Consider the following 72,089-nt stretch of genomic DNA (forward strand, 5'->3'; position numbering starts at 1 on the left):
AAGCCATCGCTCGAACCTGTGCTTGCTGATGTGCCTCTCTCCTTTATCCACCTGTTACCTCCAGCCTTTGGGGCAGTGCTCTTCCCCTTGACCCCACCTCCCCATACTATTTGTTTGCCTGCCGGCCCACATTTTGTCATACCTTGACGAAGGGTTATGTATCTTTATCTTTGCTATACAAAGTACACTTTTTGACCTGCTGAGTTTCTCCAGCATTGTGTTTTTACTTCCTCCATGGTACCTGCAGACTTTTGTGTTTTACCCACCTTTTTCCCTGGCTCAGGTGTCAGATGAGCAAGCTACTCTGAACATCTCATCATTAATTCAATCACATTGGAGCCAAAACATTCTGAAAAAAGACATCTGTTCTCCCTACGATGTTTACACCATTATTCTCTCACCACTCAGCCATGAGGGTGATTGCCATAAGCTATTTAACAAATGTGGGGCCTCACTTAATATTTCATCAAGAAGAAGAAGGAGCCACTTGTAAGAAGCTGGATAAGCAGCATGACCCAACGCTGACACCATGCAAACACTCTCTGTCCCCCGTTGTGAAGTTTGCCATCCCACTAGCAGTACAGGAGATGTGTAATTGAAGCAGCAGCTCTTTGAACCTCAGCCACAATAGCCCAGGTACATGATCTTATGTTCTAGCGCCTGAAGACTGGCAGCTTCAGATACCTGCTGCCTTAAAATCTGGCAAAACCATGTCATGTGTGCGGTCATCTGTGCTGCAGGGCCATGCATGGCCCAAACACTCAACATCCCTTCCTGATGAGAGCCCAAGATGAGAACAAGCTCTTCAAGGACACAGGTGGTTGGATCCTAATCTCAAGGAGGGCATGCTGGGGGATTTCCGAGGCACAGTGTTGCCATTGTTTTCAAGAAAGGAGTCCTTTCAGATCGTGGCAAATGCAGAAGCTTCTCCCAGCTGCTTATCACAAGCAAAGTTATTGCAAAGGTCTTCATCGACTCCCTTTTCTTGTGGGGGTGATTGGGGGGGGGGGGGTGAAATACATTCTCCCTGAATGGGAATACAATTCTCTCCTTGAGTGCCATGGTTAGCATAGCTGATAGTGCAACACTGTTACAACGCCAGCGATCAGGACCGGGGTTTGAATATCACGCCGTCTGGAAGGAGTTTGTATGTTCTTCCCATGTCGGCGTGAGATTTCTCCCGTGGCTCTGGTTTCCTCCCACCATTCAAAACGTACCAGGGGTTGTAGACTAATTGGGTGGCACAGGCTCATGAGCCGATAGGGCCTGTAACTGTGCTGTATGTCTAAATTTAAAAAAATAAATTAAAATACCAAGTGGTCAAAATCTTCATAACAAGTCAAAGTGGAGGGAGCAGCATCCGCTGTTGAATGTGGTCATCTTTGATATTATAAGTGGTTCAACTCTTGTGGTGCGCTGTTAGACAGAATCAGACACACACAAGGTAAAAACTGAACAACAGGCTTTAATCCACAAAAACCTCCACAGAGCCAGGCTGGCTGTGGCTGCAGCAACTCAGTGTGAGGCCTCGGGAGACTGGCATAGGCTTATATCCCGGAAGGTGATTGACACCCGACCGGGTGTGGCTTGATCCATTCAGGCCAACTGATTGGCAGCAGGCCAGGTGTTGTCCTGTCCCCTTACACTCCTGTAGATACAGAGGTTGTCCCTTGCAGTAGGCTGGTGGTGTACCAACACAACTCTATTCATTGATTGCAAAAGATTCTGCCCAAGTCTGTCTTCCTCTTTGGAACAGAGAAAGTTGGAGGATTCTTAATTCATTGTGCAAGATTGTGAAGGACCTAGTTTTACTAAATGGGGAAAAAAACTGTTTCCCTGAGCAGATAAACCAAAAAAGAGCAGGAAATTACTTACAGTAATTGGTAAAATTCAGAAGATAATGTTCCAAATCTTTTTCACTTGTGTATTTTTGGGCCCAGAACTCACTGTCCAACATGACGGGAGAGGCATACAATCCCATGAGATTTTTTCTAAAGTCTTTGGATGCCCACTGATTGTTAAGGAGCTGTGATTGGGACAAATGGCCTCTTGTGCTACTAATGTTTCGATCCTCTGATTCCTCAGTGATGACTTATAGTCTTGATGGTCACCATTGGATCCACCACAAGGTTCCACCAAGGCTGTGACATTGCAACAGATCTTAACCCACTTTGCTACAATACTTCACCTTACCTCCAACCAGTTACCTTTTGGAATAGAGTTAATCTGAAGGGTATGTGGGAAAATATAACCCCCTCGTCACCTCCACTAATGTAGTCATTGAGTTATGGTTTGCTTGAATATGTGTGCACCTAGAATCCAAGTTCCAAACCAATATGACCTAAACTGTACCACACCTGGTCTAAATAAATTCCATGATGAGGTCTTGGTCAACATGAGTCACTTCTGTATTTCAGAAGCCATCCTTCAATGAGAGCAGATGGTGATGACAAGCCCACCAGTGCACCATTTATTAGACAGCAAAAAGAAAATTTGAAGGCCAGGACCTCAATCCCAGTACTTAGCTCAAGGCATACCAATCAGCACCATAGATGGATGACATGAACATCCATTAGGCACCTCCAAGCACTGGCATGATACCATTGAGACTTTCTCTTCAAACCCTCTCAATCTTCTGACAGGATGGGTTCACCAATGTCCTTTTTTAAACTAACATCTGATTGCACTCACCCAAATTAGTTCCAGGAATAGGGCAGGAACTACAAGGAAATCCTAAAAAACCTCCTGGATGAAACAAAACATCCTGTTGATTGAGTCTTGAAACTGACAATCATCCAGGAAGGCAATGAGCTTGGAGTCTAAGAACAGACAGTAGAAGCAACATGTGATAATTCAAATAATTCTCCTCCTCACCCTACCAAGCTCAACCTGTACCACTCATGGCAGAATTTGCAGATGCCACCGTGAACTCGTTGGATGCATTAGAACCCACAGAAGAGCATTAGAAGTAGGCTATACTTCACCATGAAGTCTATCCTCAGGTCAAGATACAATGCTAACTTAACCTGCTAATTTAGTAAATGAAAGAAAAATAAAAAGAGTGAAATATTCATAACTCAAGAACTATAAGGACATTTGTTAATTTTCAAAATTCTCCTTTGAGCCTATAAATGGTTTGTACCGAAATGAGCAGAGTTCTGAGAGCAGATTATATCCATTCACAAAATTTGAACCACCGACCATCCTCTGACCGTGAATCATTCCTTTCTGCCCTCGTAGCCTGGATTTTGTCCCCAATGGTCAGTCACAACCTGTTCCCCAAGCTTTTAATCTCCCCCTCTCCACACCCACCCCACACTAGATACTTCAACCTGTCCTCTTAGCTCTTCATTTTGGCCGTATTCGTGACTGAATCGTCCAGAGATTGGTCCTTGAATGAAACATTAATTTTCTGCTCCATTAACTTTTCTTTCTAGGCACCAAGGAACTTCTTATCTAAATGAGACACAAAGCTTGCTAATATTGTGTTCATTATCATTCCCCTGCAAGATATTGAAGTCTCTGTTGTCTTAAGTTACACAGCTCAGACTTGACTCATTCACTGGGTCAAGCAACATTTTTGCTTCACTAACAGCATTTCATCTTGGGAGAGGTAGTCTTCCACTGAAGTGGAGTCAATATTAAGGTAATTACATTGTTGCAGCAGGACCTTTATTCACCCTGCACAAATTATAAAGATGACTCTACTTTTTGGAAGGATTATTTAGATAAAAGAGCTTTCCTCCAGTATTTGGTAATAAATAACTGAATTATTTATCCCATTGATGTTTTAGTGGTAGTTAATCCCTTTGTGCTTTTTAATGCTGAAAAACTATGTAGTGATTTATTTTAAAAATTAATGATATCACTATGTGGCAGTTGTAATTTTAGTTTGAAATTTTAAAAGAAATGTTGCCATTAGAGAAATTACTTGATAACTCTCCCTGCTGTTACTACGACAGCAGAGCAAGATTTATCAGCAATTACTCCTCACCGAAGATAGAACCATAGGACACTAGAGCACAGAAACAGGCCACCTCGGCCCTTCTAGTCTGTGCTGAACAATTTTTTTCCCCAGTCCCACTGACCTGTACCCAGTCCATAGCTCTCCATACCATTCCCTTCCACGTAACTGCCCAAATTCTTCTTAAATATAGAATTTGAGCCCACATTCACCACTTCTGCTAGAAACTCGTTCCATACTCCAACCACTCTGTGCAAAGAAGTTCGCTGTCATGTTTCCCCTAAACCTTTCCCCTTTCGCTCTTAATCCATTTCCTCTGCTTTGTATCTCACCTACTCTCAGAGGAAAAAAGCTTATCTACATTTACTCTGTCTATCCCCCTCATAATTTAAATATCTCTTCAAATCTCCCCTCATTCTTCTATGCTCCAGGGAATAAAGTCCTAGCCTGTTTAACCTTTCCCTATAAGTCAGTTCCTGAAGTCCAGGCAACATCCTAGTAAATCTTTCTAGCTCATTGGTATCTTTCCTGTAGTTAGGTGACCAAAACTGCTCACAATACTCCAAATTTGGCCAGACCAATGTCTTATACAACTTTATCATAACATCCAAACTTCTATACTCAAATCTTTGATTTATGAAGGCCAATATGCCAACAGCTCTCTTTACTACCCTATCCACCTATGACTCCACTTTCAGGAAATTATGTATTCATATTCCTAGGTTCCTCTATTCTACTGCTCTCCTCAGTGCCCTACCATTTACTGTGTATGTCTTTTCTTGGTTTGTCCTTGCAAAATGCAACACCTCACACTTATCTGGAATAAATGTCATCTGTCATTTTTCAGCCAATTTTTCCAGCTGGTCCAGATTACTCTGCAAGCTGAGAAAGCCTTCCTCGCTGTCCACAACATCTTCTATCTTGGTGTCATCTGCAAACTTGCTGTTCCAATTCCCACATTATCATCCAGATCATTGATATAGATGACAAACAGCAATGGTCCCAGCACTGATCCCTTAGGCACACCTCTAGACACAGGCCTCGAGTCTAAGAAGCAATCATCCACCCCTGCTCTCTGGCTTCTCCCGCCCAGCCATTGGCAAATCCAGTTCACTACTTCACCATGAATACATAGCATCTGAACCTTCCTGGCTCATGTGGGACCTTGTCAAAGTCCTCAAAGATGTCCAAAATAATGAGCCTAACTTCCACATCCTGTGGACCCTAATTCCAAAAGACATTCTTGATACTAATTCCAAAATAAAGTCATGGGACAAGACTCAATGATCCTGGAAACAGTAGGACTGTTCCAAATTATTTTATAATTATATTTGCAGCCTTGGTTTTAAAAATAATATTTCTGAATGATTGAAAATGATAAATAATTTCTATTTACTATGCTGCTGTGTTAATTTCCCCTTATCTAATTTGGGTGAATTATTGAATGGGTTCCAAAATCTTACCTGTCTTCATTGAGATGGTATTTTTGTGAACATTCCTTTCACTTTTCTTATGGAAAAACTGCAGGTCCTTATAATAATTGGATTTGATGCTGAAACCACTTACGTGCAGCATTCATTCTACATCTGTTCTTTTGGTAATAGTAAAGCTCCTGGGTATGCTTTGCTTTTCTGTACAGTTGGGTAAATGTATTATGAAATTCTACAAAAGATGCGAGAGATGTTCCATACATAATAACCAGCTTTTCTCTTATTTTTTTTTCTATCTTCCTTAAGGCTTTTAATTTTTTAATACTTATTTTTAAATTATATGGTCAAGTTTCAAATTCACTTTTGAACAATGATAAAAGAATGTCGCTGGGAGCATTGGTTTATTAATGAAAATCTGATGATGAATAATGTTGATTAATTGCCAATAGCAAAGCAGTTTGACAGTGACCTTTAACTTATGCTGTGATTAAGAAGGACTTTGGTGATGACCTTTGGGTAGAGAACCCAAAATGACAGACTTTTAAGTTTAGACCTGAGGAAAATTGGAGTAGATAGCATAGAAGATACTTAGAGGTTAGTCGTTTCAGAACTTGCAGTCACATTTCACGACTGAGAGAGAATGAACTTAGTTCCTCTCTCACATGTTGCTGAAGTGAATCTTCTCAAGCTTTGACTGACTTTCCTTGGTCCTTTGATGCAAATTATCTTCACCAGTGTCAACCCACAAACTACAAGCATGATGCAGGTGCAAGGGGCGGACTCCAGCGAAAATAGCTTGCTATCTTTTGAAGACAGCAAAACAGCATTGTGGATGATAGATTGAGTTCTTCATTTGCCTGATTCAAAGAATAACCTTGCTGGGTTTCTTAATGCAATACCACACTTAAACTGTCATTGGTGATGCCACTCTCTGAGCATTCTTGCTCTTGCCGTTGTTGTCATTTACACTCCCATCTTATAACTTTGGAGACCATCTTAAAGGGTTATGCCACATTAGTTCAGCTGCAGAATGCATTTGTGCTGCATGGGATAAAAGAAAGAGATTATGGGAAGGGTTTGCATGAGGGACTAATGAACATAGAAGCATTTGGATTATGAGCAGGAGTATATCATTCAGCCCCTCCACTCTGCCCTGCCTTTAATAAGTTCATATCTGTCCATATTGGACTTGAACTTCACATCTCTGTTGCTCAAGATAATCTTTCTCGCCCATGTTTATCTGTAATGTATCTCTCTCTGCCTTAACAATATTAAATGACTCTACTTCCATAAGCGAGTTTTGAAGATACACAGTCTTAATTCTCATATGGGATTTAAACTCATGACAGGTTATTTTTAAGCAATGATCACCTTTTATAGATATTATTTATTTTTAATTGTTTTTATTGACCACACAGTAGAAGCCAATTCTGGGCATTGAGACCAGTGCAGCCTAATTACACACAATTAACCTCCAACTCCATACATTTTGGAATATGGGAGGAAACTGGAGCACCCAGGAAAAACCTTTCTCAGGTCATGGGGATAACGTGCCAACTTCTTGCAGATAGCACGGGATTTGACCCTGAGTTGCTGGTGGTATAATAGCATTGTGCTAACAGCTACATTACACTAATTGTGCCGCCCCATGCCAACATCCTCTCCATTTCCACCCTGTCAAGACCTCTTTGGATTGCGTCCATGTTATCAACCATCTTCTTTCACTCTTCTAAACTCCACCAGATCCAAGCTGATTCTGCCCAAACTTTCCTCAAATGATTGCTTCCACTATCCTTTGAGGAAGAGAGCTCCAAAGACTCAGCACCATCTGAGAATTTAAAACCTGGACCAGCTGGTTAAGAACTGTACCCTCTGCAGGCATGCTCTCTGTGCTTTTGACTATGAACAACCTCCATGATTGCAGCCAAAATTTGTGGTCGTAGGTGCTCAGTGATCCTCTATAATGGTGCAAGGGTAGCTGATGAATGGCTTCTCTTTGTGGAAACCTACGTGCAGTCATAAGGCTGCAGCTGCTTTGCCAGCTCCTATATGTCTGCTGAAAGAGTAGGTAAAATCTCTCCCCAAGTTTTATCTCCCTAAAGCAACACTGAGATGTGGCAGAAATTAGCATGTCAAAACTGGAATGATGCTGAGGCTTGAAAGCTTTGACCTTTCCCCTCCCCTTCCTCCTTATTTGTTGCCTCTCTCATCAACCCACACTTAGCTTTTCCCCCACACATTCTCAACCTTGTCTTTGGTTTCATCCCCTTCTACTTCGCCTGCACACCGGATTCTTCCCTCTCCCAATCTTTGCTCCCCTGCGGCAGCCTTTATTTTCTAATCACCCAATCCAGCCGTGCATGACTCATCTTATTGTGCTTGACCCCTTTGTTTTTCTTGCCTCAATCTCCCTTTGTGTGGCATCAGCAAATCTACAGCCGCACTGGCACCCACACCTTCTCCCTCACCACCATTTGGAGCCCCAGGAAGTCCTTCCGAATGGCGCCATAGAAGTCATCTACTGCATCTGGTGCTCCTGTTGTGGCCTTCTCAGCATAGGAGGGACTAAATGTGGAGTGGGAGATCACTTCATTAGGCACCTTTGCTCTCTCTGCATCATTAACGGGGACCTTCCAGTGACCAACCGTTTCAATTTTGAACCCCACTTTCACACGGACATGTCTGTCCATGGCCCTCATGTCAGGGCCACCAAAAAGTTGAAGGAGCAACACCTAATGTTCCATCTTGGCACTCTTCAACCTGATGGCATTAACATTGATTTCACTGGTTTCTACTAGCTCACTCCCCAATCATCCTCTCTTCCCCAACTCTGTCTTCTTTCCTCCAGCTCTCCACCCCTCCCCTATCCATCACCCCTCCCCTGTTAATTATTGTGCCCCCTCCCTTATCCACCTATTATTTCCTGCCTGTGGGCCTGTGCCCCTCCCCTGCCCCTCCTTCCCACAATTTTGTTCGGGTGACAGCCTACATTTTTCTCATACCTGATGAAGGGCTCACGCCTTAGGTATTGGTTATGTATCTTTATCTTTGCTACACAAAGTAATCAAGCGGGATCTCCAGTCATTTCATGTCAACCATACTGACTGGGAGGGCCTCACAAAAAATCGCACTGCATGGCGTTTCACAATTCCCAGTGGCACATCACAATGTGCCAACAACTACAAAAAGATCTGTGAGAGCAGAAGAGCTACAAGGCACCGTGTTCATCTTCGCTCGTGAAGGGTTGGGCCATGATGAAAATGATGAATTCCACAGTTTGTCCTGCTAATATTCTCTGCATTGGCAGACTTTCGTGTTTTACTCCAGCCAATCTACTGGCTCCGTCCATCATGTTTCACCTTTTCCTGGACCACCTGGGGTTCCTTTCACCCTGTCAGCTTTACAGAACCCCAGGCTTGATGAAGGATTCCAGCCTGAAACATTGACCATTCATTTCTCCTACTGATACTACTTGACCTGCTGATCTCCTGCAGAAGAATGCACTTAGCTTTAGACTTCAGCATCCACAGTCTCTTGTGAGTCTCTAGGTTTTACCTGCTATTCAAAATGAAAAGAACTTGAAATTAAAAAAGATGTTTATTCTGACCTAATGCCCATTGATTTTCTCCTTTGCCTCTTGGATTCCTTATTCCTGGTTTTCAAATCTCCTTGTTTATGATGTGAAATATTAATGAGGTGTACAGTGTTTCATAGGATCACAGGAGGCCATTTGGTTCTTTATGCATGGGTGGATCCTAGAAAAAAAAACAATTATTTCTATTCTCGTGGACTTTCACCATGAGCCCAAAATATACCCCTACTTTAGAGGAATTATCCATTCCTATATCTACTTCATCCACCTTTTTATGCAGTGTATCAGCACAGTTCAAGAAGAGAGCAAACAATTAACTGCCCAATGAATGGAAAGATGTATTCTGTTGCAGTCAAACTTTGGACGTGGGTTGGTCTTATTCCCTTTGAACGTGATTTTGATGGAATTCAAGAATTCCAGTGCAGATAATGTCTATTGTACTGTGATTAATAATTGGTTGCTGTGCCAAAGAGTTTTGACTATATGCTATTGCAATGACATTAAACCCAGTGTGTAAAAGTAGATGATACAATTTTCTTGTTTATTTTCATTGTGTGATGACATTGTTTAATGGGTTTAATGTATCATATATGTTGAACATTGAGTGGGTTGGGAGGGGGGGGGGGTGAAGGAGGGAGGGAAGGGAGGGGGGAAAAGGGGAGAAAATGACTCTGTGTATATTCAAGAGGGAAATATTTGTGTGTATTTTGGTCAATATGGTTCAAAGTGTGAAAAAAAAAATGGATGAATAATAGTACTTTTCTTAAGCTGCAACTCCACCAGTAACACTTTAGAAGTTGTTTTGCTGGATGTGAAGAACATGATGCAAGGCTTTAAAGTCTGCAGGGTATTGGCACAAAACACGAGGCTGTGCTTGAGGCATCCATAATGGAGGTCACCATTTTTCTGAACTTGTGCATTGCTTGTAAAGCACCAAGGTTCATTCAGGACTTAGTGCTAGGATTTAGAAAGAAGCTGGAGGAAGCAATAGAGATATTCATTTGCAAGAACCAAAAATATTAAGTTTGCCTGGAAGTATTTATCCATTTTGGTAGGACTCTTGTTTTTTTTTGTAGTTTTGATTCCAAGATGACTGAATGGCATTGAAAAATAAACAACCGACCAATCTCTGTGGAATTTCAACAACCCTCTAATAGATTTTAGTTTTAGAGTTTCTCGGACCCATAACTGAAAGCCACTATTCAATTTCTTCCTACAACTTACCACCACCTCAGATCCTCTCAACACCTCACAACCACCCATCTATTGGGAAAATTGATTTCAAGCATTGAAGAGCAATCAAGGCCAGGTGACCCAAACTTCTCTATAAAAGTGAGGGACTGTGTAGTGAAGTGGTCACTGAGGGAGCGGTCATTATCAGAGTGGACAGAGTCAGACTGGTCAGGCTTTGGCTCAAGCAGGTTTGACGAGAAGAGGCTGAGGTGGTGGCAAGTTGGAGGTAGAAAGGGACACCCTATTCAAGGAATGAAAAGGATTCAGCAGGTAGGCACAGGAAAGGGCAAGGTTTTATATTATTTTTCTCTCGTCATGGACAGTGGGAATGGCAGCCAAGGCAGGGAAATGTTCCTCTTGCAGAATGTTGGTAGTCAGGGAAGCCAGCAGTATCCTTGAATACTTCATCTGCGAGAGGTACATCCAGCTGCAACTCCTGACAAGCTGAGATAAGGAAAAGTAGCTGGAGTTGGATGAACTCTGGATCATTCAAGAGGCAGAGGGGGGTGATAGACAAATGTTACAGGGATGTTATCACAACTAGGAGGCAGGAGGAGGGTAGATGGGTGACAGGGAGGAGAAGGAAAGGGAACAGAGAGGAAGCACAGGGCACTTCTGTGGCTGTCCCCTCAATAACAAGTATTACATTTTGGATACTGTTGGGGGGAAAGACCTACCAGGGACAAGCCGTGGAGATCAGGTCTCTGGCATAGAATCTGGTCCTGTGGCTAAGAAGGGAAGGGAGGAGAAGAGGCAAGCTGTAGTGATAGGGGATTCCATAGTTAAGGGGACAGAGAAGAGGTTCTGTGGAAGAGATTGAGTATCCTGGATGGTATGTTGCCTCCCTGCTGCCAGGGTCTGAGATATCTTAGATCAAGTTCATGGCATCCTCCAGAGAGAAAGTGAGCAGCCAGCTGTCATGGTTCATAAAGGGATCAATGACATGGGTAGGAAGGGTGAGGAGGTCCTGCAAGGAGAGTTTAGAAAGTTAGGCACCAGGTTGAAGGACAGGACCTCCAGGGTTATGATCTCAGGATTGCTACCTATGCCATGTGCTAGTATGGTCAGAAATAGGAGGATAATGTAGTTTAATATGTGGCTAAAGACCTTCAAGGAGCTTCAGATTTTTGGATCATTAGTCTCTCTTCCAGAGAAGGTAGGACCTGCTCCAATGAGATGGTTTGCAAATGAACTAGAAGGGGACTAATATCCTTACAGGAAAGTTTGCTAGAGCTGCTCTGGTGGGTTTAATCTAGATTGCAGGGGGAGGGGAACCAGAGTGCCAGAGCAGATAGAGGAGTGGAGGAGAGAAAAGATGATGTTAAAATTGCAATAATCATTAGGTTGAACATGGTTGAAATGTTCTCTGGTGCATCTATCTCAAGGCAAGGAGTATTGTAGGAAAGGCAGATGACCTTAGAGCGAGGATTAGCCCGTGGAATTATGACATTGTGGCCATTAGTGAAACTTGGTTGCAGGAGGGTCTGGGCTTCCATTGCTTTAGATGCGATAGAATGGGGGGATGAAATGGCATTACTCATGAGGACAGACCAGAGGGCTCATCTACTGAGGCTATAAGGGTGGAGCTGAGGAAACAAAAATGTACGACCACACTCATGGGGTTGTATTATAGTTTGCCCAATAGTCAGCGAGAATTGGAGGGGCAAATCTGTAGAGAGATAACAGACAGCTGCAGGAAACATAAGATTATGATAGTAAGAGATTGTAATATTCCACATATTGACTGGGACTCTCATACTGGAAAAAGGCTGGATGGCTTGGAGTTTGTTCATTGTGTTCAGGAAAGTTTTCCAAATCAATATATATATAAAGGTACCAACGAGAGAGAGGGCAATTTTGGATCTACTAAAAGGGAATGAGACATTTATCCCTATGTCTCGTTTCCTCTTGCTCTGTCTCCTTTCTCGGCATTCAAGATCCAAACCTCCCTATTAATTTTCGCTTTTCCTCTCTCTTGACTTCCATATCCAACTAACATCTTTTGTCTGTTGGTCTGTACGCCTCCCCCTGCACATGGTTGCCTTTTCCCCAGCCTTTTAATTCAGACACCTGCCTGCATTTTATTCACACCTTGAAGAAGGGATCAGATCTCCTATGGATGAAATGAGTCCTGCTGAGTTCCTCCAGCAGTTCTGTATTTTGACTTTTTTTCATTACTCTCTTCAAAGGGCAATTCAGGATCGACGTTGAATGTTAGATTCCCCACAGAAAAAGGATTCAGAAGGAATACAGTTGGTTTCTGCACTCAAATCTGACAAATGTTTTAACTTCAATTCACAGTGTTACAATATTCAGTCAGTTTCAGATACAGAACACTGAGGAATTCAGCTTGAACAAAGCACTGTCACTCATGTAGCAAGCATAATTCCTTCAGATTAGCAAAACACGGATTATTCACTCTATTCCTAATTTTTCAAAAAACCTATTTATTAATTTGTTTCTGATCTGTTTCATGTCCCAGGATTATTGATTGAAATTTCTCCCAGAGTTCGGTACAGTGGTGGCAGTTGTTTTATTTAAGCAGTTAAAGTGGGGTGCTTGGTTCCTGCTACATTTGTAATTGAGTTTATGGTCCTTTTGTACCACAGTTCTTACTATATTTCTATTTAGTGAAGCAAATAACAAAGTTGGAGCTTTGAACAAAGCTCCATCCATCTACACACACACTCATATTACAATACAAATGTCATCATTCAGACTTTCCAAAGGCAAAAAAAATTAACGCTGATTGAGGAGAAAGTTGTTTGACTGTGTCACCTCTTTTATTTTGCTGAAGGAAAAGTAAGATTGAATGGACTGAAAATGTCCTTAGCCATGGGTATGGTGCCAGAGGATTGGTGGGTAGCTCATGTTGTTCAATAAAGGCTCCAATGGTAACCATGTGAATTATAGGCCAGTGAGCCTGATGTCAGTAGTAGGTAAATTATTGGAAGACATTCTAAAAGATTGGATGTACAGTGGCGGCCGAGCCGGCTTTTTGGTCGGTGAGGACAACCAAAGGCTAGGAGCCCGCGCAGCAGCACTGGCCCCAACAAGTGAATTGGCAGGTGAATGGCAAGGGCAGCTTAAAGGCTAGCGACCCAAAATGGCACTGGCTTTGCTGCGCAGCCAACAGACAGGGACAGCGCATGGGGAAAAAGGGCATTGTTATGCAGGATAGTACCTGCGTGTGGGAAACGCGCTTTTGTTATTAATGTTGTGATGTCAGCCAAGGGGGGGGGGGGGCATGGTGGGAACAGTGCAAGTAGAAAATTAGAGCCTGAGCCCTATTAAAATTCAGTGCTTAACCTGACTACACGATGTGTGTGTGTTTTCTTTGGAGTAGTGCAGATAAGTGTGAGGTGTTGCATTTTGGAAGAACAAGCCAAGGATGTACCAGGTGAATGGTAGGGCACTGAGGAGAGTGGTAGAACAGAGTGATCTTGGAATACAGTTACATAATTCCCTAAAAGTGGCGTCACAGTACAATTTTTTGGATAGCTAGGGACTGATTAGGGATAGTCAACATGGCTTTGTGCAAGGTAGGTCATGTTTAACCAATTTATAGGATTTCTCAAGGATGTTATCAGGAAGTTGACAAAGGAAAGACTGTGGACATTGTCTACATGGACTTTAGTAAGGCCTTTGTCAAGGTCCCACATGGATGTTAGTCAGCAAGGATCAGGCACACGATATTCATGGTGAAGTAGTGAACTGGATTTACCAATAGCTGGACGGGAGAAGCCAGAGAGCAGTGGTGGATGATTGCTTCTCAGACTAGAGGCCTATGATTATTGGTGTCCCTCAGGGATCAGTGCTGGGATCATTGTTGTTTGTTGACTGTATCAATGATCTGGATGATAATGTGGTAAATTGGATCAGCAAGTTTGCTGATGACACTAAGATTGGAGGTGTTGTGGACAGCCAAGAGGTGTTCAAAGTTTGCAGAGGGATCTGGACCAGCTGGGAAAATGGGTTGAAAAATGGCAGATGGAATTTAATACAAACAATGTGAGGTGTTTCATTTTGGAAGAACAAGCCAAGGATGTACCAGGTGAATGATAGGGCACTGGGGAGTGTGGTAGAACAGAGTGACCATGGAATAAAGTTACATAATTCCCTGAAAGTGGCATCACAAGTGGATAGGGTTATAAAGAGAGTTTTTGGCATATTGGCCTTCATAAATAAAAGCTGGGATGTTATGGTAAAGTTGTACAAGACACTGGTGAGGCTAAATTTGGAGTTATGTGTGCAATTTTGGTCACCCAGCTAAAGGAAAGATATCAATAAGATAGAAAGAGTTCAAAGAAGATTTAATAGGATGCTGTCTGGACATCAGGAATTGAGTTATAGGGAAAGGGTAAACAAGTTAGGACTTTATTCCCTGGGGCGTAGAAAAATTAGGGGAGATTTGATAGAGATATTTAAAGTTATGAGTGGGATAGACAGAATTAATGTAAATAAGTTTTTTTCCACTGAGGGTAGGTGAAATACAAACCAGAGGAGATGGGTTAAAGATGAAATGGGAAAAGTTTAATGGGAACATAAGGGGAAACATCTTCAGGTGGGAGTATGGAATGAGCAGACAGCTGAAGTGGTGAATGTGGGCTCAATTTGGATAATTTGGAAAGGTACATTGATGGAATAGGTATGGAAGGCTATGGACTGGATGCAGATCAGTGGGACTGGGCAAAAACAAATGTTTTGGCAGAGACTAGGAGAGCCAAAGTGGGCTGTTTCTGTGCTGTAATGTTCTATGGTTTTACAAATAACTTGCTGGAATACAATGGTAATATATTGACAAACAGACTCCTCCATTCCAGCTCTAGTCCTTCATATAAAAATTCCCATTACAAATTATTTTGTACTATTTTAAGCCAAAATACCTTTCCAGCAGTTTGCTTGTAATAGCTGCATTCCGAGATCTTTGAATGCAGGACTGCTAATACTGGTTTGCATTAATCAAGTTTAGAAAACATTTGAACTTGAAATTCATAAAGAAAGGAAAACTATAGAATTAAGTAGTCAATAACACATACCAAAGAACATGCAAGATCATCATGTTTGCTCTCTAGGGCAACAAAATATTTGCAGAGTAAAATTTTGGCCAGAGTGCGATGCCCACAAAAGTAGGCGGCATTACAATTAAAATACAAGTAAGCAAACCTGTGTATTTGGGTATTCTGTCTGCACTTCATCTATTCAGACAAAAGGCTTCTATCTCTGAAACAAAGGCTAATAATACATTTGTCAATTAGTAATTCAGCTCCTTCCATCATAAATTATGCACATTGTGTTAAATACTAAATCACCTAGGAATAGTTTGAATAAAAGACTAATGAACACTGTCCTTCAAGTGCAATTACAGAAAAGTTTTGCATTGCTTCACCACAATCTGTTAGATGTAATATCTTTTATTCACTATTAAAAAAGGCATTCTCACTTCATTGTTCCAATATTTCATTCCAAGTTAAAACATGAACGATATTGCCTGTAAAAACCAAAGAACATAATCACAATAATTTTCTTTTCAAATTTCTCTATGTACTTCACATACAGAGAATGTTTCTGTTATTAGATGACTTATTATGAAAATAATTACAAGGCAACTTGCACACCATAATACAAAGAAAGCAGCAAACACCTAAAAGTAATGTCAATAACCAATGAAATTGTGAATGCATCAAAACAGGCTTGAACATTTCTTCAATGATTACCTAACTCCATGACATCTAGAATCTTTTAAATTAAAAAAAAATTAGACATACAGCACCGTAACAGGCCAATTTAGCTCTACATGTCCGTGCTGCCCAATTTACACCCCATTAACCTACACACTGGAGAAAACACACACAGACTCAGGTAGAATGTCCAAACTCCTTACAGACAGTGTGGGATTCGAACCTAGGTCCAGGCCCAATCGCTGGCACTGTAAAGGCATCACGCTAACTGCTACGCCAATCATGCCATGACTTATGTTTGTGGGAAGGCTTGCTTGTGCTGCTATGGGTGGGGGAGAGGGATGGTTTAAATTAGATTTTCAGGGGGATGGGAACTAGAGTGCCAGAGCAGATAGAGGAATGTGAAAAATTGCATGCACTGGGTTGTATGTGGTGGAAAATGTTCTCAGGTGCATCTATTTTAAAAAAAATATTTTATTTTAAAATTTGAACCACACATGCATACAATAAATTCAGATGTAATAATATATTTAATATTAAATACATGATATTAAATACCCTCCACCCCCTACAGACCCCAGAAAAGATAAAAGATAAAAGAAAGTGTTAAGATAGAAAAAAAGAGAGAAAGAAAGGAATAAAAATAAGAGTGGATTGATGAAAGTGTTAAAACCCATCTGGTATAAAATTCAGATCTATTTTATCATTAATGGGGTTCCATGCAGGTCTTAAAGTCTAAGAAGAACATTTAGAAAGAAAAAAATTAAAAGTCTAATCCTATTTTTTGTGGACATGGGTGCCAAATTTGTAAAAATAAAATATCATACTTATTTCCTCAAATTATATGTAATTTTCTCAAGGGAAACACAACTGTGCATTTCTGCACTCCATTATTCCAAACTTAGGTGTAAATCAGATTTCCAAGCAACTGCAATACATTTTCTGGCCACTGCAAATGCAATTTTAGCAAATTCTATCTTGTATTTAGTTAATTTCAATTTAGGTCTTATCCCTATAATGTTACTTGATAAAATTAATTCTGGATTTTGTGTAAATTGGACTCCTGTAACTTGTTCTAAAAATGTTCCCAATTCCTGCCAGAAGTGTCTTACTTTATCACAAGACCATGTTGAATGTAAAAAAGTTCCCACCTCTTCTCCACATCTAAAACACTGATCTAATAAATCTGATTTCAATTTATTTAATTTTTGTGGTGTGAGGTATAACTGATTTTAAAAAAATTATATTGTACTGTGACAAAATATATAGATATGTTTTTGGAAGATAACTTGGGAAAGGTTTTTTAGTGTAGGCCACATAGAAACACTTTAAAAAAGATCTTATTTAAAATACTGGAGCACATGCTAGACATGTCAGGGCCTCAGAGCCTTTGCAAAAGCTTTGGAGAGTGCCCAAGAGACTTCACTAATGGATTGTTGTTTACAAAAAGGCAACAGATGAAAGAGCTTGTTGGAGCCACATTCTGTCTGCAGTGGAACTTGCTGTTCTAAGAGTGTCATGTGGTTTTTCAAGCAGAGAGAGTCAAGCAGGCTTTCTCTCAGAGAGAGAGAGAGAGAGAGAGAGAGAGAGAGAGAGAGAGAGATGGTGATCACTTCTACAGTATTACAGTCAGCAACAGCAGCTGGAACAGGAATAACTGGCAAGCTTGTGGAAACCCCCATTTGAAGACAGTTTGTGAGTTCTTAGTTCAGCCTGGTCAAAGCCCTTGTGGTTCATGCAAGAGGACTGGCTGTCTAATATTTCACTTGAAATAAGAGAAACAAGAAGGAACTCTGAGATGACCTGATAGAAAGAGGTTATCATCTGGGGAACCCTGAGGGGACAAGTTTCTTTGGCAAGACACTGAAGTGGCTGGGTGTCCAGTGTACAACAAATCTCTCTCTGAAAATTGACAAGAACCTTCCTGAGCGGTAAACATTTACCTTTCAAGCACCAAAGCCTGGTGAACTTTATGAATATTAAATTTTGTGCACAGTTTAATGAGAAGTGAGTTTGGACTGTGAATCAAATAACTTTTCTGCACTTACACACACATTACATACATGTGCACTTAAAATTAGAAGGAGGTTAAGTCAGGTTAGTTAAATCCATAGTGATCAGTTAAAGCGCGATTCTGTTTTCATGTTTAAACATAATTAAAAGCAACTTTTGTTTAAGTAACCATGTGTCTTGGTGAATATCTATTGCTGCTGGGTTTTGGGGACCTTTGGGCTTGTAACAGTACCATTCTATATCTTACATTTATTGTAGTAGTCATATAATCTCAACATAAATCAGACGAATTCTTCTCATCTATTATTACATTTAAATCTGACTCCCATCTATGTCTATATTTATGAATCCCCAGTTTAGGGGTCCCCATTTGGAGTAAATGATAAAGTGCCAAAATAGATTTCTCTGTATTGCCCTTTCTTATTAGAGTGCTACACTATCGCTACACTTTGGTATATACATTGTTGGACCCAGCTTATACCTTAAATATGCTCTTATTTGAAAATAGCAAAATATCATACTATTAAGAATACAATATTTATTCCAAAGTTGCTCAAATGACATCAATTGCCTGTGCTCATAAGAGTCTTCAATGTATCTGATCCCTTTATGAGACCAAATTTTATAAATTTGATTATCTAATGCAGTGGTTCTCAACTTTTCTTTCTACTCTGTATTCCCAATGCCATAGGTGCTTTGTGTTTAGTAAGGGATTGCTTAAGGTGGTATGTGGTTTGAAAGAAAATGGTTGAAAACCACTGTTTTAATCATGCCCAATTAACTCGTTATGTGCATGGTTTCATAACTCCAAATGAAATGGGCCAATGACAATTTTTCTCAAGCAAAATATTTCAGTAACAGTTGGGTCTAAAGCAGTGATTCTCAATTTTCCCTTCCCTCTCACATACTACCTTAAACAATCCCTTACTAATCGCAGAGCACCAATGGCATACTGATTACTTAAAGTGGTATGTGAGTGGAATGAAAAAGGTTGAGAACCACTGCTATAGAGGTCAATCCACAGGACCATAAAAGTGTGACCCTAACCCTAACCCTCTCATGGGCTGAACAATGGCAGACGGAATTTAATTCAGACGAGTATGAGGTGTTGTATTTTGGAAGGACAAACTAAGAAAGGACATACATGTACGGCACTGCCGTGTGTGATAGAACTGAGGGATCTGAGAATACAGATGCATAATTCATTGAAAGTGGTGTCACAGATGGATAGGTTTGTAAAGAGAACTTTTGGCATATTGGTCTTCATAACTCAAAGTATTGAGTAAAGGAGTTGGAATGTTATGTAATGTTGTATAAGACATTGGTGAGGCCAAATTTGGAGTAATGTTTGCAGTTTTGGTCACCTAACTACAAGAAAGATATCAATGAGATGGAAAGAGTGCAGAAAAGATTTGCCAGGCTGTTGTGTGAACTTCAGGAACTGAGTTACTGGGAAAGATAAATGGGTTAGGATTTTATTCCCTGTGTCATAGAAGAATGAGGGGTGAATTGATAGAGTTATTTACAATTATGATGGGGATAGACAGATTAAATGTAGGTAGGCTTTGTTTTCTACTGCGGCTATGTGAGATACAAACCAGAGTAGATGGATTAAGAGTGGAAGGGGAGATGTTTAAGGGGAACATGAGAGGGAACTTCTTCACACAAAGAGTGGTGTGAGTGTGGAACGGGTTGGTCGCAGAAGTGGTGAATGTGGGCTTAATTTTAACATATAAGAAGAATTTGGACAGGTACGTGGATGGGAGAGGTATGAAGAGCTATGCACTGGGTGCATAGATGTCTGTTTCTGTTCTGTAATGTTCAATGGTTCTATGGCCACTGCCCCAATATCGGTGCAGTTAGAATTCCTTCTTTCTCAGAGTTTGAAGGTTGTGGCCTTAAGTCCCATCTAGTGACCTGGCCACGTAGACTTAGCAAGCATGCTAGCATATCCCACTGGTGCCACAGATAGTTTCCTTTGTGTGAAATCTTAAACCAGGCCCTAAGAGTTCTCTCAGGGAACTGCAAAAGATTCCATGGAATGCCTTTGAAGTTGAAAGGATGATCTTGGGACAACATTTGCATTCATGTCAAATATTGCAGGCAGGATACTTGCTGCAGATCCATTCAACTCCCACACCCAGTAGATAATTATTTCCTACATGTAGCAAGTGGACGTGGAATTAGAAGTAGACAAATGTCACATGAATCCCAACAACTGCTGCACAGTTATAATTTCAAACAAACGTACATTTTTATTAAATTAATTATCACTGTTCTGCCCAATATTCACCTCTCTGTAAATATTACTAGAAAAAAGACTGTTTCATGCTTATTACAATCTTGTGTGTTGGATGAATAATTTATTTATTGGTTGAAAGCAAGAGATATGGCTGACTTTTTGAAAGGTGCCATATAAATGCACATTGCACTCAATCTCCAAATGTTTACTGTGTTGACAGTGAATCCAGGCTACAATATATAACACACAGACTTACAAGATTCAAAATCTGTTCGGTTTCACCTGCTGCTCAGAATCCAAAAAACCTGAACTTGAAATAACATCCAGTCACGATGGATGAAAGATGCCCAGGGAACAAGTGTAATTATAACACATGATTTCACTGTTTCACATGGAGCTGAGAAACAATGAAAGCCCAGGGAAGGAAATGGAAGCCGTCATTTCTCCAGGTTTGACCATGGTGGGAGATATCTTTTCAGCACTGATTTATTCTCTCTGTGAGGTACATTGAAGAGGATAAAATTCTCAATTTCAAACTCAATGATGATGCTAACCATCAGCCTCAAACTGTACAGAAAACATTCAGTTGAAATCTGCCCCAAGTTCCTCAGGTTCAACATACAAATTTTGAACAAATATGGCCAGTAATGTGCTTGCAATACTCAGACCCATTCACTTCTCTACTATGTTATCTGTAAATTATAGAATCACATTTTTTTTCTTTTGTAGATGATCAGGATATTTTAATGGGGATTCTCTCCACCCACAAGGCGATTGATACGGTGTACATCAAAACTCAGGATTATAAGTTCGTTTAATATTTATCATTGGATTGCACAAGCACAACCCGACAAAAAAGCATTTTCCTCGGTGCAAAACATGCAAACGCACAACCAGACATAATACACATACAGACAAGCAATACTGATGCAGGACAAATTTACATCAATACTGTTTCATAAATAGTAGATACTCAGATAGTTAGTGTGAGTAGTTCATTCAGCCTTCTCACTCCCCCTGGGAACAACTGTTTCTCAGCTTGATGGTGCCGACTCTGATACTCCAAAATCTCTTTTCCAACAGGAGCAGTTGTAAGATGCTGTGCGTGAGTGGTTGGAAGACCCCAGTGATCCTCTCTGCCACTCAGTCAGTGCCACGAGATTGTATTTATTGAGACCTGTTACTGTCACCCTCTTTGGTACTCAGATGATGATGGTTGTCTTGAAACCCTCAGGGACAACAGACTGCTGCAGTGAGGTGTTGAAGATGTCCATAAGGACCTCCTTCAGTTGGTCTGCACAGTTCTTCAGTACCCAATCAGGTACATTGTCTGGTCCTGCTGCCTTGGCCATGGCTATGAAGGGGGCCCATTCATCAGGGGGACACAGAGCTTTCTTCGGCATCATTCTTTATTCTCATTGAACCGTGCATAGAAAATATTCAGTCTGCCCTTACGGGAGGTGTCATTCTCTTTAACTCACAAGGTTGTCTTATTTGTTATGGTCTTGATCCCATGCCACAGGAGCTTTGTGTCCCTGGTGTCACACAGCTGTCTATGGATCTTCAGTGCTTTGTCTTCTGGAGTTCATTGGAGGGTTCAGCCCTGGCTGATCTTGTCTCCTGTCCTGAAGGCTTTACTGGTATCTAGGATCATCGGAACTGGACACCCGCCATGGTTCATAATCTTCCGGATTTCAGAATCATTTGAAAATGGCAGACCCTTTAAGCAAATGCAATTTTTTAAAATTGCACAAAACAGGTTAAAAGAATTTAGATAAATAAAGACCATAAAATACCATAAAATCACTAGTATGTTTTTTTTATTTTAAAGTAAAACTTCAAAATAAAACTGGCTTAGATCCCCATCCCCACAGTCCCTATCGTCCCCGTCTCTGTCACTGTCCCCGCCCTCTTACCTTCGGTAGAAAGGTGTCTTTTGGCCCTGAGCATCCGGTGGGAGAGAAGCAGGCTGCAGCTGATGGCTGGCTCAATGCAGGAGCAATGGCTGTCTTCCTTACCCATAATCCTCCTTGTAGCTTGATCCGCTCTGGTGCTGGCTGAGTGGTTTCATCTGTGTTGGGGATTAATGGTAATGAAGTCGGCCATTGCTCTCGCTTGGAGCTGTCACTAGCCGTCACATGAATGAACTCTGTGCTCAGCTGCACAGCAGCCCTGCTGTCATGACGGGAGTTAGATGTGGGGTGGGCGACAGGTAGACAGCTGGGGTGGTGGGATGACAAACCAATAACCAGGGGTGGGCGATGGATGGATGGTCGGGGGCTTACAGCAAGGCAATTGGGTGTTTTTAAGACTGAAAAAAGTGTTGGTGTTTGGAGATTGCCAGTGTTCAGCTTCCCGGATAAAAGTTTAGGCAAGTGTATCAAAAGCTCTGAGAAGTGCCTGGACCTCTGCATCCAACCATGGTTAGACCTGGCATTTTATCTCAGTGACATCCTCAATGCACTTGAACACAGTCACTGTGTTCATGAACTCCTAGATGTTTACATGACCGTTGTCGCTGGCTACCTCCTTGAAACCACTCCAGTCTGTGGCCTCAAAGAATTCTATGCCAAACTCTCAGTGTTCCTTGATGTAAATATGATCACAGAATCCAATATTAAAACGCTCCTGTATTTACTCTGGGAAGTCTGCTCTCAGATGTTGTGCTGGGTCTGTGAACCTTAGTGGCGATTCTAGGATTAAAAAGTAGTAGTAAAGTTCAATTTTTAAAATTATTTTTACTTTGTTTAATGATTTTAATTATTTAACTGATTTTAGTTGATTTTAAAAATATTTAGTTATGTTCAAAACTGTTTATTTTGTAATAACTTTAATTAATTCCAACTATCAGAGATATTTGGAGTTTTGACAGCTGGCAAAACCGGACGTAGAGCTGTCAAAGGCTTTCAGGTGCAAAGGTTTTCCATCATGTGGTTTAAGGCCCTGCTGCTACTGAAGGCCCTTTTGCTGGATCCTGGGATGGCTCCAGTCAGCAATATATGTTCTGCATTCCTGGATTAGGTGTGACAGATCAAAGCTAAGGAAATTCAGGGCAAAGTTTTCAGAGTGGTTTGCGCAAAGCAATGACAGTACAAGCGAGTTGGGTTCAAATCTAGCGCTGTCTTTAAGGAGTTTGGACCTTCTCCCTGTGACCTACTTGGGTTTCCTCTGGGTGCTCTCGTTTCCAATTTTTTAAAGTTTAATTTTTGAATGGTAGAAGCTGATTTTGGCCACTGTATAGCCCAATTACACCCAATTAACCTACAACCCCGTATGTTTTTGGAGAGTGGGAGGAAACCGGAGCACCTGGGGATAATCCATGCAGGTCATAGGGAGGTCATTGCAAACTCTTTACAGACAGTGCTGAATTTGACCCCTGGTTGCTGTTATGTTATGTTAAACCATTACAGCCACTCAGTCATCAAAAACATGGGGCTTTTAGGTGAATTTGGCCAGCATTGGCTTGTGGGTTGGGATTGCCTTTTGCCATATTGTAATTCTAAATTAGAATTTAAAAAATAAATGAACAGTGAAGAACTGTTATTGAGAGATGTAGCAAGGAAACAAGCCATTCAGCCCACCACTAATTCTACCCAATCCCGTTTTATTCTTGCTACATTCCCGTCAACTCCCCCAAAGATTCTAACATTTACATCAGTGCTAATTTATGGTGGCCAATTCATCCAATTGCCTGTGTATCTTTGGGAATAGGAGGAAGCTGGAACAGACAGCAGAAATACATGCAGTCACAGGGAGTGTAGGATTGAAGCCAGCATCACTGGTGCTGTGAAGCAGCAGCTCTCACTGCTGTGCCACTCTGTCACCATAATTCATTGGCTGCAGCCCAGATCAGCCATGAGTTCTTTACTAATTTTTCAGTGTTCATTCTGTTTTCGCTTTGGAGCTTATTGGTGTGATGTGAACATGCGTCTATAATCTGCCCATGTCCTGGGGTACAGTCAGTTTTGAAATTGCTGAACAAATTCAAATAAGTGAGTAGTTGAGCAGGCCTGAATGTCTGCCTGTGAACCTTCAAAGACAAATTGATCTCATCAGTATGTGCAGTGTTACAGTTTGTTAATGCTATGCCCTTCCATAAAGTGTAATGGTAGTTGGTGCCACTTATCGTATGAAGTACTTTCGACTTTTCTGTATTTCCAAATACCTCTGCAGTTTTAAATTCATCCTCAAAATAAGCCAGGTTTGCGTGTTCTGTTCTGTAATTCACAGTGCAAGTTACAATCCTTATTTATAAAGTAAGATTTGTGTGAATTCTAAGCTAACCAGCGTATTTAGTGAGAAGTAGCCCTCAATTGAGGTTTCTCAGGAGGCAGTTATGCTTGGCAGAGCTTGGTCTCTGCCACAAGAGCAACAGGAGAACAAAAATCCTAGCTGATCTGGTCATGGGCTTAATTCCACCTACCTGCCTTTCCCCCATAACACATAATTCCCCCAGTGTGTAAAAATCTGTTTCACTCTGCCTTAACTTTATTTAATGAGGCAGTCTGTACTGCTTCCTTGTGTAATAAAAGCAATTCCTCCACATCTCCGTCCTTAACCTACTTCCTCAAATCTTGAGGCTATGTCCCAGAGTTCTAGTCTCACCTACCAATGGACACAACTACCATGCCTCTATCATGTCAAGCCTTTCATAATTTTGTATGTTTCTTGCAGACCCCTCTCATTTTCTGGATTCCAGCGAATATTGCCCTCAACCTCTCCTCACATGCTAAACCCCCTCCTCCCTGGAATGACCACTTCCAAAGCCAGTGCATCTTTTCTCAAGAAAGGAGACCAGAACAGTGGGCAACTTTGCAGCTTCAAGGTCCTGTGTTCTCTCCTGACCTCTGATACTTTCTGTGTGAAGTTTGTTTACCCTGTGTTGTCAAAGGATCCTTTTGGGTACTCCATTTTCCTCCCACATCCTAAAAAGATGGATAGGTGGGTTAATTAGCCTCTGTAAATTGTCCCAGTGTAGGTGGGGGTCAGGATTGATTGGAATTTGAAAAGAGCTTTAGGGAAAGTTAATGTGGGAATGGGTTTGCTCAGTGGCCCAAACTTAATGGACTGAATAGACTCCTTCTCTCTCTCTCTTTGGCTTGGCTTCGCGGATGAAGATTTATGGAGGGGGTAAATGTCCACGTCAGCTGCAGGCTCGTTTGTGGCTGACAAGTCCGATGCGGGACAGGCAGACACGGTTGCAGCGGTTGCAGGGGAAAATTGGTTGGTTGGGGTTGGGTGTTGGGTTTTTCCTCCTTTGCCTTTTGTCAGTGAGGTGGGCTCTGTGGTCTTCTTCAAAGGAGGTTGCTGCCCGCCAAACTGTGAGGCGCCAAGATGCATGGTTTGAGGCGATATCAGCCCACTGGCAGTGGTCAATGTGGCAGGCACCAAGAGATATCTTTAGGCAGTCCTTGTACCTTTTCTTTGGTGCACCTCTGTCACGGTGGCCAGTGGAGAGCTCACCATATAACTCCTTCTAGGAAGTAGGGAAATACGGATTGATGTGGATTGATATTGTGTTTTTTAAAATCAGTTTAATCTCACAAAGCATGTTGCAATGCAAGGTGTGGACCTGGAAAGCATCATCAAATCATGCAGCCAAGTGCCAATTAATCATCACCCATTCAGAAGTAGAATGAACTCCATTAATGAACTAAAGTGGGATCTATGGTTTGTGGCTTTGATTTGATATGGAGATGATTTAAGTCCCATTCAAAAGATGAGCAGAACATTCATATTAAAAATTCAGCATAATGGAGAGAGAGTTCTGCATTGTTAGAGGTGAGGATACCATCTGACAGATATAATACTAATCAAAAGTTTGCAAACCACACAACCATTTTGAATCACAGGATTGCATTCTGGCCAACATTCATCCTGCAACCAACTTCAATTACATGAAATACCTGTGCACCTTTGCTGATTGTAGCCTTTACTGTGAGTGGGTAGGTTGCTTGATCACCTGCATTACTGGAACAAAGATATTCCAGCATTGGGAAGTACTTAGGGTTGAAGTGAAACATGAAAATCTGTGAACACTGTGATTGTAGTCAAAACTTTCTTTCCCTAGCTATTAATTCAGATGCCAGCTTTTTTATTCCTACCTTGAGCAAGGGCTCAAACCTGAAACGAAGGTAATATATCTTTACCTCCAATGGACGCTGTGAGTTCCTCCAACATTTTTGTGTTTCGAGGGGTTAGCCCACCTCACAGATACAAACCTATCTTAGGATGTGCGTGAAACTCTTGCCAATCTATTTAGAGTTATAGAATCAAACAGCATGGGGACTGGTTCCTTATCCAATTGCATCCACGCTAACCAAACACCCATTAATTCATATTCACCACATTCTGATCAGTTCTTCCCAAATTTTGCCACACACCTGTACAGTCGGGGCAATTTACAATGCCAATTAACCAACTGACCCATCTATCTGAAGAAAACCAGAGCACACAGTCAAAAGGAGCGTGTGCAAACTCTGCCCAGACAGCACCAGAGGTTAGAGTCGAACCCATGTTGCTGGAGGTGTGAGGCACCAGTTTTGCTATCTCTGTAACTGTGCTGTCCCATGCTCCACACTTACTGCTATTTGTTTTCCCTCAGTTTTACACAACTTGAGTGAGTTTTAAATGCAGCTAATTTATTTTAATCTCTCTCCATTGAGCTGGAAGATTCAATCCCATTCCAGACACTTAATAAAACCAAGCAGAGGTTCAACTATTGTGCTGGACTGAGTAAGTGTTGCTTCTCAGATCAGATGATGAACTGAGATCTTGCTTTCTCAGGCAGGCGTTTTTGACCCCATTGCGTTATTTGCAGAAGAGCAAGAAACAATGTCCTTACCTATCACTCAACCTTATTGTAGCAGATTGTCCCTGTTTTAACTATATGGTCCTTGATGAAAGATGCATTTTGCAAGCAGGATTCCTATATTACAACTGTGAAGAGATTTCAAAAGAGTTTAATGGCTTAAAGAGTTTTGTATGTCATCAAAGAGATGGGGAAAGGCACAATGTAACTTCAAGAAAATAAATTATAAATGCCCAGGTCAGGTGGCACTTGCAGAGAGGAACAAACTCAATGTTTCAGGTCGATGAAGTGTAAAGTCCAGACCAGCTGAGAATTCCAGCAATTTCAGTGAGCCAGCTCCTGCTCAATGAGTAATTGCCTGTTTTTGTCTGTAACCTATTATGTAAAAATGCTTGATGGATTAAATTTTGGATGTTAAAGGTAATGAGGAATATGGACAGTGCAGGAAAATGGCATTGAGGTAAAAGGATGGTCTAGGTCAGATTGAATAGCCACCTCCTGTTTGTTCTGTTCCAAGGTGGAAAGAGTCAGGCTCAACCAAATTGACCCCAGAGAAGGACAGACCTTTACATGCTGCAGCAGTGCAGAGTTCATAAAGAAGCAGAGATAAGACTGGGCTTGAAGAGGCCTAAATGAGGAGAGAGTGCTATAGAATGAAATGGGGAATTGAGCAAGCTTCAGATATGAGTGAGTGGTGACTCAGGGCCCCATGTTTGAGGGAGGATTGATAGGTTGGTGGGTAGTATGAATGGAATGGTGGGTTGGTATGTGAATGTTGTATCAGTGAATGGTACCTGGGCTTTGAGTGATCAGGGCTTGGGAGTTGGGAGGTTGGTGGATGGTGTAGGGTGGAAGGAAGATTGTTGGCCGTGGAAAGACTTTGGAGATTGGGAAGGCCGGAGATGTTGAGATGGGAGATGGGGGACTGTTATGTGATTGGGTGAGCATGGGTTTTATGTGGGAGTGAAGTTGTTCAAGGGGAGAGATTTTGGGTTATTGATGAGATTGGGAGCCCAGTGAGAGTTAGGAGCTGGTCAGGAATGAATGGTGGTATTGTGGTGGGGATTGTTGAAGAGTGTAGAATGGAAGGCACAGTTGTTAGTTAAATATACATTGAAGGCACCTGCAAGAGAGAGGCTCCCAGGAGCAACACCATTAAAGGCAATGTTTGGAGGAACAGGACAATGTGCAAATAAAGTCATCATTATTGGTGCACCTGGGGGGAAAAAGTTGCTGTTCTGCACAACATTTATTTGCACCAGGGAGTACCTGGAAGTGCCAGCAACTCGGATTTGAGTCCGGCACTGTTTTATAAAGAGTTTTTACATTCTTACCATGAGTTTTCTCTGGATGCTCTAGCTTCCTGCCCCCTTCCAAAATGTGTGGGGTAGATAGTTAAATTTGGATTGAATTGGGCACCAATGGCTAGAAGACCTTCTACTGTGAGCCAGAAGGCCTTCTACTGTGCTCTATCACTGAAATTTAAATTTAACAAAATTAAACTTTGAAGTCATTGCAATGACATTCCACTCCGGGGAATGACAGTTTTCATATTTGTAGTATTGACTCAAGGTGTGAAATCCAATGAAGGGACTGTCTCAGTCCAGGCGCCTGGCTGCATTCGCACAATGGCTCCAACAACTGGTGAGTCCCTGTCCCAAAGTTCACTCATTGTCAGTTTCTGAATGTTTTTGATGCTTATAAAAACTGACAGACACTTGAGGCCTATTCAAATAATTGATCAAAAGAACTAACACATTATATTTTAGCAAAACACAAAAAGCTGCAGATGTTGGAATCTTGACAAATAAATGCTGGAGGAACTCAACAAATCAGACTGTGCACGTGGGTGGACATGGCCCGTCAATGTTTTGGGTTGGGACCCTTTATCAAAACAGAACAAGATATATGTAATATCACCTCCTTTTCTTTAGTCTTGATAAAGAGTCCCAGCCTGAAATGTTGACTGTCCATTTCTACCCATGGATGCTGTCTGACCAGCTGAGTTCCTTCAGAAATTCTTTTACTTCATTAGATTTTTACATATGAAAAAGTATGTTCTTGTACCACAGATACATTTTTAAAAATGGAATTTAAACTAAATAATAAAAAGTAAATATTTTTATTGACAGCTGGTGTTTCTGCTTGTAGGGCTGTTGGACTGATACCAGGTTTATCCTGCGCATGTTCAGTGGAAAAGATCCCTGCCTGAGACCTGGGAAAGGTTTGCTCTGCTCAATCTGTCAGGACAGCTGTGGCCAGTGGTGACACAGTGCCAGATCCTGTTGTTTGCTGTGCAATGCCGATGTTTGAAACAAGGTCTTCCATGAACAGACGTTGGGTGCTCCCAGCATTGGGTGAGGTAGAGATCTGGACAAAGTTACAAATTGCATGTATGTTTGCTTGTCGAGATCTATACAAGATGAACAAAAAAACAAAACAATAAAGGAATCATACAGTGTGTAGGGCGCATGTGCTTTTGTATGTGTGGTGGAGTGAGTTGATTTCCTGTGTATGTATGTGTGTAAGGATGGAGAGGTTCCTGTGTGCAGGAGTGTGTCTGCACAAGTGTGCATGTATATGTGATTGTGGGTTTATGGGATTATATTCGCTTGAACTAGATGAATGTGCATGGATGAATGTGAGTATGGCCTGTGTGTGTGTGTGTGTGTGTGTGTGTGTGTGTGTGTGTGTGTGTGTGTGTGTGTGTGTGTGTGTGTGTGTGTGTATCTGTGTTTTCTGTCTATTTGTGTGCATTTATCCTTTCCAGTACAGCTCTGGTCCAAAATCACTGTTCTCTGCACATTCAACAAATCCCTTTGGGGAGAATCAGGAAACATTAACAGACTGTAATTGGTGAGAAAACTGACCTTGAAATGGAGTTTTATTTTGAAAGCTGTGTGTGTGGGGAGTGGGTTAGAATGTAATAATGTAATGGTTATCGTTATAAAAACATTATTGCAATAGGAGCAAACAGCAATCAGAGTTAAATGCCCAATAAAAAAAATTGATGTTGGTGTAATATTTTCTTCATTTAGATTGGAGACAAGTTTTAAATGCATCAAGTAATGAAACTGTGGGTGAAAGTTAAGGTCGATCGAAGTAATTTTTAAAAAATGTTCTGATATGACTTACATTGTGTGGACAAGAGATTCCTGAATGAAAATATCTTTCACCAAATATTTTTCCTGGGTCCTTGTGCAATCCACATTGATATTAAAAAAAACCTTTCTTCTTCCCATTTCTGGAAAGGTCAGTGATCGTGATGTTTTAAATGTTTTGCTCCTAATCTTATGCAGTAGCCTATAAATAGATTAAATCAGTTTTTATTATTTAAAGGATTACTGAAGACAAATGTTAACACTGTCCATAAAAAATGGTTTAATTTTGCCATTGAGGCAGACATAATAGTAATTTCATAATGTTTTCAATTGGTAAGTTATATTAAAAAGAACAGTTCATAAATGCACAAAATGAAAATTATTATTGAAAATTCAAGCAAGCATGGTGACATTTTCAATAAATCCTAAATTTCTTTCATGGCATTAAAATTACATGATATAGAATATTTACTCCAAAATTAGAAATCTCCATCTCCTTGAATTTAGAGCCACTCCACTTCTGTGTAATTTATTGGATATACTTTGCTTTGGTACATTTTATGTGTTGAGTGCCATTTAAAACTGAATCTTTTACTGTGGTTGTACAATTTGCCATGTTTTTAAGTTAAACAGTCAGCTACTCTGTATTTTCCTTTACATATAGATGAATGAGATTAAGGGTATTATGTGTCTTGGATCATGGGCCAGACCCACTTCAACTCATTACAGTGATATCTATTTCATGTATAATGTAAGTAAATTAGGACAGAAAAAAAGGTGAAATTGGTAATTAGGACAGAAAAAAAGGTGAAATTGGTAAATATGTTAATCCATTTTATAAAAAGCAAGGAGAAACATCTGCAGGAATGAAAATGATCTTGCAAAGCAGTTACACTTGACAAAAATACACTGCAATTTAATTTGTTAGATGTTAGTGCTATATCAATGTTATAAATAGAATTTTCACAGTCAGCAGTTTGATATGAAAACATACCTTCGATTGTGAGGCTGCTTTTTCAACGCTTGTCAATTTTTTCATGTCAGGTCAATCTCATCACCAAAACCAAACTTTTGACTTTGAAGTCCTTACTTCTGCAAACTTCTCTGCACACATTTTAAATTTAGACATACAGCACAATAACAGGCCCTTCTGGGCCATGCATTCATATCCCCCAAATACACCAATTAATCTACAATCCCATATTGTACATTTTTGTAGGACGGGAGAAAACCAGAGCACCCGGAGGAAACCCTCGCAGACATGGGGAGAACGGGTAAATTCTTTACAGATAGAGCTGGATTAGAACTTGGTCACCGGGACGGTAATAGCATTGAGCTGCCTGCTACATGTTCTTATTTATTTAGCATGCAGGCAGTAGAAATAGTGTGCTTCGCCTTGTGAAATGCTTCAGGCAGTAAAATGCTCTGATGTTCTGCTGAACTATTTTACAGAACATAGGGTGATCACAGTTCAAGACTTGCTTTAAATGAAACATGTAATCATGTTCCAGTGAAGCTTAGATGTAGCAATCAACATATTATGGGTGAAATTCTTTCAACTAGGTGCATTATCTAAGGCCTAAATTTTGTGCAGTCAGTTCTCAATATTTTATTTCATGGCAGTATCTCCCATCTTGACTGCCTCCCCTTCCCTTAGGCTCCAGAACTCTGGCATCAATTATACCACTGACCAGCCCTGCTTGCAATGTGGGTAAGGTTTAGAAGCAAAGCCCCATCAGTGTTTTGTTTTACTGGTCCTGCACTGCAAACCACTGGCAGATCGTCCCTATGTCTTTCTTGACCTTACATTCAGATCACAAGAGATTCAACTATTTGTTTTCGTGTCTGCTGGTCTGTTTCAGATATTTTTTCTCTCTTTGCTGTTTTTATTTTCAACTAAGGAAACCTGCATGAAATATGAATATTTATGCAATTAATGCTGCTGTTTATAACCAAGGCTGTTTATTTAACTGTATAAGCACATTTTTGTGTTTGAGCTGTATTTCTATTTGTTACTTCACCCATGTCCTGAACATGCACATTATTGCCATGGCGGTATATTTTTTTGGGAGGGCTGTAATAGCGTGAACTAAGCTGTGTTTGGTTGGCAACAATACCTTGCACTGTACCATCTTAGTGGAAAGATGTAATTTTGTCTTGTGCATTTTTAACACTAACTCATGATATAAAGGTTGCAACATTTTTTAGAAGTAATCTAGTCACCATATAAAAATGAAGTAATTATTGTACCCTGGCAGTTAATTTCAGGGAGGCAGGTTACAAAACCTGAACTTAACATTGCTAAGGAAGTCATTTTTTATATGATAAATATCAGTCACAAAACTGCACTTAAACTGTCCTTGGTTGGTTGTGGAGATTATTGAGCTGCTATAGTGTTACATGGCTAATTCCAGAGTTTTCACCCTGTGAAATGATCACAAGCCACACCCACGAAAACTGCCATTGTGAGCACCGGCTCATAGGATTCCTGTCTCAGCCAACATGTTTCCGCAAGCTGCACATTATATATCAAAGAGTCGCATGTGGCTCGTGAACCATGGTTTGGCCACCCCGATGTAGGCCATCCATCCATGCATGACTGAGATGGTGCTGCCCTGTCTGAGGAATGGTCAGCTAGGAAGGCCAACTGGGGCCAGGGATTTGGTTTTTACTCAATTTCAGTCGGATAGTCGAAGAACACATTATCTTCCTTTTTTTAACAAGTTGCAAACTAGGGTGGCATGGTTAGCCTGGAGGTTAGCGCAACACCTTTACAGCACCAGTGATTGGGACCAGGGAGAGGTTTGTATTTTCTCTCCATGTCGGCATGGGTTTTCCCTGGGAGCTCCAGTTTCCTCCCACCATTTGAATCATACTGGGGGTGTAGGTTAATTGGGTGTAAATTGGGTGGCATGGACTCATGGGCTGAAAGGGCCTGTTATCGTGCTGTATGTCTAAATTTAAAAAAAAAATGCACATTAAGGTCCTATTACAGCAATGTTAACCTGAGATTGAGCACCTGACCAGCTTTTGATGCACTCCCATTTCCTGGAAGCATCACAGATACAAATCATGATTTTTATTTGTACTTCAGACTTGAAATTGAATCATAGAACTTGGAAAAGTAGAGCATCTGTGGCCCTCTTGTCTGTGCTGAACTCAATGCCCAAGTTAAACTGCACATAATCCATATTCCACTATTCTCTTCATCTTCAGTCTTTCAGTTTAAGCCTCTCAAACATTTCCACCAGTACTCCTTGCAGCCCATTCTGGGCACCTCCCATTCTCTGTGCAAAAAAAATATTGCTCCACTTAACTCCCCACTCTCTCTTTATATCCCTGTCCTCTAGCATGTGACTTTTTAAAAAATCCTGTCTACCCTATCAAATGCCACTTGTCATTTTATAAATCTCTTTCTGGTTATCCTTCAGCCTCCTTTGTTTGTTCAACCTCTCTCCATAACTCATAACTATTCACCTTGTCCATATCCTGGAAAACCTCTTTTGTACCCTTTAGAAAGTTCCACATCCTTCCTGTACTGGAGTGACCAGAATTGCCCACAGTATTCCCAGTACAGCCTAACCAAACTTTTATATAGTGGCACCATGACTTCTATACAATGCTCCTCCCAATGAAGGCAAATATACGATATGTTTCACTTTCAAGGATCTGCAAACTGGAACTCCCAGATCACTCTGTACATCAATGGTCTGAAGAACCCAACCATTAACTGTACATATATTTCTCTATCATTTGATCTCCTAAAGTACAACACCTCATACTTGTTCAGATTAAACTCCATCTGTCATTTCTCTGCCCTTATCTGTAAATTATCTACAGCCTAATTGCATTCTTGTTATTCCTCTACACTGTCTACAACTCCATCAACCTTAATGTAATCTGAAAACTTATCAAACAACCCACCAGCATTTTTACCCAAATAATTTAAGTATATCACAAATAACATGAGTCCCAACACCAATCCCTACAGGACACAGGCCTCCATCCTGAATAACTGCCTTTCATCACTATCCCCTATCTTCTATGGGCCAGCTAATTCTGAATCCAAATTATCAATTCACCACGTACATTTTGAATTAGCCTACCACAAGACATCTCGTCAAAGGACTTACTAAAATTCCTGTAGACTAGATCCAATGTCCTTCCCTCCTCAACCACTTCAGTCAACTCTCAAAAATCTCAATACAATCTATAAGACATTACCTGTCCCTCACAAAGCCATGCTGACTGTCCCTGATATGACCATGCCTTTCAAAATGTATCCTTTCTGATAGTTTCCATTGGTGTAAAGAACACCAGCCTATAATTTCCTGGATTATCACTATTTCACTTCTTGATCAATGGTACAACATTGCCTGTTCTCCAGTCCTCCAGGACCTTGCCTTTTGCCAGTGAGGATACAATGTCAAGGTCCCAGCAATCTCCTCCCTTTCCTCTTTCAATAATGCAACATATCCTATTAGGCCCTGGGAAGTTATCCTCCTTAATACTCTTCAAACAACCTAGCACCATCTCTTTCTTAATCTCAGAATGCCTTCTCACAATAGTATTCTCCACACTATGGCTCATATCACCATCCTCCTTGGTAAATACTGATGCAAAAGCACTCATTTAATACCTCTCCCACTCCTTTGATTCCAAACATAAATTCTTTCCTTTGAACTTGAGTGGTCCTATCCTTTCTTGTTCTAATCCAAGTATAAAATGCCTTGGGGGGTTTCTTTACTCCTGCTCACCTACCTAATGCCTTGTTTGAGCTCTTCCTTGCAATCTTTGTATTCACCCAGTGCCTGCCTTTGCATATGCTTCCATTTATATTTTGATGAGATTCATGACCTCTCTCATCATCCAAGATTCATACCTTATACCATTACTGTTTTTCCTCCTGAAGGATCATGCCCAGTTTACTTTGGGAAGTTTCAGCAACATTTAATTGCTTTTTCTCCTGGGATTAAATTGTTATTTCATGGAGAAATATTCAGCACATTTGGCCTACGCTCATTAGGTTGGAGGACAAGTGAGGTGATATGTTTGATTCTGATTGGCTAGATAATGAGTGGTTATTTCCTCAGGAGGTTTGCTGAAACTAGGGGACATAGTTTCAGGATGAAGGGTTGCCAAATTAAAACAGAGAGGATGTGAAATTTCCTCTCAAAGTCAGTCATGAATATTTGGAGATGTTTGTTCCTGAAAACTGTGGAGGTTGAATCACTGAATATATTAAGACCAAGAGAGAGAAATTTTGGACTAAAGTTGAATGAAAGATTCATCTTTAGTCCAAGAAGAAAAATCAAGTCGAGGACAAGATCAGTTCATCCAGGATCTTGCTGAATGGCATATGCCTTATTGCCCTGTAGTGGTCATGTACTGTAAGGTAAAACATCATGAGATGGGAATGTGTAGGGAGTTACCCTGTACAAGGCTGTAACAAGAAGGGGAGGTGTCCTTGTACTCCTGTTAGGTAAAACATCATGAGATGGGAATGTACAGGGCTGTAACAAGATGTAAATGCATCCTTGTACTTACAAGATAAGAGAGACATTAATGGATTGAGAGGCAGGAAGCTAGCAGGGAAAGGATAGCAACAGTTTTAGTCATTGGACAAGTAATGATATGATGATGTTCTAAGCATGTATCCAAGGGTATAAAAAATCACCATTTTGCTGATAACGGCAGAATGCATTCTCCGACTAACATGTTTAGTCGCAAGTGTTACAATCCGGTAATAAAGAACAAAGAACCCTGATTTCGACTCAGCCTGGTGTTTGTCTCACTCATTCATGAACAAAGCAGACCTAACAGTACTTACACAGGCCTAGAGTCGAGCTGGTCACTGCTCGTGATGAAACATGCACGCGTGAGCCAGTTGCCGCTGATAACTCATCCAAGGCAATGTGCGAGAAATGTAACACACATGTGCAGGGCAGAACGGGAATTTGAACAGGGCAGATTTACACACATGCACAAGGTCTAGGGAGAAGGAGGTGTATGTGAAGAGAATAATAAAATGTTGATACTGTGGTGACCCACTTACCAGCAAGCAAACTGGTTTCCAAAATGGCAGACGTGCTATGGAAAACGCAGGAAATTGACCTGCATCCAACACAGGTTTTTAATCTGGGCTGATGATGTCACTGATTATGTCACTTTCGGTCCATGTGACAGAAGCAGTGATGTATATAAGCCCAGTATGCAAGCCTGGAGGTGTCAGTCTTGCACTAGACTCCACAGCGAGTACATCAACTTCCCAGTGTATACATCAACTTGACAACACTGTACAGCAGTTCCACAACATGTACCCTATGCCTATGCTCTATGATGCTATGCTCTATGCTCTACTGATATCTATGCTTCTATGCTCAGTATAGAATAGTTCACTACATTGGTGACCCCAATGGTTCAAACGATATTTGGACCCCAACATGAAAATTTTTCTTCAATGCATGCCATGGCTCTGAAACTGCCAACGTTTTGGACTTTGCAGCCACATACATGGTTTGACCAAGTGGAAGCCCAGTTCCAGTTGAGGTAGATAACATCTGATTCCACATGGTACTACTATGTAGCGAGAGCCCTGGATCAAGAGACGGCATGCCGAGTTTCCAGTTTCTGCAGCAGTCTCTGGAGGAGGGCAAGTAGATGGCGCTCAAGAGTCTGCTCATCCATACCTTTGGCCTCTTAACTTCACTTGGATAGCTTGGGATACAGGACCCCTTCTACACTCATGAATGAAATGCTGGCACTAGCGGAAGGGCATAGGCCCTGCCTCATGTTTGAGCTGACTTTCTTGGAGGAGTTGCCAGAAGTTATCACATGCTGCTGGTTGATGAGAATTTCAGTGATCTATGGAGAGTTGCGGCCTGTGCTGACATTCTATGGTGGGATAAGCAAGAAAGTGTGACATCCATAGGACAGGTCACCAGATCCCACTCACAGCAGCAGGACTGTGCAACTCCAACATTAGATCGGCAGCAGGGTGGATCAAATCTGTTGTCAGACCACTAGTTGGCCAGGAAACAACAGGACGAATATAGCACCCATTGGTGTTTCTATCATCAATAATCGGGTGCAAAAGCTCACCACTGCCAACTTCCCTGTGCATTTCAGGGAAACGTCAGGGCCAACCATCACTAATGACTCCAGTGGATGGCTATCAAGACAGCTTTTATATGTTTGGGATAGACAATTGGCTAGCATTTCTTAGTGGATACAGAGGCTGACATCAGCGTGCTTCACCCTTCAGGGCATGACACATGTAACAGAAAACCCAGGCCATCAATGAAAGCTGCAATCGACAGTATGATCCAGACATTTGGCATGAGAAGGATCCTGCTTCAGTTTGGTGATGCTAAATTCATGTGGACCTTCACATTGGTTGTGGTTGCACATCCGCTACTGGGAGCAAATTTTCTCAGAGCACATGGCTGCTGGTTCATCTTGAGGGACGAAAGACACTTTCAAGATCTTCACCCTAGGAGAAGCCAAGCTGCCAGCCCTGCATTTGGACTCCATTAATCTTTCTGAGAATGAATTTGCCAGGTTGTTGGTGGAATTCTCCACAATAATCATGCCATAATTCACTTCAGTGATGGCAAAAATGGGGTGCAGCAACACATACCAACCAAAGGGACACTGCTGCATGTTTGAGCTCACAGGCTCCCTCCAGATAAACTTCATCTGGCCAAAAAAGTTTGAAATGATGCAGACATGGGTATTGTACAACAGTCCGATAGCTCCTGGTCCTCCACATTGTACTCAAGACCACAGACGGATGGAGATCCTGTGGTTTATTACTGCAGGTTGAACAAGATTACTGCACTGGATCACTACACGATACCGCATTTACAGGACTTTGCATCCAACCTGCAGAGAGCCTGCATCTTTTCCAAGGTGGACCTGATCCAGGGGTATCATCAGATCCCGGTCTACACGGATGACATTCCAAAAATAGCTATTATTACACACTTAGACCATTTTGAATTCAGAAGGATGCCTTTTGGGCTCTAGAATGCCACTCAGACTTTCAAAGGTTTAATGGACAGAGTGGGACGTGATCTGGACTTTACCTTCATATACCTAGATGACATAGTTATCACTAGCCACAGTCGACAGGAACATCTGGCGCACCTGTGCAAGCCTTTCACTCATTTGTATGAGTTTGGGCTGACCATCAACCCGAACAAGTGTCAATTCGGGTTAGCGACCATTGACTTTCTGGGCCATAGAATTGACAAGCCTCTACCGGCAAAATTCGAGGTGATCCGGGCATTCGCTAAACCCAACACAGTTAAAGGACTCCAGGAGTTTGTTGGAATGGTGAACATTTATCACCAGTTTCTACCATTAGTGACTCGCATCATGCACCTCCTCTTCGCCCTGGTGTCAGACAAGGCAAGGGATGTCACTTGGGATGAAGACTCATCAGCAGCATTTGAGAACATCAAGGAACCACTGGCTAATGCAACATTGCTGGTCCATCCAAGAATGGATGTCCCAACAGCCCTGTCAGTGGATGCATCCAGTACAGCAGTAGGAAGGGTGTTCAGCAGTACATTGATGGGCATTGGAAACCATTAGCTTTCTTTAGCAAGCACCTAAGACCACCAGAACTTGAGTACAGTGATTTTGATCAAGATTTGTTGGCACTGTACCTAGCTATCAGACATTTTAAGTACTTTCTAGAAGGCAGGCATTTCATGGCTTTTATGGACCAGAGCTGCTTACATTTGTCTTCATTAAGGTATCAGATTCATGGTTGGCTCATCCACAGAGACATTTATCAAATATTTCTGAGTTCACGATGGCCATTGACAACATCTCATGAAAGACCAACGTAGTGGCAGATTGCTATCTCACCTGGCCATTCAATCCATGCAAACTTTAGCCCAAGGGGTGGACTATGTTGGGCTCATGAAAGCACAATAGACAGATGAAGAAATTCTATGTTATGGAACGAGACTTGAACCTCCAGCTGGAAGAAATTCCGATAGGCCCGGGGGAGATCAAGCTCCTGTTTGACGTTCAATCATTACGGTGGCCTGGAGATTCCAGGTATTTGATGTGGTACATGGGTTGGCACATACATCGATCAGAATGATTATTTGGATGGTAGCCAACAGATTTGTGTGTAATGGCCTTCAAAGACAGGTCAGCAATTGGGTGAAGATATGCACTCGTTGCTGGACATCCAAAGACCAATAACACTTGAAATCCCTACTTCAATCTTTTGAGCCAACATATCGGAGGTTTGACCTCGTACAGTTGGATGTTCTAGGCCCCTTTCTGGTGTTGCATGCTTCCCATTTTCTTCTCATTATAGTGGATCAGGCCACAAGATGGCCAGAGGTGGTTCCACTGGCAGAGATGACTACTAACACTTGAGCCAGGGCCCTCATTTCCACTTGGATAGCACATTGTGATCTGCCAGCATACATCACATCTGAAAGGGGTACCCAATTGATGTCAAACCCATGATCAGCAATGGGCACCCTGCTTGGAATCAAATTGCACCACACAACTGCATACCATCCACAATCCAACACACTCGTAGAAAGGTTCTACAGGCATTTGAAATTGGCCCTTATAGCACATCTGCAGGGATCTAACTGGGTTGACGAATTGCCATGGGTACTCTTGGGCATACGAACGACACCTAAGGACGATATAGGTGCTTCATCGGCAGAGCTGGTCTACGGCACATCCCTGATGGTTCCAGGACAATTTTTATCAGACTTACGAGGATGGGAGGAGATGCTTGCAGTGGTCCTAAGCAAGTTCCGTGAGAAGCTTGGTTCTTTAGCACCCATACCAACATCTCTACATGATCAGACCAGGTCCTATAAACACCAGAACAGCAGGACTGCAAGTATGTTTTCGTACAGAAAGGAGCACACTAAGCACCATTCCAGCATCTGTATAAAGGTCCCTTTGAGGTACTAAGGAGCAATGGTTCAACATACATCTTTGACATTGGAGGTAAAGAGGAAGCTTCTGCAATTGACCGCCTCAAACCTTCCCATCTGGATCTGGACAGACCAGTTTTGGTTCAGGTGCCTTGGCGAAGAGGAAAGCCACCCAAACATAAAAATGTACAGACTTTGGTGGTCCGCAGCGGGATTGCCTGTTCTTGTGGGGGGTGGGGGGGGGGGGGGATGTCATGTGGTGACCACTTACCAGAAAGTGAACTGGCTCCCAAAAACGGGAAATTGACCTGCATCCAACACAGCTTTTCATCTGGGCTGATGACATCACCGATGAGTCACTTTCTGCATATGTGACAGAAGAAGTGATGTATATAAGCCCAGCATGCAAGCCTGGAGGTGTCAGTCTTGCACTAGACTCCATGGTGTGTACATCAATTTTCCAGCATAAACATCAACTCAACAATGTGTACAGTGATTCCACAATGTGTGCAACAATTCCACAATGTGTACGCCGATGTCTATAGTAGCTCAACATAGAATACTTTGCTACAATACCATTATTTTTGTACTGAAGAATGGGTGTGTGTGTTATTTGTATTGGTTTTTGTAACGTCCATCTGGCAGTCCCCACAGCTTTTTCTATTTCTTATTTTCTTCTGATCTTATTTGTTAATAGAATTTCTTTCTTCTTTTCTTTGGCTTGGCTTCGCGGATGAAGATTTATGGAGGGGTAATGTCCACGTCAGCTGCAGGCTCGTTTGTGACTGACAAGTCCGATGCGGACAGGCAGACACATTTGCAGCGATTGCAATGGAAAATTGGTGGGTTGGGGTTGGGTGTTGGGTTTTTCCTCCTTTGTCTTTTGTCAGTGAGGTGGGCTCTGTGGTCTTCTTCAAAGGAGGTTGGTGCCCGCCGAACTGTGAGGTGCCAAGATGCACGATTTGAGGCGAGATCAGCAGTGGTCAATGTGGCAGGCACCAAGAGATTTCTTTAGGCAGTCCTTGTACCTCTTTGGTGCATCTCTGTCTCGGTGGCGAGTGGAGAGCTCGCTATATAACACGATCTTGGGAAGGCGATGGTCCTCCATTCTGGAGACGTGACCTACCCAGCACAGTTTGATCTTCAGCAGCGTGGATTCGATCCAATGAATGTTGAAGATGGAGCGGAGACAACGCTGGTGGAAGCGTTCTAGGAGCCGTAGGTGATGCCGGTAGAGGACCCATGATTCGGAGCCAAACAGGAGTGTGGGTATGACAACGGCTCTGTATATGCTAATCTTTGTGAGGTTTTTCAGTTGGTTGTTTTTCCAGACTCTTTTGTGTAGTCTTCCAAAGGCACTATTTGTCAAATGTATGAATTAACCCTGGCAACTTTAAAAGAGTACAGGAAAGCCAGTATCAATTTTATTTTGATATACAGCAAGGTAACATGCCCTTCTAGCTGCCTAGCCTGTACCACCCAATTTACCTACAATCCCTGTACATTTTAAATGTGGGAGGACACCAGACTACCTGGAGCAAACCCATGCAGACATGTGGAGAATGTACAAACTCCTTACAGACAGTGCTAGATTCTTACCCAAGTCATTGATGCTGTAACAGTGTTGCACTAGCTGCTATGCTAAACGTCACACCCAGATTACTACAAAGTTTCAGCCTTGAATTTGCAGGGCTTGCTCATCAAAGGCTTCTTGTTTTCTGGATCGCTACCTGAGGTGTCTTACACAGCATTCATAATCTCCTGAGTAGGTTTACCTCTCATGGTGTGGATTACTACTTATAACCTACCTTTCTGACCATGACCTTAGACTCCAAGTCTCATCATTTATAATGTATCATTCCATTACCATTATTAAGTAAATTTCATTACCATTTCTGTGTGGTTTCGATCTCAAGGATATCACATAAATTCATTTCCTGCTGATGGGGGAAGGTTTTCACTAGGTGCTTTCAAACTGCCCTGTAAAATAGGGTTAACTGGGCAATTTGTCTGGTTAGCGCCCATCCACAGGGCAGTTTGAAAGGGTCTGACCCAGTTATTAACATGAGAAATCAACCAGGTCCCTGCCCTGAGGTAGTCAGGGACCCCATTAAAACTTACCTAGGTAGCATTCTCCCATGGCTTGAAAGCAAAAATGGCCAACCTGGTTGTTCCGGTGATGTCAGCGTTTGCATACTTGTGTCACCATGCTCCAAGTTCAATTGTAGCGGATAAACTGTGAAGTGCAAGTGAGTGAATGAGACCTTTCAACGTGGTTTATACATGTTGTAAGCATCTAAAGTTTTAACTTCATCTCCTCTCTTTTGATAGTTTAAGCTCCAGTGGGCAGTTTTTTTGGGTGTTCAGGTAGAGATAGGGACTTAGTTGCAGCTTTGAAAATTGCCATCTGTTACCCCTGAGTGCTGATCATCTTGCCTGCCTGTGTATGCATTATACAGGAATAAGGTGATTAGAGCAACTTTTTCAGCTAGTGTCCTTGCAGATACTCAATCTTAATCAAGCTTTCTGCGAATTAGAGGAATGGCTGGTGTATGGTTGGAGGGAGAGTTCAGGGAGCTGCTCTCCATAAGGGGAGATCCAGATGTTAGCAAACTTTTATTGCATTTGGTGAAAAACGGTCGTTAAGTTCAACCTCATTGTGCTGAGGCTAAGGGAGGCAGGGTATGAAAAAACAAAAATGTAATAATAAACAACTGAAATATCAGCGCAAGGATTTATGCAGGTAAATGACCACAACAGCCATAGTTGGAAAGGGCATTTGGAGTGGCCCTATAGTCAGCAGGCTTTTAATATCTGGGGCGTCAGCCCATCTGCAACCCCTATTTTACTCATTGCTAACCTGTATACCCCATCAACTGCTAAAACCCCTCATGCCAGCAAGGCACGCACCCAGCTGGAAGGTCCCATTGAGGCATCAATCAATTTCCAGCACAACCCAGCACCCCCCCTCCGAGCCAAGTCCTCAGTTGGACAGGGGTGAGTTGGAGGATACTGTGGCAGAGGACTCCAGTGGCCAGGCTCACAAAAGCGTGATGAGCTAGGAGCTGCAACTGTTGCTGGCAGGAATGCTCATGGACACCCTGTGTTGTCCTAGCATGCCAATTATGGAGGAGGGATATGTGAATGGTAAGCCTGAACAGAGCATGCAGCATTCTATGCCAGTGAGCTTCAAGTGTTTCATTCGGCTGTGCATGTCAGGTTGGTAACTGTGCCTGACCTGTGTGTTGTGTAAAATCTGCTCCCTTTAAACTGCAGGATTCCTCAGGAGGGGGCAGAGGACGAGAGCAACTCGGGACCAGGGCACCGTCGAGGCCATCCAGGGCTTCATGAGAGTGCTGGCAGAGGAGGACGTGGAGCATGAACATATAAGGCAGGAGAGGAGACTGGAGATGTACCAGGCTATGTATGCTGAACAACAGGAACTGATGAGGCGCAGCCTGGACAGCTTCCAAGTGATCCTCTTAGAGCAGACATCCATCATGCGTGAAATTCTGTGCCAAATTAAGTCTTCAGGAGCATGTATGACCAGATCTCTGCAGGGACCCCTTCATATCCCCCCCCAACTCCCCCCTCCCCCACTGCACCCTCCCTGCAGCCTTCCACCTCCCCTCTTGTGCTGATTCAGTCTCAACTGCAAATAACCCATTCCCAGCAGGCCAGCCAACAGCAGGTCATTCCCACTGCAGTGGTTGCCCACGAGGCCCATGGGGAGATAGTCTACATCCTCTCCCCTCCCCCACCCTCTCAGCTGTGTCATCGCTGAGAGGCAATGAGATTTTTACATCTCAACGTTGTGTGTGATCTGTTTACAGACACACAGGGGTTTGTCCCACGGGTGCAAATACATTAATTAGTGTTTTAAGGTTTATAAGTTATTGTTTTGGAGGAATAGAGAATATGCATGGGTCTGATAATGGTGTTTTGTTTTATGTTTCCCTTTTAAAGTGTATTTCTTTTTAAAAGTCTGCCGTGCTAAATGAATGAAATGCACTGGTGTCAGATGCAACTTTTTTTTATTAGATTTGTAACTTTATGGAGGACTCTGTACAGATTTTAATGCATTAAGTCCAAATATGTTTACATCACATGCTCTATGCATGTGGCCATAATGCACAGATAATGGCCACAGCCAGACCTTTGTAAATTTGCACTGTACCTTATAGGATTTAGCACTACTTGGCTGCACAACGTTTTATTGAGCTATGTAGAAATGTATTGCATGATAACTGCCTATGTAATCAACTAAAGCATAACTTTGACATCATCCCACAGACTTCACTATTCATTGCTTACATAGTTGACACAATGGCATCACGGATGGCATGGGCGTGTTATGCTGTCAAACCACACAATGGAGTTCTCTCTGGCTGAAGGAGCTCCTGCACCTGAGTGATGTCCAACTCAGGCAAGTATTTATCCTTATTCATCTCACAAAAGTTATCAAGGACACAGGAGGCAATGACACCGTCAGACACGAATGGCGTACTGATGCCCAACTGCTTGCTCAAATATTTCCATCGTCCCTTGAGCGGACCAAAGGCATTCTCCACCACTCTCCGTGTGGAACTCGCATGAAGGTTGTAGATCTGTCTCTGGGGGTTGAGAGCGCGATGCTGCATGAACACCTTCATAACCCAATTCCTGAGGAGGTAGGCAGGGTCCCCAACTAGATGTGCTGGAATCTCTATGTTGTCAAATTGCATGGAAACCTCTAAGCAGTCCAATACTGCTGAGTAGTATTATTCACAAAAAGCATCTAGATCGCATCTAGATCATTACTGTTCAATGAATGCACACATTTAACATCCATGCTGCTGCCTGTGCATGCGTGTATTGGTGCAACAAACCATGTCCCCCAGCCCTGCACACAATCTATTCTTTGTGGTGCAAATACATACCCTCTGTGGGAAGAGATATCCACCCGCATCCTCTGCTTTCCTGTAAAGAGGTGAGTTGGATAACACCCGAGCACCGTGCGTATGGTCAGGCCATCCCACAAACAGGTCTGTGAATCTGAAAGGAAACAGCGCAATGCAATGAGTGACAACCCCTAGGCTCATACCTGGGCAGGCAGACAATGGAGAGTGGATAACTCTCATACCATCTTTTGTGGTCCACGACAGCTTGCAGAATTATCGAGTGCCAACCCTTATGGTTGTAGTACAATGACTTATGCTATTTTTGGGCCATGATAGGAATACGTGGGCCATTGATAGCTCCAGCACATATTAGGTATCCTTTCTTGGCAAACCCATTAATAGTCTCCTGCAGGCGTGTCTCATTTGGTAGCTGAATGTAACGTTTCATAAAGGTCCATCTCAGGGCTCGCATCACCTCTGCCACGACCATCCACGCAGTGGTTAAACCTACACCGAAAACAACACTGATGGTGCGATATTCACATAGGGTGGCATAACACCACAAGACAATGGCAAGTCGGACATGAGGTTCCAGAGGTCTTCGAAAGTACATAATCTGATGCCTCAAATCTGACTTGAGGAGGTCACATAGTATGTTAAAAGTGTCTTTGACATTTGGAAATGAGCTTGCCACTCCACAACATCAAATTTTGACTGAAGAATCCCCCACTGTACTAACCCCAGAACTCTGTCTATTTTCTTCCTCACTCAGGTGTGCAGCAAGAGGCGAAGGGGCCTTTCATAAGCCAGCTGCTTGTGTCTCCGTCTGCCTATGGCAGCAAGCCTATCCTCAGCATTGTCGCCCAGCCATCTATTACAATGTGATTTTCTTACCTCCAGCAGTTGCTGCAATGACTGTAGCATTTGCCAGACAGCTTTGTTCCCCTCTGTTGCATGCTGTAATGGAGCTGGTTATCCGACATCTGGGGATCCCTCCCATTCCTGGTTGCCATTTCAACCTCGAATCGTCAATTCCGGTAGCACCTCCGGTAAGTGCGTGACGCAACATTGAATGCATCTTCACGGGGGCGGGATCGCCCTTAAATTGCCGGGTTGGCGATTTACTGGGTAAAATCCAGCCCCAGCTTGAAAGGTGCTGGGAGCACCTTTCAGTCATTTAACATTCCCGGGTCCCAGGAGGGCTACCCAGGTGTGGCAATTTAAAAGCACCTACTGAAATCTACTGACCCGGGTCATAATGGATCTTTTACTGATCCCATGAGAGAAAAAAAATACTGTATGTTTACATTGAAAAATGGAGCTGGAACATTTCATTACTGGCTTTTGACGACTATCAAAGTTGGCAGTGGTGTCAAGAAGGACAGACATTTATTGACAATTCTGCTCTCCTGCTTGTATTTCTACCTTTTGCTGTTTGTTTTCCTCTGTGTGGATCAGATTTGATTTTCATTCTAAGAAGAAACATTTTCTTTTACTGAAAAGGCTCATAACTCTTACAGATCAAAGATGAGTGAATGGCATGGCCAATCTTGTTTGACAAGGTATTGATTGGGCCCTCTTGGCACAAAGCTAGTGTAAAACTTGTCAGCTCAGTGCCCACTCCTGTCTGGATTACTTGCCATGTTCAGCAGTGTCTGACTGTCTTTTCGAAGGCCTGTTAAGTACTCTAGCAAGACCTGCTAACAATGAGCAAGATTGTTCTTGAAGTTACTTCCACTCTGCTATGTTGTAGGCTTGCATTGGAAACTGGCTTTTTGTGAATAATACTACATTTACACACTACAATGCCCATGATCTGCTATACTATATTAATCTCCCTTGCATGAGAAAATGTAGTGGCCTGCATTTTGTGTTTAGGTGTGAGGGAATGCCATCTCCTAGGTGGGGATATAGTGCACCAAAGATCCTGTTTACTTGCTGGCTAAATCTTTGATACTACCCATGAATAGAAACTTGAACAAAGAAACTTTGATTACTGGCAATAAACATTTACTCTGGTACTGTTGGCCTGTTGCATTCCACTCAGGTACTTGAGATGTAGAGTATAACAGCACAGAAACAGGGGTGTTCACCTAACTTGTTGATGTCAAACAAACAATTCTCATTTGCCTGCGCTTGTCCATATTCCTCTAAACTTTTCCTATTAATGTACTTATTGGAATGTCTTTTCAATGTTGTAATTGTACCCATCTCTAACTTTTTTGGAAACTCATTGCAAAAAAAGACACCATCTCTAGAAAAAAAATGATCCTCAGGCCCTGTGCTCAGCCCACTCCTGTTCATGCTACTGACCCACGACTCCATCACCAGATCCAGCTCCAACAGTATCATCAAGTTTGAAGATGACACAACAGCAGTTGGCCTTATCGGCAACAATGATGAGTCGCACTAGAGAGAAGAGGTGGAAAATCTCATGAAATGTTGTGAGAGTAATGACCTGAGTCTCAACGTGGACAAGACGAAGGAGATGACCGTAGACTTCAGGTGGACCAGGAATGATCACCTTTCACTACACATTAACAATTCTGTAGTAGAAAGAGTGGAGAGCACCAAGTTCCTTGGAGTTTACTTAACTAGTGACCTATCGTGGACACACAACATCCCCTCACTTGTCAGGAAGGCATAACAACGACTGCACTTTTTGAGAAGACTTAAGCAGGCAAGGCTACCAGCCACCATTATTGGGAGCATCTTGGCTGGCTGCATCACAGTGTGGTACGGTGGCTGCAGAGAAATAGATGGGAGGTCTATCCACAATACCATAAGAATGGTAAAGAGGAAAGCTGGAGTCTCCCTCTCCCACATCGACATGATGTACCGGGATTGTTGTCTGAAAAGAGTGCACAAAATAACTGGGGACTCCTTTCACCCTGTTCACAGCATCTTTCAGCTGCTTCCATCATGGAAAAGATACAGGAGTATCAGAGCTAGCACCTCCAGGCTGAGGAACAGCTGCTTCCCATGGGCAGTGAGAATGCTGACTGTCCAAAGGAACTGCTCGCATTAACCCTCATATGTACTCTCATTAACTCTCATATGTACAAAGCAAAATTTATTTATTTGTATAGATGAAATATTTGTCCTGAATACATATTATTTGTCTGTATGTGTTTTATGTCTGGTTGTGTGTTATGTCCATGTTTTGCACCAAGGACTGGAGAACAGTTTCATCAGGTTGTACTTGTTCAATCAGATGAAAATAAACTTGACATGACTATTAAATCTTTCCCCTCTCATCTTAAATCTATGCACTGGAGTTGTAGATTCCCCTACTCTGAGAAAAGGGATGATGACTATTTAACTTATCTACGTACCTCATGATTTAGTACAGTATAGTTCTATCAGATTGCCCTTAGATTTAGATTTGTTGTCAGAGTACAATCATAACATTACAAACAACCCTGAGATTCTTTTTCCTGCAGGCATGGCAGAATTACCACTAATTAGTAGTGCAAAAAATAAACTGTACACAGCATAAACATGTAAACAAATAAAAGAACCACAAACAGATAACAAATGTAAACAAACTAACTGTGCAATACAGAGAGAACCAAAAAAAAGGAGTCTCTGATTGAGTTTATTAATGAGGAGCCTGATGGTGGAGGGGTAGCATCTGTTCCTGACCTGGTGGTGCAAATCTTGTGGCACCTATACCTCGTTCCTGATGGCGACAGCACAAACAAAGCGGGAGCTGGATGGTAAGGGTCTCTGATGATGGCTGCTGCCCTCCCATGGCAGCATTTTATGTAGATGTACTCAATAGTGGGGAGGTTTTGCCAGTGATATCCTGGGTTATGTCCACTACATTTTGGAGGGCTTTATGCTCAAGGGTATTTGTGTTCCCATACCAGACCATGATGCAGCTGGTCACACTTACCGCTGTAGAAATTGGCCAGGGTTTCTGGTGTCATACTAAACCTCCGCAACCTCCTGAGGAAGTAGAGGCACTGATGTACTTTCAGTCACCTATGCTCCAGGAAAAAAGAAACACAGCCTATCCACTCTCTCTTTATAATTCAAGTCTATTGAGTTTGGCAGTCAGGGGGTAAATTAGTCACTGTAGGATTCCTCACCAATCAGATCGAAGAATCGATGGTTGGCGCAGACAGGGCAGGAAAGTTGCAAAAATATGGAATTAGCTGGTTGCTTGGGTATTATTTTCTGTCAGAGTTCCGGCAACTTGTAACCATGGTAGTGGTCGCAAGAAGGTTTCTGTGTTGCCTGCTTGGGATTGAATGCACATGGGTTAATAATGCTTTGTGATCCTGTGCTCTTTTACCCCCCTCTATCCAATTTATCACTTGTACAATCTAAGCAGGAAATTTAATTTATAATGGCCACATGTTTCAAACTTGATTTAAGAGGAATGAAAGATGGGATTAAGAAAAAAGATAAAAGAAAGTGAAAAATTAAAAACAAATCAAGTTGGATCTCCAATTCAAATTAAATTTTGGAGGAATACTTTCAGGGTCAGAGAGGTCGTTTGGAAGTAATTATCTTATCATATTTGTTAAAATTGAGTTTATTCTCGATTGCATCAGCCAGTACTTTTTTTCTGTCAGGTTCAGTGAGTCACTGCAGGAAGGGTACAGAAAATTTATGCCCTTGTATTGATTTCAATGAGAAATCTGTTGACTGAGTCCGGTGTACAGCATTGGATCCAGTGTTAAAAGTAAAAATAGTTGCAGATGCTGGAAAGTTGAGATGCTGGTACTACTTACTCAGTGAATCAGGCAGCTCCTGTGGGGAGTGAAATTTCATGTCAGGCCATTAAACTAGCAAGTTTAACACTGCTTCTCTCGGGGGCATGGCAAGATGGCGTAAGGAATAGACGTGCCTTCCAGTCCTCTCCCGACTCTTTGGTGTTGTTTTGTTTTTAAATGCCCGTTAAAACCTTTTCAAGGTTAGATATAGTTAGAGCTGTTAAACTAGTTTCCAATGGTACAATTGTTGGAAAAAAAGCAAGAAAAAACGGCAACAGATTGTTAAGAAATTACATTTTCCGAAGATATCAGAGCCTACTTGTTTACAAGAAGCCAGGACTCAGCGTGGATTGGATCCAGGAGGAGAAGCACAGGGATCAGCAGCGGAGCTCCGTTCTCTGCCGGTAGGGCTCTTTAAAAATGGCACTCGGCAGCCCTTAGAACAAAGGGCTAGCCAGGTGCGTGTATTTCAGTCAATGCCCGCTATGAGCGCTGTCACAGAGCCTAATCTTATTAATCCTTCACTCTTTATTGTGGGGGGGGAGAAGGAGGGGGGGGTTGGATTAATTTAAGTTGGTTTATTAATGTTGTGTAATAATTATTGGGGGGGTATAGTTTGTTTGGATTACTGATGTTGTATTGTAATTTCATTATTTCATTTTTAAATTTTTTTAAATGTAATCTTATATCTTATTCATGTTATAAAATCTTAAATAAAGTTTAAAAAAAAACACTGCTTCTCTCTGCATGGAATAACCTTGTCTTGCCATGTATTACCAGCTTTTCAAGTTTACAGCTTTAACTGAGTGGAGAATGACACTGTTGTTGGGATTGTTCACCTCATTCTTTAATGTCAACTCCAAATTGAGACCTTTCCACATGGTTGCTGTATAAAACCTTTTCAGATTTTTGATGACCAATGTCAAATTCTCTCAGTTAAAGAGCACCCATAAGAAACAATGTTCTGGGCCTGAGCCCTTCATCAAGGTATGAGCAAAAAGCAGGTAGGTGACTGTAGTGCACGTCGAAAGAACCAAAGACTTGTTGATCCAAACCAATGCTTTTATTAACTAAAAGACTGGAGCATATCACAAGTAGGTCGACCAGTCCAGAATGACCTGGTCTGGCTAGGAGCAATCCTTTAAGACCTGTCAATAGGTGTGGCTACACACTCAGCCAATCACAATCATCCTACACTACCATTTGTACATATGTACATATACACATTGGTGATAGAATCTGTACTATCACATTCACCCTTTCTTTGAGAACTGACCCCAGGGTGGATGGAGGTTAGGGGCCTGACCATCCAGTGTGACCACCGTGGTACCGGGATTGGGGTCGCTGGAGTCGTGTAGCAGGCAGGCCCGTAGGGTGTGGCCATTGTTTCACTCAATTTCCCCAACGGTGTTGTTGACAGTCTGGCCTGAGCTGGTGGGGTGGTGCTGGTCCCTCTGTTCAAGCACATGACCTGGGGGAAAAGGAATAGGGGGAGGATGGGTTAAAGGCACTGCTGCACCTGATCCGGCTTGGGCTAGGTCCCTTACCAAGACTGTGTCCTCCCGTCCATCTGGGTACTCAACGTAGGCATAATGCAGGTTCGCATGGAGCAGAGTCACTCGGTCAACCAAGGGGTTGTTCTTAGAGTACTGGATGTGGCATCATAAAAGGACTGGACCAGGAACCATGAACCATGCCGGTATGGTCGTACCCGACTCGGATTTCCTCAGGAAGGAGAACATCCTTTCATGGGGGGTGGCATTGGTCACGGTGCATCGGAGGGAGTGGATGGAATGTAGGGCACTAGTGAGCATGCCCTGCCAGTGAGAGGTGGGGAGACCTTTGGACCAGAGGGGAAGCGTAACCATTTTCCAGACGGTGGTATTCTGTCTTTCTACTTGCTCATTCCCGAGGAATGGGAATAGGGAGCTGGAGGAAAGGAGATGGAGGTTTATGGAAAGAGAGCGAGCGAGGGAGAGAGAAAGAGAGAGAGAGAGAGAGAGAGAGAGAGAGAGAGAGAGAGAGAGAGAGAGAGAGAGAGAGAGAGAGAGAGAGAGAGAGAGAGAGCCAGGGGAGGAGCCTAACAGAAACTGACAAAGTCATTGTTAATGCCATCTGTTTGGAGAGTGCTCAGATGGAATCTTAGAAGCTTTTCTTCCAGTTTGTGGGTGGCCTTGGTTTTGCAGTGCATGATGCCATGGACAGACATGTCAATATGAGAATGGGGTGTGGAATTAGAATAGGTAGCCACTTGCAAGTCCCATTATTGCAGCGGACAGAGTTAAGGTACTCAACAAACAATCTACTACTCCTCTATATCTGGGAAACTGGACGCAGACTGGAAGATCATTTTGTTGAGCAACTTTGTTTTGTCCTCTCCAATAATGGGGACCTCGCAGTGGCCAACCATTTTAATTCCACACTACATTCCCACTCCAACATATTCGTCCATGGCCTCATGCATTGCCAAACCGAGGCTACCCAGAAATTGGAGATACAACACATAAGATTTTCTCTGGGCATGCTTCAACTAGATGGCATTAACTTCAGCTTTTCCAGTTCTGTTAGGCCCCTCCCTGTTTCTCTCTCTTTCCCTATACAGTACCTCTGTCTCGTTTTCTCCAGTCTCCTCCCCTTCCCTTTCCATTTAGAGTGCTAACCCCTCCCCATTACTTTTCAGCTTATGTCTTCCCACCCAAATCCATCAATGACCTTGTCTGTTGGCCTGTACAGCTCCCCTGCCCTTTCTTTTCTCCTCTTCTCTCCTCTCTTCTGCCAACCTTTTTACTCAGGGACTTGTCTGCTTTTTTGCTTATACCTTGATGAAGGGATCAGGCCCAAAGCATCGGTAATATCCCTTTGCTTCCTCTAGATGCTACGTGACCTGCTGGGTTTCTCCAGCACCTTTGTGCATTGCATTAATTTCTCTCAGCCTTCTACTAGAAAATAGAACTTTAGTGCCTTCACACTTTCCTTAAACATTTTTTTTTCTCTTTTTTAATCACAAACTACAATAATGTAGTAACTCCCCAAAAATCTGGTTGTGGTAAGAAAATCTTATGTGGTAAAACCCACTAGTAGCAGATGACTATCAAAAACTTCAGTGTCATCCATTCCCCCAGTCAAACTATTCCAAAGTACTTAATCAAACACATTCAACTCAGCGATTCCAATCCCAATGACTGTTCTGGATCTTCAATGTCAAGAAGACTTTGTGTCAATTTAACATTCTTTCCATTCTTTCCATTCTTCCCATTCTCATTTACCCTCCTTTTAGGTGACGATAATGGTGACCGTCCGTAATGAATTAGCACAAATTAATGCCTCGTGATCATTCTCAAAGAATTGAGACTGAAAATTTCCATAAAAAACTTTCAATACAGCAGGATAACTAAAAGTAAATTTATAACCCTTTCTCCACAGTACTTCATTAGCTGAATTAAATTCTCTACACCTCTTAATAATTTCTTGACTCAAATCAGCATTAAAAAAACACTCTATTGCCCTGAACCATCATTGGAGTCTGATTTTGTCAAGCCTTTTGAACTGCAATCCGCAACATCATTTCTCTATCCTCGTATCTCAAGCAACGAATCAAAACTGCACGTGGTGGTTGGCCCAGAAAAGGCTTCTTCCTCAACGCTCTGATTGCCCGGTCCAATTCCAGACCATCTGGAAAAAATTCACTATGCAGCACATCAGGAAATCACTTCTTGAAAAATTTCACCGGGTCTGAACCCTCAGTATCTTCTGGAAGACCTACTATTTTTACATTATTCCTCCGACCTTGATTCTAAAGAATCAATCTTCTTCAACTGTTCCTTCTTCTGGATCCTCCAATCCACAAAAGAATCCTCCACTTTTTCAATTTTTTCTCTATTTCATTCCACTTGATCTATACATTTATAAAAAGCTTCTTCAATTTTTTTGAAATTTTCCTCTACAGTATCCACTGCCTTTAAACATCTATTAACATAACTTTTAACCACATTCATATCATTCTTCACAGAAGACATTTCTTCACAAATATTATTCATTTTAATTTTCATTTCCTTAAATCCTTGATTTAACTGTGTAGACATCTGTACTGACATATTTTCCATCTGATAAGCAATCCCTTCCAGTATAGTAAATACAGAATCCAGTCAAGGTTCTACTACCCCCTCTTGAGACCTACCTTCCTTAACCACAGCCTCCAAAGTAAATTTCTTCTGCTTTGGTTCCAGCAAGTCAGGACTTCCCTCTTCCTCAGTTGTGCTTGCCACTCGTCCAGTGCGGCTGCGGGTCTGCATCCCTGTCAACAGCGGGCCGACAAGTTTGGCCCACTGCTGTCCGGGTTCCCCCACAGCTCATACTTTATCTAAAAGCTCCTGGACACGCGATGCACCGCGCATGCCCGGGAGCATCGCCGGTCACGCAGCATGTCCTCCGACACAGCACTGCGCGCCCCTAGACCATCAGTCACTACAGCAAGCTCGTGCAACTCTCTTTGCTCGGCTGACCCGCCTGCGCAAGTCAGAGTCTGCTGAACCCGAAACAATGCCAGGGCCTTCTTGCGATTGCAAGGTCGGCACCAGAGTTATACTCAGCCGGCCTGGGATACATTGAGGCTTGGAAGCTCCTGCAGATGACTTTGCGGCTTCAGCTTGGTAAGTAGGCCTCAGTTCTTCCATACTTTTATAAGGTAATTTCTTCTGAAACTGTGTCTTGGATTTCATCACATTTGTAGTCATTTTGATTCTCCACTGTTCAGACACCTATAAAAACTATATTTAACCACTTACACACCTTTTAAGTCTGGGCATTAATTAGTTCAACTGGGGAGAGGTGGAATTGCACGTCTTCTTTCTACGCTATCTCGCCACGCCCCCCCCCCCCCCGCACTTTCCTTAAACTTGATGCACTTGTTTGCATTTACTATATTAAATCCTGATTTTCAGCTCTCATGGTTTTCTCTTGATCCCTTCTGAAGAAATTAGATGCAGCCTGGGCTCTTCCTACTCTTGAGTTGTTCTTCCTTCAGGATACATATCCAATGATTCAATACACATTTTCAAGAAGTTAGCATAGTTTCTGAGATTTAAACGAAAATAGATTCTAAGTCTAATATTTTAAACAAGGTAAGATCTGAATGTTCTTGATAAATATGCATTTTCAGTATCTGCATAAGTCAAAATTCAGACGTTTAATGATTTTTAGATTTGTTTGACAGTTGCATTTTGAGGGACAGATTCACACCTGAAATGAAAAATGCCTGTGTGAGGTGTTGGAGGTAATCTGATAAGTAGTGTCTCTGGAGTGGACTCTCTCGTATATTGAAAGCTACTTATAGTAGATGATGTAAACTGATGAGTTTTCCAAAGAAAACACAACTGCTTCCTCATTCCTGCTTAATATCTAACCTGGACCATGTGGCATGTGGAAGCAAAGGGGGATAAGTGAAAAAAAAATCTACCATTGCACTGCTGTCGCATTCCCTGCTTGCAAACCCAAGGGCCGTGATTTCAGATGCTTGTAGACGTGGCTTTCAAACCATTTAAACATTCTGCGTGGTCTGCTGACACTGAGCTTAAAATGAAAGTTCTTGTATATTGGATTGTGGTAAATTCACTGTTCTGTGCAGCTGTGTCTTTTGGATTGATGCGGACCTTAGAGCATTGAAACGCAATGTCATATTGTTATCTATTCTGTGCACCATTCCTCAGTTCATTTGGAGAATCTACTGTGACAATAAATAGGTTTCTTCTTGATGCTCCGTGTATAAGTGAGTTACATGACACTCTACATTATGAATATGAGAATAACCTAATACACTAAAAATGGATAAGAAATTGATTGAATGTCGGAGTAAGACCAGGCTACTTAACACATCAAACTTGTGCATTCAGTCCAATCAAACGTGATCTGTATCATAAATCCACTTGGCTGGCAAACTCAAATCAGTCTCAGTTTTGATTGAACTTCCATGAATCTGCATAGAAGGAAGCTTTATTTGCCCTTTGTGTGGAGGATGGAGTCACCTCTTAGATGACAACTCTAATTTTAAAAAAATTGTCCCCTTTCTTCATTCCCTCACAAGAATAGACAATTGTAATTCAAAAAAAAGAGAAAGGGTGAAGCATTGTACAGAGCTTTACATAAGGGAAGGACTGTAAGGAATGCAAAGATAATTTGCATACATCAAACTCCCACACAAGACAATGATGACCAGATAATCACTGTTTATGGAGGGGTAGAGTTTGGCCACAACAGATCTTCAGAAGAAAATGCTGCAGCTCGTTTATGTTCAGTTAAGAAAGCAAATGTGGCTCCAATTTTACAGCTCATCTAAAAGAGGGCAGTCCTGACTTGGTCACCAGAGCAGTTGAGAATTCCATGGCCAAGTTTCTGAAATTGAGCTTTAACCAGCAACCTTCTGACTCTGAGCCCAGAAGCTAAGAAAAAAGGTTGTCAGCATTGACAATGAGAATGATTATTTTTAAATCAAAGTGATGTTTAACCATGCCTCACACAGGACGACAGAGCAACCACTGAAAATTTATCTGTTTACTTTATCTGGATGAGTTAGATACTTTTTCAAGTAATCAGGGAATTAAAGATGATGGGGAACAGGTGGGTCCAGGGCCAGATCAACCATGAACTTAATAAATGGTGGAGTGGGTTTGTCAGGCCACATGGCTCAATTTCTTATGTTCTCTTTGTTAATGTCTTTCCTCAACTTATTTCAAGGAACTTTTTAAACTTAGTTATTCCCTCCTCATAAGGTAAATTCTTAAATCGCAGTAGAAACCTTGCTCTCAGGCTATTGATGAAGTGTGGCATCTTGAACAGAATGTTTTGGTTTCCCATTCCATGCCTTTGAGATCAAGACAAGAATTTAATTAGTCCTATTGCTGAAAGGCAGGAAGCACCCAATTCTTATTAAGGGAATCACATCAGATGTGGTTATTTTTAATTTAATAAAAATATGTACAGAAATGCAATGAAAATTATGGAGACATTTGAAGTGAGAACATAACAATGAAGTAAAATCAAATGGCAAAAGAACCATTGTTTTCCACAACAAAATCAAGATTGAAGTTCTCAAAGATATAACTGCAGAGGCAGCTCTTCTCAGACTGCCCTCATAGACAACTCCCAAACAACAGAAGCTGCTATATCTGGGCAGACTTGAAATCCACCAGAATTAGCCCCAGTGAAGAGACTCTTGACTCCAGCAGAAAATACCACACGTAGTTTGATGACAATCACCAGGAGATCCAAGAGATAATTAAGTTTAAAAATAGAAGTTCTCCCCTTAGTAAATAATGATACTTAGCACTAGGAGATTTTTATGAGCAAACGCCACATTATGGCCTGCTCAAGTTTAAAAAAAAGGCAAATTTACCTTTTATTTTAAGGACGCAAAAGGCAGATCATGCAGTCCTTTTATGTAGCCCAGATCAGCACACCAGCTTCAGGGCAAAAGGGGACGGGATGTGTAGCACAGCAGCGGCCGCCCTGTGACAGTACTGCCACCCTGCTGCCTGGCAGCACCACCCCCCCCGCCTTGCTGCTTGATACTCCCCCCTACATGCTGTTGGCTGATAGGGCCCTCCAGCCCACTGGCTGACAGCCCCATTGCCCCAATGCCTGACAGTCCTGTCAGGAGTGGATGGTGTGAGTGAGCTCCGTGGGGGAGCAGCATGAGGGAGCAGGAGGTGTGAGGGAATGGGCAGCATGAGGGAGCGGGGCAAGGGAGTGGCGTAAATGAGCAGGTGGTGTGAGGAAGCGGGGTGGTGTGAGGGATTGGGCCACATGAGAGAGCAGGTGGCAAGGGGTAGAGGGGTGGTGTGAGGGAACACAGCTTTACAGCTCCAATGGCTGCTCTGTGACAGTGTAGTGGGATAAGGGAAGGAGGGCACATCAGCAAATAGGGGGAGGGGCTATCAGCACGACATCAATCATCTCACCTTCCTGTTTGGAGGTGTTTTCATCGGCAATCCTTTTACAAAAGGGGGTACATTTAGAGGTCTACCTCTAAGTGTACCCCCAGAGGCAGATGGAAGCTGGAGCGAGATCGAGCAGTCACTCTGCCTTGGGAACTTTTATGGAGGTAACTGCAGCGATGTAAAGATGGAGAATCTCTGTCTTTACATTCACTTATTTTTTTCTATAAATAATTAGCTGTACTTGTCTCTTTAACATGATGTGCTACAGTTCTGTTTGTGTGACTATATCCTGCACTTCTGTTTTATTTTTTCAGTATCTCTTGTATGATGTATAGGATGTCTTGCCTGGAGAGCCTGCACAACAAACTTTTTTTGATTCAATTGGAAGCTCCACAATATCTCAATGGAAAAGATACAGCTTAATAAGCACCAGAGATGCAACAGATTACATGCCACTAGATTCAAGACAGTTTCCTTCCCACTGTTATCAGACTCCTGAAGTAAAATTACCCAAATAAAATTATTTGTGGCCTTCTCTACATCAGAGGGACTGGACACAGACTGGAATATTGCTTCAATGGGCACCTTTGCTCTGTCAGCATCAATGACAGGGATCTCCCAGTGGCCAACAACTTTAATTCTGCACCTTACGCACGCTGACATGTCTGTCCATGGTCTCATGTACTGTCAAACCAAGGCCACCCATAAAGTGGAGGAACGACACCTAACATTCTGGCTGGGAACTCTCCAACCAGATGTCATTAAAATTGATATATCCGGTTTGTGCTAGCCTACTCCTCACTCTCCCTTCATCCCCATCCCTCAAACTTCTTTCCTCCATTGATCCACCCCTTTTCCTCTCCTTTCACAGTCATCCCCCTCCCCATGTTTTCTGATGTGCCCTCCCTCTCTTATTCACCTATTACGGCATGGTTGGCACAGCAGTTAGCACAACACATTTACAGTGTCAGTGATCAGGATTGGGGATCCCACGCTGTCTGCAAGGAGTTTGTATATTCTCCTCGTGTCTGTGTACGTTTTCCCTGGGGGTCTAGTTTCTGCATACCATTCAAAAGCATACCATTGTATAGGTCAATTGGGTATAATTGGACTGCAGGGGTTCGTGGGCTGAAATAGCCTGTTACTGTGTAGTATGTCTAAAATTAAAGAAAAAATATCTCCTCTCTATGCTCCATCCTCACCCCAACCTTCCTCAATATTTTGTTCTGGCACCTGCCTACATTTTGCTCATACCTTGATGAAGGGCTCCAGCCTGAAACGTTGGTTAGATATAAAACTATAGAACATTACAGCAGAGACACAGGCCCCTTTGGCCCTTCTAGTTTGTGCTGAACCATTTTTTCCTAGTCCCACTGATCTGTACCCAGTCCATAGCCCTCTATACCTCTCCCATCCATGTATGTGTCCAAATTCCTCTTAAATGTTAAAATTGAGCCTGCATTCACCACCTCAGCTGACAGCTTATTTCACACTCCCAACACTCTGTTTGAAGAGGTTTCCTCACATGTTCCCCCTAAATCTTTCCCCTTTCATCCTTAACCCATGTCCTCTGGTTTGTATCTCACCTACCCTCAATGGAGAAAACCCTATCTACATTTACTCTGTCTATTCCCCTCATAATTTTAAATACCTCTATCAAATTCTTCTACATCCCAGGGAATAAGCCTGTTTAACCTTTTCCTGTAACTCAGTTCCTGAGGTCTGTGCAACATCCTAGTCAATCTCTGGACTCTTTCTGTCTTATTGATATCTTTCCTTTAGTTAGGTGACCAAAATACTCCAAATTTGGCCTCATTAATGTCTTATACAACTTTGCCATAACATCCCAGCTCTTGTACTCAATATTCTTATTTATGAAGGCCAATATTCCAAAAGCTCTCTTTACTATCCTATCTACCTGTGACACCACTTCCAGCGAATTATATATCTGTACTCCCAGGTCTCTCTGTTTTACCACACTCCTCAGTGCCCTACCATTTACCATATATGTCCTTTCTTGGTTTGTCCTTCCAAATTGCCACATCTCACACTTGTCCACATTAAATTTCATCTGCCATTTTTCATCCCATATTTCCAACTTGTCCAGATCCCTCTGGAAGCTTTGAAAACCTTCTTGCCTGTCCACAACACCTCCAATCTTAGTGTCATCTGTAAACTTGCTGATTCAATTCCCCACATTATCATCCAGCTCATTGACAGAGATAACAAACAACATGATCATAGCACTGATCCCTGAGGCGCATCACTAGTTACAGGCTTCTGGTCTGGCAAGCAATCATCCACCACTACTGTCTGGCTTCTCCCTTTCAGCCATTGTCAAATCCAGTTCACTACTTCACCATGAATATTGTGCATCACAACCTTCTTGACTAACCTCGCATGTGGGATCTTGTCAAAGGCCTTACTAAAGTCCATATAGACATCATCAACAGCTTTTCCTTCATCAACTTTCCTGGTAACCTACTATAAGATTGGTTAAACATGACCTACCATGTTGACTATCCCTAATCATTTTTTGGCTTCCCAAATAATTATACATTAGATCTCTTAGAACACTTCCTACAGACATCAGGCTCTTTAGCTTATAATTTCCAGGATTACTTTTGGAAGCTTCTTCTCTATCTTTGACCTGCTGAATTTCTCCAGCATTGTATTTTTACTTTAATCATGGTGTTTGCAGACTTTTGTGTTTCACTCACAAATAAAATTATGTAGCCTTTGTTCTGTACCAAATTTTTTATGGTTGCAAAGCTCTACAGCTGTACTGTGTTTTACTTGCTGTACCATGAATTGGGATGTATAGCTAGATCATTCACAGAATAAAGCTCTCACTGTACCTTGGTATATATGTGCCCATAGATGTGAACTAGAAATGCCATGATTTAAAGAAAAATGGTAGATGGTTAGAGGGCAGGCGATCCTGAAACTCTTTGATATCCATGCTATTAAATACACAAGGGCCCATTCTCCTGAGGACCAGGACATCTCATCAAGGATGCTGAGTCAGTCAGTATCTGGAAACATGTTGACTTAGTCCTTGTCATGAGTGTCCTGTTGCAAGCTGCAATGAGTTCTCTAATCTAGCTTTGCTGCTATCCATGACTAACTCATAAGAAGTTAATGAGGCAATGTGCCATTTAGAAAAAACAATGATGTCCCTGATGAAATTTCCAAAGAGGAGTCTTGCTTTTGCAAAGTGCACAAAAAACATGGTCTTTTCTTCTTTCTTTTCCCATCTATAATCTATGAGGATACAATTTTGAATGATGGCGAGCGATCTTGGGACCTAATAATTCACAGTGTATTATACGGTCAACCAGTTTACCTATCTCGGCTGCACCATTTCATCAGATGCAAGGATCGACAATGAGATAGACAACAGACTCGCCAAGGCAAATAGCGCCTTTGGAAGACTACACAAAAGAGTCTGGAAAAACAACCAACTGAAAAACCTCACAAAGATAAGCGTATACAGAGCCGTTGTCATATCCACACTCCTGTTCAGCTCCGAATCATGGGTCCTCTACCGGCATCACCTATGGCTCCTAGAACGCTTCCACCAGCGTTGTCTCCGCTCCATCCTCAACATCCATTGGAGCGCTTTCATCCCTAACGTCGAAGTACTCGAGATGGCAGAGGTCGACAGCATCGAGTCCACGCTGCTGAAGATCCAGCTGCGCTGGGTGGGTCACATCTCCAGAATGGAGGACCATCGCCTTCCCAAGATCGTGTTATATGGCGAGCTCTCCACTGGCCACCGTGACAGAGGTGCACCAAAGAAAAGGTACAAGGACTGCCTAAAGAAATCTCTTGGTGCCTGCCACATTGACCACCGCCAGAGGGCTGATATCGCCTCAAACCGTGCATCTTGGCGCCTCACAGTTTGGCGGGCAGCAACCTCCTTTGAAGAAGACCGCAGAGCCCACCTCACTGACAAAAGGCAAAGGAGGAAAAACCCAACACCCAACCCCAACCAACCAATTTTCCCCTGCAGCCGCTGCAACCGTGTCTGCCTGTCCCGCATCGGAATTGTCAGCCACAAACGAGCCTGCAGCTGACGTGGACTTTTACCCCCTCCATAAATCTTCGTCCGCGAAGCCAAGCCAAAGATTCTAAAATCTTTGAGCATGACTGTTCAGAACAAGGAACAAAAATTCGACTACCAACTGTGTTTCTTTATCCCCTATCATTACTGTAGCAGTTTTCTTTTCATGTAAGTAATTGACTGGATTTATAATGTTACAGAAACCTCCCTTTGTCCCTCAGGTATATATTCTGAGACTCTCCCTTGTGCAGCATGGCTGCAAGCAAGGTGTCAGGATTAATGGTGATTTATATTGTATTGCAGCTAATACATGTTACTGAGGTCACATTATACTTTGTCATATCGTCTGTTGTTTTTTGCTGAGGTTTGAGATGAAACATTCGATCATAGATGCTAGGTAAAATAAAAACTATTTCGACCAACTTCAATTTTATAAATTTTAAACTGGGCCATGAAGAACAAGCATTTATCAAAGGAGTTCAGCTTGGAAAATAATAAAGTCAAGGAAGCAGCACATCGACCACTGGCATTCTGAAAAAAATTTTTACAGGGAACTGTAATTTTCCCCAAGTTAAGGATGTGGTCGGGGGTGGATATGATAATAGTAGAGGTTGAGAAAATCATTGGGGATTTGAATGAAATTGTGATAGACATAACCTCTACCTTCTATGATTGCTCTCAGTTTAATGATTGCAGTTCTGACTCCTTAAAATAGTATGAGGCAAACCTTTATTATGAAATGTAAATAGGGTTGCCCAAGGCTTGAGGATGCACAATAGAATCAGAGTCATGCAGCATAGAAATAGGGCATTCAGCTAACAATTTGTGCTCTCCATCAACACCCCCTTCCACTTACACTAATCCTACATTAATCCCATTGTTAGATTTGCCCCATTGTTAGATTTGCCCCATATTCTCATCAACAATGCTCAGATTCTACCACACACCCAATACCTCGGACAACTTCAAATGACCAATTAACCGACCAAATTTCTTTGGGAGCACTTGGAAGAAGCTGATGTCACACAGGCCAATATTGCTCCCAGGGCACCAGGAAGAGACTTACTCACAGTGTTACTATGTTGAACTTCCAAAGGGAAGTGGCAGTACAAGATATAGTGAGGAATTACTCCTAAAAGTGCTGTTTGTGGGAACAGGAATTCACCTTCAACCTCCACCTCTCCCCACCTCCAAGATTTCCAGTCTCTACTTTCTCTCTAGAACATTAGAAGCTGAAGAGAGACCTAATAGGTCATGATGGGTCAAATTACCGCACTGTAAAATCGTACAGCCTTGAGGGAGCAGGAGAATAGGGGAGCATATTTGTGCTGGGGGATCGAGGAAAAATTCCAGAAATTAAATTGCTTTGCTCTATTTCTGTACCACAGGAGATCAAATGGCCTGGGTGGTGGGGGTCTTTGAGGAAAGAGGCTGCTTTTTTAAGACACCACCTCATGTAGATCTCCTTGATGGAGTGAAGTCTGGTGCCCATGATGTCGCAGGCCAAGTTAACAACCCTCTGGAGTTTATTCTTGGCCTGATAGTTGGCACCTCCATACCAGGCAGTGATGCAACCAGGCAGAATGCTCTCCTCGGTACACCTGTAGAAGTTTACGAGAGTCTTTGGTCACGTAATGAATCTCCTCAGATACTTCACAAGCCGCTGGTGAACCTTCTTTGTGATTGCATCAACATGGAGGATCCAGGACAGATCCTCGAAAATGTTGACATCCAGGAATTTGAAGTTCTTGACCCTCTCCACTACTGAGCCCTCGATGAGGATTGGGCCATGTTCCCCTGACTTCTTCCTGAAGTCCACAATCATCTCCTTGGTTTGCTGATGTTGAGCGCAAGGTTGCTGTCATTACACCATTCAATGAGCTGATCTATCTCCCTCCTTTACGTTTCCTCATTGTTTGTGATTCTGCCAACAACTGTGGTGACATCAACAAACTTGTAGATGGGATTGGAATTGTGTCTGGCCACATAGTCATGAATGTATAATGAGTAGAGGAATGGGCTGAGCATGCATCCTTGGGGTGCGCTTGCGTTGATTATTAGTGAGGAGGAGACTGAGTGTGGTCTTCTGATGTGAAAGTCAAGGATCCAGTTGCAAAGTGTTGTACAGAGGTATAGAGTTTGTGGCTTCTTGACCAGCACTGACAGAATAATGGTATTGAAGTCTGAACTGTAGTCAATGAAGGCCAGCTTTATGTATGAATTGCTGTTTTCAAGATGATCCAGAACTGAGTGTAGAGCCAGCGATATTGTATTTGCTGTGGAGCGATTGTGACTATAGGCGAATTGCAGTGGGTCCAGATCTTTGCTTAGGTATGTGTTAATTCTGGCCATGACCAGCTTCTCAAAGCATCCAGGGGAGCAGAGGACTAGCACAGGGCACCAGAAAATGGGGAGATCAACCCCCATCTGAGAAGAAGCATAGGCGATGATCCATGGGATGGTAACCATGGCGGCAGACCAGTGAGGGGGGCTTTGCAGCTGAAAGACCCATGCATGTGTGGGCTGATGGCAACTTGAGGCGAGGAACCCATGGAGGCTGTGGGCTGCTGGAGATTGGCTCGAAACTGGCTGAAGGGGTACTGGGATGCAAGGGGGTGCTGAAGATGCTGAAGGGTTCCTGACGGTGCCAGAGGTTTGGATCTGGAGCTTAGGTTGCCAATGGTTTGGACTGGATTCTGTGTGGCTGCAGGGGCTGCGGAACCACTAGAGGTGAATCTATGGACACATGGTGACTCTGGAGGGACTCTCTTTTGCTTTGCTTTCTCTGACTGTAAGAGACGCTTCAGGCAATTTCTGCTGATGGCTAATCTGTCTCCCTTAAAGCAGGCAAAAGCAATTTTGTGTCATATGACACTGTTTTATTACAATGAAAATAAATTGAATCTTGAATCTTACAATCTGATGTACTGAAAGAAAAATAGTCACAAGTAAATAAGCGTGATAGAGCAGAACACTACAAATTCTGCGCAAGGCAGAAGACCCCTTTCAATTATTTCTGTAAAAAAAATGGATGTTTCTTAAAAGACTCTTCCATGTTTTTAGTTGCTTAGAGGCCAGTGCTGCCCTGGAAAGATGCAGTTGGGTGCACATTGTGGATAAGATGAATCAGTCAGATTTTCCACACTTCAAATTACTTTTGAATGGAACAACCAAATGCTTGATATTATTCCACAGACTTTCCAAAATCTGCACAGATAGATTGTTGATGCTTGTTAGTGCTGTAGAAATGCATTTCACATGGTGTTCTTATTTGCTCTGTTATTTCATTCGGACATGGTTCATCCATCCTCTGACAAACCTCCTCTACAGCAATGAAAAATTAATTTAGCTCATGGAAAGATAATGCAACCTCCACTTTGTGATGGAAAATACAATTATAATTGGTTAGTGCAGTTCTACTACAGCACCAACATCCTGGGTTCACATCCAGCGCTTGAGTTTGTTGTACATTCTCCCTGTGACATGGATGGGTGTAATCTGTGTGTTTTGGTTTCCTCCCACCCTCCATAACATACTGGGTTTGTAGGTTAATTGGGTGTAATTGGGAAGTATAGGTTTCATGGACAGGAAGGACCTTCTACTGAGCTGTGTCATTAAAATTAAAATTTTTAAAATCGTATTACTAAATAATTAAAGGATAGACTCAGAGAAGGTACCGTGCAGAAAAAAAGAGGCACTTCAGCTTACTCTGTCTCATTCTCCGCCAATCCCATTGTATTGTCACTATATTCCCGCCATCACTCAAATTCTACTCCTCATTTCCACACCTGGGGTAATTTACATTGGCAAACTTGCATGTTGCTGGGTTATGGAAGGTTATATATTTCAAGGCATGCAGATTGGTCATTAACATCTGGAGGAAACTTGTTTGGTCACAGGGAGAATGTATGTTGACTCTGCAGTATAGTCCTCAGGTCAGGTTTCAGCAAAAACACAGAAATGCCTGAGTTAAAAGGCTGGAGAGAAGGAAAGAAGGATCTAGAGGGAAAGGAGCCATAATGATAGATGGGGGGTTGGGGAATGGGGGGCGGGAGTGGTGCATATGGAAACTTGAGAAGTCAATGTTAATGCCATCTGGCTGGAGGTCAGATTTAGATCCAGGTTGCTGGAGATGAGAGGCAGCAGTTCGATGAGCAGTGCCACCTCCAATAGACGTATAGTTTATTTGACCTCCTTCCCACAGCTGTCGAATATTTTGAAGGGGAATCAGTTTTAACGTGGGAAAATCTGCCCACTGATCTGCACAAGGCAATTGATACTGACCATGCAATCTGCTTTGAGAAGTTTACTGTACATAGAACAGGCACTTCAGCTCACAATATCTGTGTCGATGCTAAATTAAACTGAACCTCTTCTGTACATGACCCATATATCTACATTCCTGCATATTCATCTGTCCATCTCAAAATGTCTTAAATGCTACAAAATGTCTGCTTCCCACCCTACCCCTGGCAGCTTGTTTCAGGCACCTACCACTCTCTGTGGAAAACAACATGCATCTCCTTAGGGTGGCACATTTACTGTAGTGGTTAGCACAACACCTTTCCAGTACCAGTGATGGGAACTGGGGATCAAATCCTGCGCAGTCTGTAAGGACCAACAGTCTGTATGTTCTCCCCTCTGTATGGGTTTCCTCCAGGATCTATGCTTTCCTTCCACTATTCGAAACATACTGGGAGTTAATTGGATGTAAATTGGATGGCATGGACTTGTCGGCTGAAATCAACAGTCTAAATTTTTTTTAAAATTCTTTCCTTGACCTTAAATGCATGTCTTTTAACATTTGGTATTTTTACCTTGGGGGGTGGGGGGAAGATTCTGAATGTCTACCCAATCTATGCCTCTCAGAATTTGATAAGCTTCTATCAGTTCTGTTCCAGGGACTGTTGAGTAAATATTGCCCATGACATGACAAATAGTGTGATAGGATTTTCTTTCTGCTCACCTGAGGAAGCAGATATGGGCCAAGGCCCATCTCATCTGAAAGGAAGTAAGTCAGATAGTGCACCCTTTCCTCTTCATTGTTCAGAAGTGGCAGACAAAATTTTGTGCTCAAATTTCCAGAAAAGGTGCTGAGCTCAGAAATATCTGATACAGAGTACAGATAATTTCAATGGTCTTCAAAGTTCTATCATGTCTTAGGTAAAAGAAAAATTAGTCGATATCAATTGGTGGATATTGGAATTTTATTGATCTACAGGAGGCAATAGTGTGATGGGGAAGTCATTGGACAAAGTTCTGGACTATTAACCAAGACACAGGGGTTGGGATCCCAACATGGCAGTTGGGAATTTTAATTCAAATATCTATAAAATTAATGAATAAGTTAGTTCCTGTACCCATAAATTCAAAATAAATTGATTGGGATAAATAATCCATCTGACTTACTGGTGAGGTAATCTCCTATCCTGATATAAATGTGCTTCTATGGTTGGATCTGAATTTACTTTCTCAGTATTGGGGTAAAGGACAATAAATATGGAAGTCTATCGAAAGTCAGGATAAATTAATATGGACCATAAATTGACTAATTGTTGTGCCCTGACATGTAGAGAGGTACTAACTGTAATTAACTTCACAAACAGGCAGGGACATAAGGAAAGTACTGTTCCTACAAACAGGATGTGGCTGAAATGTAACCATACGCTTTTTTTTCTCTGAAACCTGTGGTGTGATTATCCATCAAGTTAACACAGTAGTGATGGCTACATGGCTGGTCTGCCCCTGAATATCTTTGGATACAATAAACAGTGGAAGAGGCAGAGCCCAAAAAACATTCACCAACTGTTCAGAATGCTGATCTGCTCAGATTTTCCCTCTCCAGAGCATTTTTTTCTTGTGCACTCCAACATTTCCAGATCAAATACTTCATGGATATGAAGACAAAATAGTTCCATGAAAGGGGCAGTTGTGTTCATCAGCTTACTATGGGTATAAAACCAGGAATGTTCAGAGGATACTTCATCAACTTACAAGCGAGTATTTTTTTTTTGCATGCACCCACACACCATAAAATTGTTCAAATTGTTATGTGTACTTTCTGAATCATTTTACACTGACAAATTATTTGACAGAGTCCTGCACTTTAAACTTAGCAGACCACCTTTATTGATACAAAGCACGTGACTTGTGCTGTGCACTCACAGTATACTTCTGTTCAAGGAAGCAAAACCCAATATAATTGAGCTGGGTAATGACAATGTGGTATATGACAAAAGTCATGTCAATACTCCAAGTGAATGGAGGTAAATAATTCGATCAATGATGAAGCAAGAGCAGTTAGGAATATTGAATGAGATTCATTCACTGCTTAGAATTAATCACTTTAGCAGGATGCAATGGTACTACCTAAAGAAGAAATTGGGTTGATGCTAACGATGGCAGCAAAGAAATGAACGCAGTAAGGAATTTGGGGTCCTTGAACAGTTGTGTAAGTGTTTGTCTGCTCCATTCATTCTGAAAATCTGTGATAGTCCACCACATACTGTTTCCCTAACTGCTGTATTAAGTGCTTGTTAGGAAAGCATTACTACACACCTGTGGAAGTGACTGAGTTAATTAACGTAGGCCTCCAGCTCTCAAATGTCTCTTAACCACAAAATTCTACCTTTGATGGGAGATGTTCTGGAAATCTGTTGTTTAGAGGCTGTTCCAACTGGACAGTGAGCCCACCCAGACTTATTCCCACTGACCTGGGTATCCTTGTGATTATGGCTGTAAACTGACAGTGCCTGTAAGCGAGCACATTCTGAAATGAAGCAGGGCTGAGACCCACACTGGAAGGAATACTCTAACCTTTATTTAATTTACAAATCGGTCAACACCAATTTTAGCCATTGGAACCTGTGCTGCCCAATGACACCTATAGCCCCTGTACATTTTGGAGGGTGGGAAAAAAAAACTGGAGTACGTGGGATAACCCACGCAGGTCACAGGGAGAATGTACAAACTCCTTACAGATCACTCTGAATTTGAACCCAAGTCGCTGGTGCTATAGCAGCATCACACTTACTGCCACACCAACCATGCTGACCTCACTTAGATGAACAAGGTTATTGTTATGACCTTTCAAAAACTAGCAGACAATCAAGCCTCAGCACCTCACTATCACTTGTATAATAAGTATGGGTGTAATTTTGTCCATGGTGTGTCAGATACATTTAGTCTTTGTACCAATCATACATTGTAATATTGTGAATCATTCTTGGAAGAATTTCTTACTATTTTTTTAACCAAAAAAAGAAACAGAAGAAAACAAAATTGCTGCTAATTTGATAATGGGAGCCTGAAATAAAGGCAGAAATACTCAATGCCCTCATCAGTGCCAAAGAAAAGTAACTCTGAAGAGGACTGTAGGCAAAGAGTGATTTTCTTTTTCTCTCTGTTCTTTAATGGAAACTGAAGTGCTAGCAAACATTGAGCAGCAATGTTAATATGGCTAGCTCCTGGTGCAGTTTTTCGTGTGCCATGCCCTGTTTCCCTAATGATTACACTAATTGCTTGCTGGGATAGCAGCACCACACACCTGTGGAAGTGATTAGGTGCTCATTGACCCAGGCCTCCAGCTTGTTAACAACAGCTGACCACAAAGCTCCACCTTTGCTGCAAGTTATTCCAGTCATGAAGAGTGGAAAGATCGAGCAGAGCAGTCCCCAGACTTCTTAAGTATGTTTGGGGAAGAAGTGGCTGAGGGTTCAAACCAAAGGTACCTGGAAACACAACTCAAATGCATCAGGACTGGGAGGAGCTTGTGAGGGATCTGGGAGGAGCTTGTGAGGGATCTGGGAGGAGCTTGTGAGGGATCTGGGAGGAGCTTGTGAGGGATCTGGGAGGAGCTTGTGAGGGATCTGGGAGGAGCTTGTGAGGGATCTGGGAGGAGCTTGTGAGGGATCTGGGAGGAGCTTGTGAGGGATCTGGGAGGAGCTTGTGAGGGATCTGGGAGGAGCTTGTGAGGGATCTGGGAGGAGCTTGTGAGGGATCTGGGAGGAGCTTGTGAGGGATCTGGGAGGAGCTTGTGAGGGATCTGGGAGGAGCTTGTGAGGGATCTGGGAGGAGCTTGTGAGGGATCTGGGAGGAGCTTGTGAGGGATCTGGGAGGAGCTTGTGAGGGATCTGGGAGGAGCTTGTGAGGGATCTGGGAGGAGCTTGTGAGGGATCTGGGAGGAGCTTGTGAGGGATCTGGGAGGAGCTTGTGAGGGATCTGGGAGGAGCTTGTGAGGGATCTGGGAGGAGCTTGTGAGGGATCTGGGAGGAGCTTGTGAGGGATCTGGGAGGAGCTTGTGAGGGATCTGGGAGCAAAACTGGAAGAACTGCTGTGATCTCACTTGTATGATCTAGGTTAGTGTTGTGACCTTTTAACGATCCTTGTCACTTCTGTAGCACTTCCATATCCCACTTGACGTTTTGCTTGAACAATGTTGGACCTGGTGAAGGATATTTAAAGATGTGTTTAATGACTAGTCCACTGGACTTTCTCAGCAATGCTGCTATGTGCTCAAAGTCTGACTCTATGGGTTTTTTCCAGAGTGCCCTATGTTTACTGAACAGGTGTGGAGTGTCTCCTGGCCCTCTGAATGCAAGCCAATTGTGTTGACTCCATCAAACCCTCTTTGGGTTGTTCTTTATATTTCAATGTTCCTTGGGTCAGATGCCTAATCATGTTCAGCCATGAAACTCTCTTCCAGATTATAGTCCCTCTCTTTTTTTCAGAGATGCAGACACCTCTCTACTCACAATAATGTGCACCTCCTGACAGTGTGATTTGTCTTTATTGAATGCTACAATTACTAAAATAGACTTGCAGTGTGAAGATGGCACACTGCATCCAAGAGGCATGGAATATATATAATGCCAATATCTATCCAAGTTACTGTTTGTAATGTTTTGCCTTAAAATGGCTGAATAATTTGGTTAATAACACTTTTTTTGGGGGGGAGGAGCAGGAATGGGGGAGCAGTGGGTAGATGATGAACAACATTCCACATTGAAGGAGGAAAGTGATATTAGATGATTAAATAGTTTTGAGAGATGTTAATGAGCATATGAGTGAGAAGCGGGAGTGCAACCTTGAGCCTGCTGTACCATTCAGTGCCATCAGGCTGATCTAAACAGTAAAATCAGAGTTACATCTTGCTCCTGGTAATCTTTTACCTCCTTGGTATCCAAGAACACATCTCCCTCTTCCCACCAGGGAGAAAGGGATCCAGAACTAAGCCAGATCATTCACATGATTGACTGGAATGAGGGTCATGACCAATTCCCATCGGGAGGTTGCTGCAATTTTGATTTCAGTTTTAAATATGATTTTCCTGTTCTGTTGAAGTTGAATATGAACCACAATCATGATTAATTTTATAATCATTTTGGGTTGACATTTTTGTTTCTGTAGATCCAAATGGTGCCAAATCCTGGTAAATTTTCTGCCCTGACTGACTGGGATGTAAAACTAAGCCTTTCGTGTATCTCTAAACATGTGACAGCAAACTGTTCAATTCAGTGAACAATTTCAAAGGCTTTGCTTTCCCTGCCCTTTTGAAGAAGTTACAGGGACATACAGCCCTATGCAAGAGAAAGAAAATGCATTTTGTCTGCCTTAAGTGAGCAATCCCTAATTTTTTGAACAAAGACCTTTTTAGTTTTGGCTTCTCCCACAAGAGGAAAGGTCCTCCCTACATCCTTCCTGTCAGGATCCCTCAGAATGTTGTTTCAGTTAAGTGGCCACTCGGTTTTCGAAACTGCAATGGATGCAAATTAGCCAATCCAACCTTGCCTCACTCCTCAAATAAAAAAAATCTCAAACTAGTATTAAAAGTTGATGAAAGAATGATTTTAAATAAAGAAAAGTGATTGTTAATGGTCTGGATATGTAGTCGAGCATGAGTTGGTGGGATTAATGTGTTCCCCGTTTGTTGCACCAGTGAGTTCTCCAGCAACAGTATCAGAAATAGGTTTGATGTTTCAGGTTGATGATGGATCTTGGCCTGAACAGTGACCATTCCTTTTCTGCCAATGAAGCTGATAGACCACCAGAGTTCCTCCAGCAGTTTTTTTTTTGCTAAGGAAAGAAACTGTCCTTGAATTTTGAGATTGATGTTTTAAAATTTGTATCTTCTGCATGATGAAGAGGAGAGGTGTCTGGGGTGTGAATGGTCCCTTTAACATATCAGCTTTTCTGAGTCAACATTGACTGCTCAGGGAGTACGATGGCCTGAGCTGCATTCAGAACCTGCAGGAGGAATGTATAATAAGTCCTTGGATACCAAGCTGGGCAAAAAAAAAGCTAAAGCCAAAGCAGAGTTGGCTGCAAATCTTCCTCATTTGCAGGAAGCAATGGTCATTGTTTGGTGGTCACTAGAAGCCATGATTGAACCTGGATTGCTCTTGAAACCTTGACTGACTTCCCAGCAGTCTGCATGGTTGTGCTGTGATCAATTTAAGTTCTACATGCAGATTCCAAAGGAGACTGCATGCTCCTGTTT

At 42.2% G+C, this 72,089-nt stretch overlaps 1 long non-coding RNA gene across 13 annotated transcripts; it reads right to left on the reverse strand.

Moving 5' to 3' along the window:
• Positions 1–5,778: 5,778 nt before the first annotated feature.
• Positions 5,779–40,345, reverse strand: LOC138762721 (uncharacterized). 13 transcript variants are annotated; one of them, XR_011357082.1, is made up of 7 exons: positions 40,262–40,336; positions 30,102–30,269; positions 27,000–27,094; positions 15,663–15,710; positions 15,386–15,454; positions 9,002–9,149; positions 5,779–6,435 (listed from the first exon to the last, which is right to left on the reverse strand). It is a non-coding gene; the product is annotated as an uncharacterized lncRNA (long non-coding RNA). The 13 variants fall into 13 exon arrangements; XR_011357084.1 differs by lacking the exon at positions 27,000–27,094 and adding an exon at positions 31,062–31,171 and having other exon boundaries at positions 40,262–40,334; XR_011357086.1 differs by lacking the exons at positions 27,000–27,094; positions 40,262–40,336 and adding exons at positions 31,062–31,171; positions 36,123–36,208.
• Positions 40,346–72,089: the final 31,744 nt, after the last annotated feature.

This window comes from Narcine bancroftii, chromosome 5 (genome assembly GCF_036971445.1).
Source record: "Narcine bancroftii isolate sNarBan1 chromosome 5, sNarBan1.hap1, whole genome shotgun sequence".
In the NCBI taxonomy this organism is placed as follows: domain Eukaryota; kingdom Metazoa; phylum Chordata; class Chondrichthyes; order Torpediniformes; family Narcinidae; genus Narcine; species Narcine bancroftii.